Source organism: Rhinoraja longicauda, chromosome 27 (genome assembly GCF_053455715.1).
Source record: "Rhinoraja longicauda isolate Sanriku21f chromosome 27, sRhiLon1.1, whole genome shotgun sequence".
In the NCBI taxonomy this organism is placed as follows: Eukaryota; Metazoa; Chordata; class Chondrichthyes; order Rajiformes; family Arhynchobatidae; genus Rhinoraja; species Rhinoraja longicauda.
This window is the reverse complement of record NC_135979.1, coordinates 32,739,571-32,805,132: the sequence shown is the minus strand read 5'-3', so window position 1 is coordinate 32,805,132 and position 65,562 is coordinate 32,739,571. Positions and strand designations below refer to the sequence as shown.

General features: G+C 53.7%; 1 protein-coding gene across 1 annotated transcript; it reads right to left on the bottom strand.

Annotated features, from left to right (window-relative positions):
• Window positions 1–29,424: 29,424 nt before the first annotated feature.
• On the bottom strand, window positions 29,425–63,377 carry nif3l1 (NIF3 NGG1 interacting factor 3-like 1 (S. cerevisiae)). Its single transcript, XM_078423185.1, has 6 exons — window positions 62,937–63,377; window positions 59,397–59,559; window positions 44,630–44,744; window positions 33,914–34,052; window positions 31,586–31,669; window positions 29,425–30,904 (listed from the first exon to the last, which is right to left on the bottom strand). The coding sequence occupies exons 1-6, from the start codon at window positions 63,289–63,291 to the stop codon at window positions 30,720–30,722; spliced, it is 1,041 nt and encodes a 346-aa protein (XP_078279311.1). The 5' UTR covers window positions 63,292–63,377; the 3' UTR covers window positions 29,425–30,719.
• Window positions 63,378–65,562: the final 2,185 nt, after the last annotated feature.

Below are 65,562 nucleotides of genomic sequence, written 5' to 3'. Positions count from 1 at the left end.
GGGGAGAGGGAGGGGGTGAGGGAGAGAGGGAGAGGATGGGGAGGGTGTGGGGGAGGAGTAGGAAGGGGAAGGGTGGGGAGAAGGTGCGGTGGTGAGGGGGAAGGGTGAGAGGTGGGCGTGGGGTGAGGGTGGGGAAGGGTGAGGGGAGTGGGTGGGTGGGTGAGGGGGTGAGAGGTGGGCGTGGGGTGAGGGTGGGGAAGGGTGAGGGGAGTGGGTGGGTGGGTGAGGAGGGGAGGGGAGGGTGTTGGGGAAGGTGGTTGAGGGGTGGGGGAGAGTGACGGGAGGGAGGAGGAGGCGCTCACTGCTACTGGTCACCGGTTGCTATGGGATGCTCGCCCGCGCCGCCGGAAGTGTCGGTAACTAGGGGTGGGAAGACATGCGTCATCGCGTGGCATGACGTTAGGCCACGCCTCCCAGGCCAGGTTCTCACATCGCGCGTCACCAGGTGCGGCTCCTTCCCCACGCCTCAGGCCCCGCCCCCGCCATATGCCCGCCTCTATGACCAGGTCACTCCCCCCCCAACCGGCTGCAGCGTCCCCTGACGTGTGCCCCGCCCCCATCCCCATGTCCCACATTGATCTATCAGAGGGGTTGATCTCTTGCATTTCCACAATCCTTGTATATGCACATACTTGGCCAATAAAACTTATTCATTCATTCATTCATTCATTATCTCGGTTACTCCCTCTGCCCTGTTGTTCAATGTGAAGAACCAGCATCCGATACGTCACCCATTCCTTTTCGCTGCCTGCATTTGGTGTCTATCTATCTGACTATAGATGTGTGTGTGTTTGCATGTTTTGATAAATAGATGTCCACCGCCTCGCCAACAATCTGTCGTACTTTTCTTTGTTGTTTTTAGTATGTTTTTTAGTGCTCTTTAGCTTCGTTTTATGCGGGGGGTGGAGGGGAAAACTTGTTTGCATCTTTTAGCTCGACGGAGATGCGACTTTTTCCGTATTGTATCTCCGTCCACACTACGGCCTAACATTGAGGAGCTGGCGGCCTCTTGCTGGGGATCAACCTCGGGGGGTCCAACCACCTGAGTGAGGACTTTAACATCGTGGAGCTTGACTTTTGGTTAGGGACCGACTTTGGGAACTCTAGGCCGCAGGAGCTTCGATCGCCCCGACGTGGGGGCTTCGATCGCCCCGACGTGGGGGCTTCGATCGCCCCGACGTGGGGGCTTCGATCGCCGGCTGCGGGAGCTTCGATCGCCCCAAGCGCAGATGGTTCGACTGCCCCGACCGCGGGAGAATAAAGAGTGAAGATGCTTAGACTTTCTTGCCTTCCTTCACAGTGAGGAATGTGGGGAATCCGCTGTGGTGGGTTTATGTTATCTTTTATAAGGTTGTGCATCTTGTTGCTTTTTTTTTGTATGACTGGTAAATCGAGTTTCACTGCACCTTAATTGGTACACATGACAATAAAATAGTCTTTGAACCTTTGAGATGTGAACCAGCATCTGCAGTTTCTTCCCGTTGATAGATTGATAGATGTGTGTAGAAATATATGTGTTTATATATCCTGCACCAATGCAAAACTCATGGGCTTCATTAACTTCACCACCAATTTCCATCCTGCACTCAGATTCATTTGGACCTTCCTCCCCTTTCTTGGACCAAGTGGGCCCATTGGGTCCAAATCTCCCCTGCGGGCCTCTACTGGCCATGCAAGGAGAGACAGGGAAGGAGAGAGGGTGCCACTCACATCGGCCCAGTGCCGCCGGCGCTTCAGCCAGAGCTCTCTCCTGCATTGGTCTAACACCCTCCCCTCTCCCACTCCACCCCCCCCCCGCTCACTGACACTCACCCACTCCATCACCCCTCAACCTCTCTTATCGCCCCTTTCTCCCTCATCCACTCCGTCCCCACTCATCTCCCCCTCCTACCCTCCCCCCCACCCACCCACACCATCGTCCCCTCAAGCCCTCTTAAAACTCCCCAAAACATCTCCTGCATTGGTCTAGCACCTTCCCCTTCCCTCCCACTCTCCCCTCCCCTATTGCCCTCCCCCACTCCGCTCCCCCCTCCCCCATCCCCACTCCCCCCACACCCGCCCTTCCCCTCCCCCCACCTTTCACCCCCCCTCCCCATCCCCACTTCCCCACCCCTTCCCCCAACCCTCACTCCCTTCCCACTCCCCCACTCCCCCCTCCCCCTCTTCCTCACCTTTTGGGTTCTGCGCAAGTATTGGAAATGCATTGAAAGCGCGCAATCGGCTGGCAGTGAACTCTCGCCAGTTCAGCCATCGTAACACAACTCCCTCCATTCGGGCGACGCGAAGACGATGAACGGGACCCAACTGCGCAGGCACGGGTATATAAAACTGCGCATCCATCATTGGCCATCACCCGGGTGTCCCATTGTGACGCCATACGTGGGTGACGGCCAAAGGGAGATGGAAAAGTGATTTTGAAAGATTAAAAAGTGATTTTGAAAGATTAAAAAGTGATTTTGAAAGATTAAAAATTGATTAAAAAAAAACCCCCATTTATTTAAATCCCAGGACAATGGTGAGTAAGGTGGGCCTAAAAGTGTTGTGCTGTCATGTACTGTTTTGGCTGTTGTCCAGGGCACCAATAGAGGAACTGAAAGAAATTTGCATTAGGCAATAAATAGTAATGGATAGACTGATGGGACTGAAGGTTGATAAATCCCCTGGGCCTGATGGTCTGCATCCCAGGGTACTCAGGGGGGTGCATCGAGAAATAGTGGACGCATTGGTAATCATTTCCCAATGTTCAATAGATTCAGGATCAGTTCCTGTGGATTGGAGGATAGCTAATGTTATCCCACTTTTCAAGAGAGAAGTGAGAGAAAATGGGGAATTACAGAGCAGTCAGCCTGGCATCGGTGGTGGGGAAGATGCTGGAGGCAATTATTAAAGAGGTAATAACGGTGCATTTGGATAGCAGTAAAAGGATAAGTCCAAGTCAGCATGGACTTATGAAAGGGAAATCATTCTTGACTAATCTTCTGGAATGTTTTGAGGATGTGACAAGTAAAATGGATGTAGTGTATTTAGACTTTCAGAAAGCCTTTGATAAGGTCTCACACAGGAGATTGGTGACTAAAATTAGAGCACTTGGTATTGGGGGTAGAGTGTTGACATGGATAGAGAATTGGTTGACAGACAAGAAGCAAAGAGTAGGCGTAAACGGGTCCTTTTCAGAATGGCAGGCAGTGGCGAGTGGAGTGCCGCAAGGCTCGGTGTTGGGGCCGCAACTAATTACCATATATATATTAATGATTTGGATAAAGGAATTAGAAGTAACACTAGCAGGTTTGCAGATGACACAAAGCTAGGTGGCAGTGTGAACTGCGAAGAGGATGTTAGGAGGTTGCAGGGTGACCTGGACAGGTTGAGTGAGTGGGATATGAGGAAAGATCGAAAAGACTGGGCTTGTATTCGCTGGAGTTTAGAAAGATCAGAGGTGATCTTATAGAGACATATAAAATTATTAAAGGAGTGAACAAGCTAGATGCAGTAAAAATGTTCCCAATGTTGGGGGAGTCCAAAACCAGGGGCCACATTTTGAGAATAAATGGGAGGCCATTTAAAACTGAGGCGAGAAGAACCATTTTCACCCAGAGAGTTGTGAATTTATGGAATTCTCTGCCACAGAATGCAGTGGAGGACAATTCACTGGATGAATTTAAAAGAGTTCTAGGGGCTAGTGGAATCAAGGGATATGGGGAGGCAGGCACAGGTTACTGATTGTGGATGATCAGCCATGAATGGCACTGCTGGTTCGAAGGGCCAAATGGCCTCCTCCTGCACCTAATTTCTATGTTTTTTTGTTTCTAAGAGTAGCAAGTTGCTGATAATACAAAAGTGAGTGGTTTTGCAGATAGTGAAGATGGTTGTGAAAGATTGCAGCAGGATCTGGATCGATTGGCCAGGTGGGCAGAGGAATGGTTGATGGAATTTAATGCAGAAAAGTGTGAGGTGTTGTATTTTGGGACGTCGAACAAGGGCAGGACCTACACAGTAAATGGTAGGGCTCCGGGTAGTGTTGTAGAGCAGAGGGATCTAGTAGTATGGGTGCATGGTTCCTTGAAGGTCGAGTCGCAGATGAAAAAGGTGGTCAAGATCGCTTTTGGCACTTTGGCCATCATCAGTCAGAGTATTGAGTATAGAAGTTGGGAGGTCATGTTGCAGTTGTATAAGACGTTGGTGCGACCACATTTAGAATATTGTGTTCAATTCAGGGCACCATGTGACAGGAAAGATATTGTCAAGCTTCAACAGGTTCAGAAAAGATTGTTGCCAGGACCAGAGTGTGTGAGCTTTTGGGAGAGGTTGAGTAGGCTGGGTCTCTTTTCCATGGAGCGCAGGAGGATGAGGGGAGATAGAAACATGGAAACGTAGAAAATAGGTGCAGGAGTCCATTCGGCCCATCGAGCCAGCACTGCCATTCATTGTGATCATAGCTGATCATCCACAATCAGTGCCCAACTTCTCCCCATATCCATTGATTCCACTGGCCCCCAGAGCTCTATCCAACTCTCTCTTAACTTTCATCCAGTGATAGGGCCTCCTAATACCCCCAATGGAATCACCATACTTTGAGGAGGATCTATTTGAAACTCTCCACACGGAAATCAACCATTTCCAGGCCCAGGGAAATGTGCTACTATGTGGGGACTTGAATGCAAGGACCGGATGTGAACCCGATTTCATAGACCCACAGGGCAACAACCATGTGTTCAGTCAAACCCCCTTGTACGTCACTCCAACCATCACCAACCGGAACAACCTTGACTGTGAAATAAATAAAAGTGGCAGAGAGGTAGTGCATCTCTGTCGAGCCTTGAGCCTATATTTAGTTAATGGTAGGTTCAGAGGGGACTCAATGGGAGGTTCACATATTCCTCAGCTCTTGGGTCTAGCGTGGTGGACTATGCAATCACTGATATGGACCCCTGCACTATCAGTGCATTCACTGTTAGGCAGCAGTCCCCTCTCTGACAATAGCCAAATCAACGTGTACCTAAAATTCTCTGCTCAAATTAAAGATGTAAAAAAGAAGCCCAGTAAGCTCTATAAACTAAATCAGACATACAGATGGACTCATCAGATCAGACATACAGATGCTTTCATCATGGCCCTGAACTCACCCGATCTCATAAATAAAATATCGAAATTTAAGACAAACCCATATGAGACTACCAGAGATGGTGTAAACATGGCCATAAATGACATTAATATGATCTTTCACAAGGCAGCTAGCAAAGCTGACCTTGTAAAACAGAAGAGAAAAATCATCAAAAAACATAACCATGAAAAATGGTTTGACTACGAGTGCAAAAATGCCAGAAAAAATCTGAGGAAAATATCAAATCAAAAACACCGCCAACCAAACAATTCAGACTTATGTATTAGATATAATGAAACCCTTACAAGATATAAACACACTATCAGGAACAAAAAACAAAACTACACCTATAAAAGACTTGAAGAAATTGAGAACTCCATAAATCAAAACAAATTCTGTGATATGTGGAATAACCTGGGCACAACAAAACCACAGGCATTACCAACTCAAGATGGTGATACCTGGAGGGCAGATTGTGAAGATCTGTATAAAGATATTCCAAGAAATAAAATAAACTCAAACTACTCTTATATCAGAGATAAACTCCAAACATTAGAAACAACAATTATAGACTATCAAAACCCTCTCGACTTCCCAATCACTCCAGAAGAATTGGCCATAAAAATAAAATCTCTCCACTCAAAGAAAGCTTGTGGTCCAGACAGCATTAAAAATGAAATGCTTAAGTATAGCACTCCGGAGATGCAGAACATAATGCTTAGGCTGTTCAACATCATATTAAGTTCAGGTTATTTTCCCAATATTTGGTGTCAAGGGCTTATTTCGCCCATTTATAAGAGTGGGAACAAATCAGATCCAAACAATTATCGTGGCATCTGTGTCAGTAGTTGCCTAGGGAAGTTATTCTGCAGTATTATAAATAACAGAATGCAGGATTTCCTTAGCAAATATAATATTCTCAGTAAAAACCAAATTGGCTTCCTTCCAAAACACCGCACCACTGACCATATACTTATACCCTTCACACTCTCATTGGAAAACATATACATCAAGCAAAAAAAGGAAAAAGATTTGCCTGTTTTATTGACTTTAAGAAAGCATTTGACCCTATTTGGCACGAAGGACTTTATTACAAACTTCTCCATTGTGGTATAGAAGGAAAGGTATATGGCCTTATTAAATCAATGTATTTGAATAATAAATGTGGTGTCAAAATTGGGGACAAATGCACTGATCTCTTCACCCAGAGAAGAGGTGTCCGGCAAGGCTGCAATCTGAGCCCAACACTGTTTAATGTGTACATAAACGATTTGGCAGTAAAGTTGGACCAGAGCACAGCGCCAAGCCTCTGTCTTCTGGACGGAGAGGTCAAATCCCTGTTTTATGCGGATGACTTGGTTTTGTTGTCTCCCACAGAACAGGGACTGCAGCAACAGTTAGACCTACTCGATGATTATTGCCAACATTGGGCCCTGGCAGTAAATCTAAAGAAAACCAACATCATGATTTTTCAAAAAAGACCCAGATGTCAAGAAGACAAATACTAATTCACTCTCAATGGAATCATTATCGAACACACTATGAGCTACACTTATCTTGGTCTGACTATTGCAGCATCAACTATTTAGCATGGCAGTGAATGCACTAAAAGAGAAAGCTTGAAGAGCTCTGTTTGTAATAAAAAAAAGATTCCACAACATCCAAATTCCAATTAAAATCTGGCTTAAAATATTTGACAGTGTAATTCAGCCCATTGTGCTTTATGGTAGTGAAGTATGGGGTTAGGGTTAGAGTGTGAAAGAGAGAGAGAGAGAGGCAGAGAGAGAGAGAGAGGGGGAGGCAGAGAGAGAGGGAGGCTGAGAGGGGGAGGCAGAGAGAGAGAGAGAGAGACAGAGAGAGAGAGACGGCGAGAGAGACGGACAGAGAGGCAGTGAGAGAGGGGCAGAGAGAGACAGAGATAGACAGAGACAGAGAGAGAGAGGCACAGACAGAGAGAGTCAGAGACAGAAAGAGGGAGAGAGGGAGGGAGATAGAGAGAGGGAGGCAGAGACAGGGACGGGGAGGGAGTGGGAGAGGGTGAGGGGCAGAGAGAGGGAGACAGGGGCAGAGAGAGAGAAAGGCAGAGGGTGAGAGATAGAGAGAAAGACAGAGGTGGCGAGAGACGGGGAGATAAAGATCAAAAGAGAGATGGGGAGATAGAGAGAGAGAAAGGCAAAGAGACAGGAACAGAGATAGAGAGGCAAAGACAAAGGCAGAGAGAGAGGCAGAGAGAGAGAGAGGGGGGCAGCAGAGAGAGAGAGCGAGGCAGAGGGAGGCATATAACTCCTGTTGCAACTTACACCCTACTATTTGGAGATCTGTAGACACCTCCAATTAGTGTCTTCTTGCCTTTACAATTCCTCAACTCTATCCACAGTGCCTCTACCTCGTCAGTCCCTATGTCACCCCTCTATCCAACTCTATCCCTACCTCGTCAGTCCCTATGTCACCCCTCGCAAGGGACTGAATTTTGTCCCTCACCAGCAGAGCCTCTGCCCACCCGCCTGGAACTGGAATTACAGGAAGGAGAGTTTATAAATGGTAGACAGGATTTCACAGGTGAAGTTATGGGCCTCAAGGGTTGGAGAAAATTTAGAAGTGCCTGAGGCAAATGGAAAAAAAAAATCGAAAATAGGCACAAAATGATGGAGTAACTCAGCGGGGCAGGCAACATTTGTGGAGAAAATAAATCGGTGGTGTTTCGTGTCGGCACCTTGGTCTTATCCATTTCCCCTTTTTTAGAGATAGACAATAGACAATAAGTGCAGGAGTAGGCCATTCGAGCCAGCACCACCATTCAATGTGATCATGCCTGTTCATTCTCAATCAGTACCCCGTTCCTGCCTTCTCCCCATACCCCCTGACTCCTCTATCCTTAAGAGCTCTATCTAGCTCTCTCTTGAATGCCTTCAGAGAATTGGTCTCCACTGCCTTCTGAGGCAGAGAATTCCACAGGTTTACAACTCTCTGACTGAAAAAGTTTTTCCTCATCTCCGTTCTAAATGGCCTACCCCTTATTCTTAAACTGTGGCCCCAGGTTCTGGACTCCCCAAACATTGGGAACATGTTTCCTGCCTCTAACGTGTCCAACCCCTTAATAATTTTATATGTTTTGATAAGATCGCCTCTCATCCTTCTAAATTCCAGTGTATACAAGGCTAGTCGCTCCAGTCTTTCAACATATGACAGTCCCGCCATTCCGGGAATTAACCTAGTAAATCTACACTGCACGCCCTCAATAGCAAGAATATCCTTGCTCAAATTTGGAGACCAAAACTGCACACAGTACTCCAGGTGCGGTCTCACCAGGGCCCGGTACAACTGTAGAAGGACTTCTTTGCTCCTATACTCAACTCCCCTTGTTATGAAGGCCAACATTCCATTGGCCTTCTTCACTGCCTGCTGTACCTGCATGCTTCCTTTCAGTGACTGATGCACTAGGACACCCAGATCTCGTTGTACGTCCCCTTTTCCTAACTTGACACCATTCAGATAATACTCTACCTTCCTATTCTTACCACCAAAGTGGATAACCTCACACTTATCTACATTAAACTGCATTTGCCATGCATCTGCCTACTCACACAACCTGTCCAAGTCTCCCTGCAACCTCATAGCATCTTCCTCACAGTTCACACTATCACCCAGCTTTGTATCATTTGCAAATTTGCTAATGGTACTTTTAATCCCTTCATCCGTCATTAATGTATATTAATGTGGGGCGGGTTGAGGAGTATGGGGGTGTGGGGCGGGTTGAGGAGTATGGGGGTGTGGGGCAGGTTGGGGAGTGTGGGGCAGGTTGGGGAGTGTGGGGGAGGTTGGGGAGTGTGGGGGTGTGGGGGAGCGTGGGGCAGGTTGGGGAGTGTGGGGCAGGTTGGGCAGTGTGGGGCAGGTTGGGGAGTGTGGGGGAGGTTGGGGAGTGTGGGGCAGGTTGGGCAGTGTGGGGAAGGTTGGGGAGTGTGGGGGTGTGGGGCAGGTTGGGGAGTGTGGGGAAGGTTGGGGAGTGTGGGGCAGGTTGGGGAGTGTGGGGCAGGTTGGGGAGTGTGGGGAAGGTTGGGGAGTGTGGGGCAGGTTGGGGAGTGTGGGGCAGGTTGGGGAGTGGGGCAGGTTGGGGAGTGTGGGGCAGGTTGGTGGGTGTGGGGCAGGTTGGGGAGTGTGGGGAAGGTTGGGGAGTGTGGGGCAGGTTGGGGAGTGTGGGGCAGGTTGGGGGGTGTGGGGCAGGTTGGGGAGTGTGGGGCAGGTTGGGGGGTGTGGGGGAGTGTGGGGCAGGTTGGGGAGTGTGGGGGAGTGGGGCAGGTTGGGGAGTGTGGGGGTGTGGGGCAGGTTGGGGAGTGTGGGGCAGGTTGGGGAGTGTGGGGCAGGTTGGGGAGTAGGGGGGTGTGGGGCAGGTTGGGGAGTGTGGGGTAGGTTGGGGAGTGTGGGGCAGGTTGGGGAGTGTGGGGCAGGTTGGGGAGTGTGGGGGAGGTTGGGGAGTGTGGGGAAGGTTGTGGAGTGTGGGGTAGGTTGTGGCATGTTGGGGAGCGTGGGGGAGGTTGAGGGGTGTGGGAGGAGAGGTTGGGGAGTTTGGGGAGTGTGGGGTAGATTGTGGCAGGTTGGGGAGTGTGGGGCAGGTTGGGGAGTGTGGGGAAGGTTGGGGGGTGTGGGGAGTGTGGGGTAGGTTGTGGCAGGTTGGGGAGTGTGGGGTAGGTTGGGGAGTGTGGGGGAGGTTGGGGAGTGTGGGGCAGGTTGGGGAGTAGGGGGGTGTGGGGCAGGTTGGGGAGTGTGGGGTAGGTTGGGGAGGTTGGGGAGTGTGGGGCAGGTTGGGGAGTAGGGGGTGTGGGGCAGGTTGGGGAGTGTGGGGTAGGTTGGGGAGTGTGGGGCAGGTTGGGGAGTGTGGGGAAGGTTGTGGAGTGTGGGGCAGGTTGGGGAGTGTGGGGCAGGTTGGGGAGTGTGGGGGAGGTTGGGGAGTGTGGGGAAGGTTGTGGAGTGTGGGGTAGGTTGTGGCAGGTTGGGGAGTGTGGGGGTGCGTGGGGCAGGTTGGGGAGTGTGGGGGAGGTTGGGGTGTGGGGGAGTGTGGGGTAGGTTGGGGAGTAGGGGGGTGTGGGGCAGGTTGGGGAGTGTGGGGTAGGTTGGGGAGTGTGGGGGAGGTTGGGGAGTGTGGGGCAGGTTGGGGAGTAGGGGGGTGTGGGGCAGGTTGGGGAGTGTGGGGGAGGTTGGGGAGTGTGGGGCAGGTTGGGGAGTAGGGGGGTATGGGGCAGGTTGGGGAGTGTGGGGTACGTTGGGGAGTGTGGGGCAGGTTGGGGAGTGTGGGGAAGGTTGTGGAGTGTGGGGCAGGTTGGGGAGTGTGGGGTAGGTTGGGGAGTGTGAGGTAGGTTGGGGAGTGTGGGGCAGGTTGGGGGGTAGGTTGGGGAGTGTGGGGTAGGCTGGGGAGTGTGGGGCAGGTTGGGGAGTAGGGGGGTGTGGGGCAGGTTGGGGAGTGTGGGGAAGGTTGTGGAGTGTGGGGTAGGTTGTGGCAGGTTGGGAAGTGTGTGGCAGGTTGGGGAGTTTGGGGCAGGTTGGGGTGTGGGGGAGGTTGGGGAGTGTGGGGGAGGTTGGGGAGTGTGGGCAGGTTGGGGAGTGTGGGGCAGGTTGGGGAGTGTGGGGGAGGTTGGGGAGTGTGGGGAGGTTGGGGAGTATGGGGGAGGTTGGGGAGTGTGGGGGTGTGGGGCAGGTTGGGGAGTGTGGGGGAGGTTGGGGAGTGTGGGGAGGTTGGGGATTATGGGGGAGGTTGGGGAGTGGGGCAGGTTGGGGAGTGTGGGGCAGGTTGGGGAGTGTGGGGCAGGTTGGGGGAGGTTGGGGAGTGTGGGGAAGGTTGTGGAGTGTGGGGTAGGTTGTGGCAGGTTGGGGAGTGGGGCAGGTTGGGGAGTGTGGGGCAGGTTGGGGAGTGTGGGGCAGGTTGGGGAGTGTGGGGAAGGTTGTGGAGTGTGGGGCAGGTTGGGGAGTAGGGGGGTGTGGGGCAGGTTGGGGAGTGTGGGGGAGGTTGTGGAGTGTGGGGTAGGTTGTGGCAGGTTGGGGAGTGTGGGGCAGGTTGGGGAGTGTGGGGGAGGTTGGGGTGTGGGGGGTAGGTTGTGGCAGGTTGGGGAGTGTGGGGCAGGTTGGGGAGGGTGGGGGTGTGGGGCAGGTTGGGGGGTGTGGGGGAGTGGGGTGCAGGTTGGGGAGTGTGGGGGAGTTTGGGCAGGTTGGGGAGTGTGGGGGAGGTTGGGGAGTGTGGGGCAGGTTGGGGAGTGTGGGGGAGGTTGGGGAGTGTGGGGCAGGTTGGGGAGTAGGGGGGTGTGGGGCAGGTTGGGGAGTGTGGGGCAGGTTGGGGAGTAGGGGGTGTGGGGCAGGTTGGGGAGTGTGGGGCAGGTTGGGGAGTGTGGGGCAGGTTGGGGAGTAGGGGGGTGTGGGGCAGGTTGGGGAGTGTGGGGTAGGTTGTGGAGTGTGGGGTAGGTTGTGGCAGGTTGGGAAGTGTGGGGCAGGTTGGGGAGTGTGGGGCAGGTTGGGGAGTGTGGGGGAGGTTGGGGAGTGTGGGGAGTGTGGGGGAGTGTGGCAGGTTGGGGAGGTTGGGGAGTGTGGGGGAGGTTGGGGGTGTGGGGCAGGGTTGGGGAGTGTGGGGGAGGTTGGGGAGTGTGGGGCAGGTTGGGGAGTGTGGGGCAGGTTGGGGAGTGTGGGGCAGGTTGGGGAGTGTGGGGGCAGGTTGGGGAGTGTGGGGCAGGTTGGGGAGTGTGGGGGTGTGGGGAAGGTTGGGGAGTGTGGGGGAGGTTGGGGAGTGTGGGGAAGGTTGGGGAGTGTGGGGGAGGTTGGGGAGTGTGGGGCAGGTTGGGAATTGTGGGGTAGGTTGGGGAGTGTGGGGCAGGTTGGGGAATGTGGGGCATGTTGGGGAGTAGGGGTGTGTGGGGCAGGTTGGGGAGTGTGGGGAAGGTTGTGGAGTGTGGGGTAGGTTGTGGCAGGTTGGGAAGTGTGGGGCAGGTTGGGGAGTGTGGGGCAGGTTGGGTAGTGTGGGGCAGGTTGGGGAGTGTGGGGGAGGTTGGGGAGTAGGGGGGTGTGGGGCAGGTTGGTGAGTGTGGGGGAGGTTGTGGAGTGTGGGGTAGGTTGTGGCAGGTTCGGGAGTGTGGGGCAGGTTGGGGAGTGTGGGGGAGGTTGGGGTGTGGGGGGTAGGTTGTGGCAGGTTGGGGAGTGTGGGGGAGGTTGGGGAGGGTGGGGGTGTGGGGCAGGTTGGGGGGTGTGGGGGAGTGGGGTGCAGGTTGGGGAGTGTGGGGGAGTTTGGGCAGGTTGGGGAGTGTGGGGGAGGTTGGGGAGTGTGGGGCAGGTTGGGGAGTGTGGGGGAGGTTGGGGAGTGTGGGGCAGGTTGGGGAGTAGGGGGGTGTGGGGCAGGTTGGGGAGTGTGGGGCAGGTTGGGGAGTAGGGGGGTGTGGGGCAGGTTGGGGAGTGTGGGGCAGGTTGGGGAGTAGGTGGGTGTGGGGCAGGTTGGGGAGTGTGGGGAAGGTTGTGGAGTGTGGGGTAGGTTGTGGCAGGTTGGGAAGTGTGGGGCAGGTTGGGGAGTGTGGGGCAGGTTGGGGAGTGTGGGGCAGGTTGGGGAGTGTGGGGCAGGTTGGGGAGTGTGGGGAAGGTTGGGGAGTGTGGGGGAGGTTGGGGAGTGTGGGGCAGGTTGGGGAGTGTGGGGCAGGTTGGGGAGTGTGGGGCAGGTTGGGGAGTGTGGGGCAGGTTGGGGAGTGTGGGGGCAGGTTGGGGAGTGTGGGGCAGGTTGGGGAGTGTGGGGGTGTGGGGAAGGTTGGGGAGTGTGGGGCAGGTTGGGGAGTGTGGGGCAGGTTGGGGAGTGTGGGGGTGTGGGGCAGGGTTGGGGAGTGTGGGGCAGGTTGGGGAGTGTGGGGCAGGTTGGGGAGTGTGGGGCAGGTTGGGGAGTGTGGGGGTGTGAGGCAGGTTGGGGAGTGTGGGGCAGGTTGGGGAGTGTGGGGCAGGTTGGGGAGTGTGGGGCAGGTTGGGGAGTGTGGGGCAGGTTGGGGAGTGTGGGGGCAGGTTGGGGAGTGTGGGGCAGGTTGGGGAGTGTGGGGGTGTGGGGAAGGTTGGGGAGTGTGGGGGAGGTTGGGGAGTGTGGGGAAGGTTGGGGAGTGTGGGGGAGGTTGGGGAGTGTGGGGCAGGTTGGGGAGTGTGGGGTAGGTTGGGGAGTGTGGGGCAGGTTGGGGAATGTGGGGCAGGTTGGGGAGTAGGGGGGGTGTGGGGCAGGTTGGGGAGTGTGGGGAAGGTTGTGGAGTGTGGGGTAGGTTGTGGCAGGTTGGGAAGTGTGGGACAGGTTGGGGAGTGTGGGGCAGGTTGGGTAGTGTGGGGCAGGTTGGGGAGTGTGGGGGAGGTTGGGGAGTGTGGGGCAGGTTGGGGAGTGTGGGGGAGGTTGGGGAGTGTGGGGAGGTTGGGGAGTGTGGGGGAGGTTGGGGAGTGTGGCAGGTTGGGGAGGTTGGGGAGTGTGGGGGAGGTTGGGGAGTGTGGGGCAGGTTGGGGAGTGTGGGGCAGGTTGGGGAGTGTGGGGCAGGTTGGGGAGTGTGGGGGCAGGTTGGGGAGTGTGGGGCAGGTTGGGGAGTGTGGGGGTGTGGGGAAGGTTGGGGAGTGTGGGGGAGGTTGGGGAAGGTTGGGGAGTGTGGGGCAGGTTGGGGAGTGTGGGGAAGGTTGGGGAGTGTGGGGGAGGTTGGGGAGTGTGGGGCAGGTTGGGGAGTGTGGGGGAGTGTGAGGGAGGTTGGGGAGTGTGGGGCAGGTTGGGGGAGTGTGGGGCAGGTTGGGGAGTGTGGGGCAGGTTGGGGAGTAGGGGGGTGTGGGGCAGGTTGGGGAGTGTGGGGAAGGTTGTGGAGTGTGGGGTAGGTTGTGGCAGGTTGGGAAGTGTGGGGCAGGTTGGGGAGTGTGGGGCAGGTTGGGGAGTGTGGGGGAGGTTGGGGAGTGTGGGGAGTGTGGGGGAGTGTGGCAGGTTGGGGAGGTTGGGGAGTGTGGGGGAGGTTGGGGGTGTGGGGCAGGGTTGGGGAGTGTGGGGGAGGTTGGGGGTGTGGGGCAGGGTTGGGGAGTGTGGGGGAGGTTGGGGGTGTGGGGCAGGTTGGGGAGTGTGGGGCAGGTTGGGGAGTGTGGGGAAGGTTGGGGAGTGTGGGGCAGGTTGGGGAGTGTGGGGCAGGTTGGGGAGTGTGGGGCAGGTTGGGGAGTGTGGGGCAGGTTGGGGAGTGTGGGGCAGGTTGGGGAGTGTGGGGGCAGGTTGGGGAGTGTGGGGCAGGTTGGGGAGTGTGGGGGTGTGGGGAAGGTTGGGGAGTGTGGGGGAGGTTGGGGAGTGTGGGGAAGGTTGGGGAGTGTGGGGGAGGTTGGGGAGTGTGGGGCAGGTTGGGGAGTGTGGGGTAGGTTGGGGAGTGTGGGGCAGGTTGGGGAATGTGGGGCAGGTTGGGGAGTAGGGGGGTGTGGGGCAGGTTGGGGAGTGTGGGGGAGGTTGTGGAGTGTGGGGTAGGTTGTGGCAGGTTGGGGAGTGAGGGGCAGGTTGGGGAGTGTGGGGGAGGTTGGGGTGTGGGGGGTAGGTTGTGGCAGGTTGGGGAGTGTGGGGCAGGTTGGGGAGGGTGGGGGTGTGGGGCAGGTTGGGGAGTGTGGGGGAGGTTGGGGGTGTGGGGCAGGGTTGGGGAGGTTGGGGAGTTTGGGGCAGGTTGGGGAGTGTGGGGAAGGTTGGGGAGTGTGGGGAAGGTTGGGGAGTGTGGGGCAGGTTGGGGAGTGTGGGGCAGGTTGGGGAGTGTGGGGCAGGTTGGGGAGTGTGGGGCAGGTTGGGGCAGGTTGGGGAGTGTGGGGAAGGTTGGGGAGTGTGGGGAAGGTTGGGGAGTGTGGGGCAGGTTGGGGGGTGTGGGGCAGTTTAGGGAGTGTGGGGGAGGTTGGGGAGTGTGGGGCAGGTTGGGGGGTAGGTTGGGGAGTGTGGGGTAGGCTGGGGAGTGTGGGGCAGGTTGGGGAGTAGGGGGGTGTGGGGCAGGTTGGGGAGTGTGGGGAAGGTTGTGGAGTGTGGGGTAGGTTGTGGCAGGTTGGGAAGTGTGTGGCAGGTTGTGGAGTTTGGGGCAGGTTGGGGTGTGGGGGAGGTTGGGGAGTGTGGGGGTGGTTGGGGAGTGTGGGCAGGTTGGGGAGTGTGGGGCAGGTTGGGGAGTGTGGGGGAGGTTGGGGAGTGTGGGGAGGTTGGGGAGTATGGGGGAGGTTGGGGAGTGTGGGGGTGTGGGGCAGGTTGGGGAGTGTGGGGGAGGTTGTGGAGTGTGGGGAGGTTGGGGAGTATGGGGGAGGTTGGGGAGTGGGGCAGGTTGGGGAGTGTGGGGCAGGTTGGGGAGTGTGGGGCAGGTTGGGGGAGGTTGGGGAGTGTGGGGGTGTGGGGCAGGTTGGGGAGTGTGGGGCAGGTTGGGGAGTGTGGGGAAGGTTGTGGAGTGTGGGGTAGGTTGTGGCAGGTTGGGGAGTGGGGCAGGTTGGGGAGTGTGGGGGTGTGGGGCAGGTTGGGGAGTGTGGGGCAGGTTGGGGAGTGTGGGGAAGGTTGTGGAGTGTGGGGCAGGTTGGGGAGTAGGGGGATGTGGGGCAGGTTGGGGAGTGTGGGGGAGGTTGTGGCAGGTTGGGGAGTGTGGGGCAGGTTGGGGAGTGTGGGGGAGGTTGGGGTGTGGGGGGTAGGTTGTGGCAGGTTGGGGAGTGTGGGGCAGGTTGGGGAGGGTGGGGGTGTGGGGCAGGTTGGGGGATGTGGGGGAGTGGGGTGCAGGTTGGGGAGTGTGGGGGAGTTTGGGCAGGTTGGGGAGTGTGGGGGAGGTTGGGGAGTGTGGGGCAGGTTGGGGAGTGTGGGGGAGGTTGGGGAGTGTGGGGCAGGTTGGGGAGTAGGGGGGTGTGGGGCAGGTTGGGGAGTGTGGGGCAGGTTGGGGAGTAGGGGGGTGTGGGGCAGGTTGGGGAGTGTGGGGCAGGTTGGGGAGTGTGGGGCAGGTTGGGGAGTAGGGGGGTGTGGGGCAGGTTGGGGAGTGTGGGGAAGGTTGTGGAGTGTGGGGTAGGTTGTGGCAGGTTGGGAAGTGTGGGGCAGGTTGGGGAGTGTGGGGCAGGTTGGGGAGTGTGGGGGAGGTTGGGGAGTGGGGGGAGTGTGGCAGGTTGGGGAGGTTGGGGAGTGTGGGGGAGGTTGGGGAGTGTGGGGAAGGTTGGGGAGTGTGGGGCAGGTTGGGGAGTGTGGGGCAGGTTGGGGAGTGTGGGGCAGGTTGGGGAGTGTGGGGCAGGTTGGGGAGTGTGGGGGCAGGTTGGGGAGTGTGGGGCAGGTTGGGGAGTGTGGGGGTGTGGGGAAGGTTGGGGAGTGTGGGGGAGGTTGGGGAGTGTGGGGCAGGTTGGGGAGTAGGGGGGTGTGGGGCAGGTTGGGGAGTGTGGGGAAGGTTGTGGAGTGTGGGGTAGGTTGTGGCAGGTTGGGAAGTGTGGGGCAGGTTGGGGAGTGTGGGGCAGGTTGGGTAGTGTGGGGCAGGTTGGGGAGTGTGGGGGAGGTTGGGGAGTAGGGGGGTGTGGGGCAGGTTGGGGAGTGTGGGGGAGGTTGTGGAGTGTGGGGTAGGTTGTGGCAGGTTGGGGAGTGTGGGGCAGGTTGGGGAGTGTGGGGGAGGTTGGGGTGTGGGGGGTAGGTTGTGGCAGGTTGGGGAGTGTGGGGCAGGTTGGGGAGGGTGGGGGTGTGGGGCAGGTTGGGGAGTGTGGGGGAGGTTGGGGGTGTGGGGCAGGGTTGGGGAGTGTGGGGGAGGTTGGGGAGTGTGGGGCAGGTTGGGGAGTGTGGGGGAGGTTGGGGGTGTGGGGCAGGGTTGGGGAGTGTGGGGCAGGTTGGGGAGTGTGGGGGCAGGTTGGGGAGTGTGGGGCAGGTTGGGGAGTGTGGGGGGGGTGTGGGGAAGGTTGGGGAGTGTGGGGAAGGTTGGGGAGTGTGGGGGAGGTTGGGGAGTGTGGGGCAGGTTGGGGAGTGTGGGGTAGGTTGGGGAGTGTGGGGCAGGTTGGGGAATGTGGGGCAGGTTGGGGAGTAGGGGGGTGTGGGGCAGGTTGGGAAGTGTGGGGCAGGTTGGGGAGTGTGGGGCAGGTTGGGTAGTGTGGGGCATGTTGGGGAGTGTGGGGCAGGTTGGGTAGTGTGGGGCAGGTTGGGGAGTGTGGGGGAGGTTGGGGAGTGTGGGGCAGGTTGGGGAGTGTGGGGGAGGTTGGGGAGTGTGGGGAGGTTGGGGAGTGTGGGGGAGGTTGGGGAGTGTGGCAGGTTGGGGAGGTTGGGGGTGTGGGGCAGGTTGGGGAGTGTGGCAGGTTGGGGAGGTTGGGGGTGTGGGGCAGGTTGGGGAGTGTGGGGCAGGTTGGGGAGTGTGGGGGAGGTTGGGGAGTGTGGGGCAGGTTGGGGAGTGTGGGGAAGGTTGGGGAGTGTGGGGCAGGTTGGGGAGTGTGGGGGCAGGTTGGGGAGTGTGGGGCAGGTTGGGGAGTGTGGGGGAGGTTGGGGAGTGTGGGGGAGGTTGGGGAGTGTGGGGGAGGTTGGGGAAGGTTGGGGAGTGTGGGGCAGGTTGGGGAGTGTGGGGAAGGTTGGGGAGTGTGAGGGAGGTTGGGGAGTGTGGGGCAGGTTGGGGAGTGTGGGGGAGGTTGGGGAGTGTGGGGCAGGTTGGGGAGTGTGGGGCAGGTTGGGGAGTGTGGGGCAGGTTGGGGGTAGGTTGGGGAGTGTGGGGTAGGCTGGGGAGTGTGGGGCAGGTTGGGGAGTGTGGGGAAGGTTGGGGGGTGTGGGGAAGATTGGGCAGTGTGGGGGAAGTTGGGGAGTAGGGGGGTGTGTGGAAGGTTGGGTAGTGTGGGGGAGGTTGGGGAGTGTGGGGAAGGTTGGGGAGTGTGGGGGAGGTTGGGGAGTGTGGGGCAGGTTGGGGAGTGTGGGGCAGGTTGGGGAGTGTGGGGAAGATTGGGCAGTGTGGGGGAAGTTGGGGAGTAGGGGGGTGTGGGGAAGGTTGGGGAGTGTGGGGAAGGTTGGGGAGTGTGGGGCAGTTTGGGGGAGGTTGGGGAGTGTGGGGCAGGTTGGGGGGTAGGTTGGGGAGTGTGGGGTAGGCTGGGGAGTGTGGGGCAGGTTGGGGAGTAGGGGGGTGTGGGGCAGGTTGGGGAGTGTGGGGAAGGTTGTGGAGTGTGGGGTAGGTTGTGGCAGGTTGGGAAGTGTGGGGCAGGTTGGGGTGTGGGGGAGGTTGGGGAGTGTGGGGGAGGTTGGGGAGTGTGGGCAGGTTGGGGAGTGTGGGGCAGGTTGGGGAGTGTGGGGGAGGTTGGGGAGGTTGGGGAGTATGGGGGAGGTTGGGGAGTGTGGGGGTGTGGGGCAGGTTGGGGAGTGTGGGGGAGGTTGGGGAGTGTGGGGAGGTTGGGGAGTATGGGGGAGGTTGGGGAGTGGGGCAGGTTGGGGAGTGTGGGGCAGGTTGGGGGAGGTTGGGGAGTGTGGGGAAGGTTGTGGAGTGTGGGGTAGGTTGTGGCAGGTTGGGGAGTGGGGCAGGTTGGGGAGTGTGGGGGTGTGGGGCAGGTTGGGGAGTGTGGGGCAGGTTGGGGAGTGTGGGGCAGGTTGGGGAGTAGGGGGATGTGGGGCAGGTTGGGGAGTGTGGGGGAGGTTGTGGAGTGTGGGGTAGGTTGTGGCAGGTTGGGGAGTGTGGGGGAGGTTGGGGTGTGGGGGGTAGGTTGTGGCAGGTTGGGGAGTGTGGGGCAGGTTGGGGAGGGTGGGGGTGTGGGGCAGGTTGGGGGGTGTGGGGGAGTGGGGTGCAGGTTGGGGAGTGTGGGGGAGTTTGGGCAGGTTGGGGAGTGTGGGGGAGGTTGGGGAGTGTGGGGCAGGTTGGGGAGTGTGGGGGAGGTTGGGGAGTGTGGGGCAGGTTGGGGAGTGTGGGGCAGGTTGGGGAGTAGGGGGGTGTGGGGCAGGTTGGGGAGTGTGGGGCAGGTTGGGGAGTAGGGGGGTGTGGGGCAGGTTGGGGAGTGTGGGGAAGGTTGGGGAGTGTGGGGCAGGTTGTGGCAGGTTGGGAAGTGTGGGGCAGGTTGGGGAGTGTGGGGCAGGTTGGGGAGTGTGGCAGGTTGGGGAGGTTGGGGAGTGTGGGGGAGGTTGGGGAGTGTGGGGCAGGTTGGGGAGTGTGGGGCAGGTTGGGGAGTGTGGGGGCAGGTTGGGGAGTGTGGGGAAGGTTGGGGAGTGTGGGGGAGGTTGGGGAGTGTGGGGGAGGTTGGGGAAGGTTGGGGAGTGTGGGGCAGGTTGGGGAGTGTGGGGCAGGTTGGGGAGTGTGGGGCAGGTTGGGGAGTGTGGGGGAGTGTGAGGGAGGTTGGGGAGTGTGGGGGAGGTTGGGGAGGTTGGGGGAGTGTGGGGCAGGTTGGGGAGTGTGGGGGAGGTTGGGGAGTGTGGCAGGTTGGGGAGGTTGGGGAGTGTGGGGGAGGTTGGGGGTGTGGGGCAGGTTGGGGAGTGTGGGGCAGGTTGGGGAGTGTGGGGGCAGGTTGGGGAGTGTGGGGAAGGTTGGGGAGTGTGGGGGAGGTTGGGGAGTGTGGGGGAGGTTGGGGAAGGTTGGGGAGTGTGGGGCAGGTTGGGGAGTGTGGGGGAGTGTGAGGGAGGTTGGGGAGTGTGGGGCAGGTTGGGGAGTGTGGGGCAGGTTGGGGAGTGTGGGGAGTGTGAGGGAGGTTGGGGAGTGTGGGGAAGGTTGGGGAGTGTGGGGCAGGTTGGGGGAGTGTGGGGAAGGTTGGGGAGTGTGGGGGTGTGGGGAAGGTTGGGGAGTGTGGGGAAGGTTGGGGAGTGTGGGGGAGGTTGGGGAGTGTGGGGCAGGTTGGGGAGTGTGGGGCAGGTTGGGGAGTGTGGGAAAGGTTGTGGAGTGTGGGGTAGGTTGTGGCAGGTTGGGAAGTGTGGGGCAGGTTGGGGAGTGTGGGGAAGGTTGTGGAGTGTGGGGGAGGTTGGGGAGTGTGGGGGAGTGTGGGGCAGGTTGGGGAGGTTGGGGAGTGTGGGGGAGGTTGGGGAGGTTGGGGAGTGTGGGGCAGGTTGGGGAGGTTGGGGAGTGTGGGGGAGTGTGGGGCAGGTTGGGGAGGTTGGGGAGTGTGGGGGAGGTTGGGGGTGTGGGGCAGGTTGGGGAGTGTGGGGCAGGTTGGGGAGTGTGGGGGAGTGTGGGGCAGGTTGGGGAGTGTGGGGCAGGTTGGGGAGTGTGGGGGAGTGTGGGGCAGGTTGGGGAGTGTGGGGCAGGTTGGGGAGTGTGGGGCAGGTTGGGGAGTGTGGGGGAGGTTGGGGAGTGTGGGGGAGGTTGGGGAGTGTGGGGGAGGTTGGGGAGTGTGGGGCAGGTTGGGGAGTGTGGGGAAGGTTGGGGAGTGTGGGGGAAGTTGGGGAGTAGGGGGGTGTGGGGAAGGTTGGGGAGTGTGGGGAAGGTTGGGGAGTAGGGGGGAGGTTGGGGAGTGTGGGGAAGGTTGGGGAGTGTGGGGAAGGTTGGGGAGTGTGGGGGAGGTTGGGGGTGTGGGGCAGGTTGGGGGGTGTGGGGGAGTGGGGTGCAGGTTGGGGAGTGTGGGGGAGTTTGGGCAGGTTGGGGAGTGTGGGGGAGGTTGGGGAGTGTGGGGCAGGTGGGGGAGGTTGGGGAGTGTGGGGCAGGTTGGGGAGTAGGGGGGTGTGGGGCAGGTTGGGGAGTGTGGGGCAGGTTGGGGAGTAGGGGGGTGTGGGGCAGGTTGGGGAGTGTGGGGGAGGTTGTGGAGTGTGGGGTAGGTTGTGGCAGGTTGGGGAGTGAGGGGCAGGTTGGGGAGTGTGGGGGAGGTTGGGGTGTGGGGGGTAGGTTGTGGCAGGTTGGGGAGTGTGGGGCAGGTTGGGGAGGGTGGGGGTGTGGGGCAGGTTGGGGAGTGTGGGGGAGGTTGGGGGTGTGGGGCAGGGTTGGGGAGGTTGGGGAGTTTGGGGCAGGTTGGGGAGTGTGGGGCAGGTTGGGGAGTGTGGGGAAGGTTGGGGAGTGTGGGGCAGGTTGGGGAGTGTGGGGCAGGTTGGGGAGTGTGGGGCAGGTTGGGGAGTGTGGGGCAGGTTGGGGAGTGTGGGGCAGGTTGGGGAGTGTGGGGGCAGGTTGGGGAGTGTGGGGCAGGTTGGGGAGTGTGGGGGTGTGGGGAAGGTTGGGGAGTGTGGGGGAGGTTGGGGAGTGTGGGGGAGGTTGGGGAGTGTGGGGCAGGTTGGGGAGTGTGGGGTAGGTTGGGGAGTGTGGGGCAGGTTGGGGAATGTGGGGCAGGTTGGGGAGTACGGGGGTGTGGGGCAGGTTGGGGAGTGTGGGGAAGGTTGTGGAGTGTGGGGTAGGTTGTGGCAGGTTGGGAAGTGTGGGGCAGGTTGGGGAGTGTGGGGCAGGTTGGGTAGTGTGGGGCAGGTTGGGGAGTGTGGGGGAGGTTGGGGAGTGTGGGGCTGGTTGGGGAGTGTGGGGGAGGTTGGGGAGTGTGGGGGAGGTTGGGGAGTGTGGCAGGTTGGGGAGGTTGGGGAGTGTGGGGGAGGTTGGGGGTGTGGGGCAGGTTGGGGAGTGTGGGGCAGGTTGGGGAGTGTGGGGCAGGTTGGGGAGTGTGGGGGAGGTTGGGGAGTGTGGGGCAGGTTGGGGGAGCGTGGGGCAGGTTGGGGAGTGTGGGGCAGGTTGGGGAGTGTGGGGCAGGTTGGGGAGTGTGGGGGAGGTTGGGGAGTGTGGGGGAGGTTGGGGTGTGTGGGGGAGTGTGGGGAAGGTTGGGGAGTGTGGGGCAGGTTGGGGAGTGTGGGGCAGGTTGGGGAGTGTGGGGCAGGTTGGGGAGTGTGGGGCAGGTTGGGGCAGGTTGGGGAGTGTGGGGAAGGTTGGGGAGTGTGGGGGAGGTTGGGGAGTGTGGGGCAGGTTGGGGAGTGTGGGGCAGGTTGGGGAGTGTGGGGCAGGTTGGGGAGTGTGGGGCAGGTTGGGGAGTGTGGGGCAGGTTGGGGAGTGTGGGGAAGGTTGGGGAGTGTGGGGCAGGTTGGGGAGTGTGGGGCAGGTTGGGGAGTGTGGGGAAGGTTGGGGAGTGTGGGGCAGGTTGGGGGGTGTGGGGCAGTTTGGGGAGTGTGGGGGAGGTTGGGGAGTGTGGGGCAGGTTGGGGGGTAGGTTGGGGAGTGTGGGGTAGGCTGGGGAGTGTGGGGCAGGTTGGGGAGTAGGGGGGTGTGGGGCAGGTTGGGGAGTGTGGGGAAGGTTGTGGAGTGTGGGGTAGGTTGTGGCAGGTTGGGAAGTGTGTGGCAGGTTGTGGAGTTTGGGGCAGGTTGGGGTGTGGGGGAGGTTGGGGAGTGTGGGGGTGGTTGGGGAGTGTGGGCAGGTTGGGGAGTGTGGGGCAGGTTGGGGAGTGTGGGGGAGGTTGGGGAGTGTGGGGAGGTTGGGGAGGATGGGGGAGGTTGGGGAGTGTGGGGGTGTGGGGCAGGTTGGGGAGTGTGGGGGAGGTTGTGGAGTGTGGGGAGGTTGGGGAGTATGGGGGAGGTTGGGGAGTGGGGCAGGTTGGGGAGTGTGGGGCAGGTTGGGGAGTGTGGGGCAGGTTGGGGGAGGTTGGGGAGTGTGGGGAAGGTTGTGGAGTGTGGGGTAGGTTGTGGCAGGTTGGGGAGTGGGGCAGGTTGGGGAGTGTGGGGGTGTGGGGCAGGTTGGGGAGTGTGGGGCAGGTTGGGGAGTGTGGGGAAGGTTGTGGAGTGTGGGGCAGGTTGGGGAGTAGGGGGATGTGGGGCAGGTTGGGGAGTGTGGGGGAGGTTGTGGCAGGTTGGGGAGTGTGGGGCAGGTTGGGGTGTGGGGGGTAGGTTGTGGCAGGTTGGGGAGTGTGGGGCAGGTTGGGGAGGGTGGGGGTGTGGGGCAGGTTGGGGGATGTGGGGGAGTGGGGTGCAGGTTGGGGAGTGTGGGGGAGTTTGGGCAGGTTGGGGAGTGTGGGGGAGGTTGGGGAGTGTGGGGCAGGTTGGGGAGTGTGGGGGAGGTTGGGGAGTGTGGGGCAGGTTGGGGAGTAGGGGGGTGTGGGGCAGGTTGGGGAGTGTGGGGCAGGTTGGGGAGTAGGGGGGTGTGGGGCAGGTTGGGGAGTGTGGGGCAGGTTGGGGAGTGTGGGGCAGGTTGGGGAGTAGGGGGGTGTGGGGCAGGTTGGGGAGTGTGGGGAAGGTTGTGGAGTGTGGGGCAGGTTGTGGCAGGTTGGGAAGTGTGGGGCAGGTTGGGGAGTGTGGGGCAGGTTGGGGAGTGTGGGGGAGGTTGGGGAGTGGGGGGAGTGTGGCAGGTTGGGGAGGTTGGGGAGTGTGGGGGAGGTTGGGGAGTGTGGGGAAGGTTGGGGAGTGTGGGGCAGGTTGGGGAGTGTGGGGCAGGTTGGGGAGTGTGGGGGCAGGTTGGGGAGTGTGGGGCAGGTTGGGGAGTGTGGGGGTGTGGGGAAGGTTGGGGAGTGTGGGGGAGGTTGGGGAGTGTGGGGCAGGTTGGGGAGTAGGGGGGTGTGGGGCAGGTTGGGGAGTGTGGGGAAGGTTGTGGAGTGTGGGGTAGGTTGTGGCAGGTTGGGAAGTGTGGGGCAGGTTGGGGAGTGTGGGGCAGGTTGGGTAGTGTGGGGCAGGTTGGGGAGTGTGGGGGAGGTTGTGGAGTGTGGGGTAGGTTGTGGCAGGTTGGGGAGTGTGGGGCAGGTTGGGGAGTGTGGGGGAGGTTGGGGTGTGGGGCAGGGTTGGGGAGTGTGGGGGAGGTTGGGGAGTGTGGGGCAGGTTGGGGAGTGTTGGGCAGGTTGGGGAGTGTGGGGAAGGTTGGGGAGTGTGGGGCAGGTTGGGGAGTGTGGGGCAGGTTGGGGAGTGTGGGGCAGGTTGGGGAGTGTGGGGCAGGTTGGGGAGTGTGGGGGCAGGTTGGGGAGTGTGGGGCAGGTTGGGGAGTGTGGGGGGGGTGTGGGGAAGGTTGGGGAGTGTGGGGAAGGTTGGGGAGTGTGGGGGAGGTTGGGGAGTGTGGGGCAGGTTGGGGAGTGTGGGGTAGGTTGGGGAGTGTGGGGCAGGTTGGGGAATGTGGGGCAGGTTGGGGAGTAGGGGGGTGTGGGGCAGGTTGGGAAGTGTGGGGCAGGTTGGGGAGTGTGGGGCAGGTTGGGTAGTGTGGGGCAGGTTGGGGAGTGTGGGGCAGGTTGGGTAGTGTGGGGCAGGTTGGGGAGTGTGGGGGAGGTTGGGGAGTGTGGGGCAGGTTGGGGAGTGTGGGGGAGGTTGGGGAGTGTGGGGAGGTTGGGGAGTGTGGGGGAGGTTGGGGAGTGTGGCAGGTTGGGGAGGTTGGGGGTGTGGGGCAGGTTGGGGAGTGTGGGGCAGGTTGGGGAGTGTGGGGAAGGTTGGGGAGTGTGGGGCAGGTTGGGGAGTGTGGGGGCAGGTTGGGGAGTGTGGGGCAGGTTGGGGAGTGTGGGGGAGGTTGGGGAGTGTGGGGGAGGTTGGGGAGTGTGGGGGAGGTTGGGGAAGGTTGGGGAGTGTGGGGCAGGTTGGGGAGTGTGGGGAAGGTTGGGGAGTGTGGGGGAGTGTGAGGGAGGTTGGGGAGTGTGGGGCAGGTTGGGGAGTGTGGGGGAGGTTGGGGAGTGTGGGGCAGGTTGGGGAGTGTGGGGCAGGTTGGGGAGTGTGGGGTAGGCTGGGGAGTGTGGGGCAGGTTGGGGAGTGTGGGGAAGGTTGGGGGGTGTGGGGAAGATTGGGCAGTGTGGGGGAAGTTGGGGAGTAGGGGGGTGTGTGGAAGGTTGGGTAGTGTGGGGGAGGTTGGGGAGTGTGGGGAAGGTTGGGGAGTGTGGGGGAGGTTGGGGAGTGTGGGGCAGGTTGGGGAGTGTGGGGAAGATTGGGCAGTGTGGGGGAAGTTGGGGAGTAGGGGGGTGTGGGGAAGGTTGGGGAGTGTGGGGAAGGTTGGGGAGTGTGGGGCAGTTTGGGGGAGGTTGGGGAGTGTGGGGCAGGTTGGGGGGTAGGTTGGGGAGTGTGGGGTAGGCTGGGGAGTGTGGGGCAGGTTGGGGAGTAGGGGGGTGTGGGGCAGGTTGGGGAGTGTGGGGAAGGTTGTGGAGTGTGGGGTAGGTTGTGGCAGGTTGGGAAGTGTGGGGCAGGTTGGGGTGTGGGGGAGGTTGGGGAGTGTGGGGGAGGTTGGGGAGTGTGGGCAGGTTGGGGAGTGTGGGGCAGGTTGGGGAGTGTGGGGGAGGTTGGGGAGGTTGGGGAGTATGGGGGAGGTTGGGGAGTGTGGGGGTGTGGGGCAGGTTGGGGAGTGTGGGGGAGGTTGGGGAGTGTGGGGAGGTTGGGGAGTATGGGGGAGGTTGGGGAGTGGGGCAGGTTGGGGAGTGTGGGGCAGGTTGGGGGAGGTTGGGGAGTGTGGGGAAGGTTGTGGAGTGTGGGGTAGGTTGTGGCAGGTTGGGGAGTGGGGCAGGTTGGGGAGTGTGGGGGTGTGGGGCAGGTTGGGGAGTGTGGGGCAGGTTGGGGAGTGTGGGGCAGGTTGGGGAGTAGGGGGATGTGGGGCAGGTTGGGGAGTGTGGGGGAGGTTGTGGAGTGTGGGGTAGGTTGTGGCAGGTTGGGGAGTGTGGGGGAGGTTGGGGTGTGGGGGGTAGGTTGTGGCAGGTTGGGGAGTGTGGGGCAGGTTGGGGAGGGTGGGGGTGTGGGGCAGGTTGGGGGGTGTGGGGGAGTGGGGTGCAGGTTGGGGAGTGTGGGGGAGGTTGGGGAGTGTGGGGCAGGTTGGGGAGTGTGGGGGAGGTTGGGGAGTGTGGGGCAGGTTGGGGAGTGTGGGGCAGGTTGGGGAGTAGGGGGGTGTGGGGCAGGTTGGGGAGTGTGGGGCAGGTTGGGGAGTAGGGGGGTGTGGGGCAGGTTGGGGAGTGTGGGGAAGGTTGGGGAGTGTGGGGCAGGTTGTGGCAGGTTGGGAAGTGTGGGGCAGGTTGGGGAGTGTGGGGCAGGTTGGGGAGTGTGGCAGGTTGGGGAGGTTGGGGAGTGTGGGGGAGGTTGGGGAGTGTGGGGCAGGTTGGGGAGTGTGGGGCAGGTTGGGGAGTGTGGGGGCAGGTTGGGGAGTGTGGGGAAGGTTGGGGAGTGTGGGGGAGGTTGGGGAGTGTGGGGGAGGTTGGGGAAGGTTGGGGAGTGTGGGGCAGGTTGGGGAGTGTGGGGCAGGTTGGGGAGTGTGGGGGAGTGTGAGGGAGGTTGGGGAGTGTGGGGGAGGTTGGGGAGGTTGGGGGAGTGTGGGGCAGGTTGGGGAGTGTGGGGGAGGTTGGGGAGTGTGGCAGGTTGGGGAGGTTGGGGAGTGTGGGGGAGGTTGGGGGTGTGGGGCAGGTTGGGGAGTGTGGGGCAGGTTGGGGAGTGTGGGGGCAGGTTGGGGAGTGTGGGGAAGGTTGGGGAGTGTGGGGGAGGTTGGGGAGTGTGGGGGAGGTTGGGGAAGGTTGGGGAGTGTGGGGCAGGTTGGGGAGTGTGGGGCAGGTTGGGGAGTGTGGGGGAGTGTGAGGGAGGTTGGGGAGTGTGGGGCAGGTTGGGGAGTGTGGGGCAGGTTGGGGAGTGTGGGGGAGTGTGAGGGAGGTTGGGGAGTGTGGGGCAGGTTGGGGAGTGTGGGGCAGGTTGGGGGAGTGTGGGGCAGGTTGGGGAGTGTGGGGGTGTGGGGAAGGTTGGGGAGTGTGGGGAAGGTTGGGGAGTGTGGGGGAGGTTGGGGAGTGTGGGGCAGGTTGGGGAGTGTGGGAAAGGTTGTGGAGTGTGGGGTAGGTTGTGGCAGGTTGGGAAGTGTGGGGCAGGTTGGGGAGTGTGGGGAAGGTTGTGGAGTGTGGGGGAGGTTGGGGAGTGTGGGGGAGTGTGGGGCAGGTTGGGGAGGTTGGGGAGTGTGGGGGAGGTTGGGGGTGTGGGGCAGGTTGGGGAGTGTGGGGGAGTGTGGGGCAGGTTGGGGAGTGTGGGGCAGGTTGGGGAGTGTGGGGCAGGTTGGGGAGTGTGGGGCAGGTTGGGGAGTGTGGGGAAGGTTGGGGAGTGTGGGGCAGGTTGGGGAGTGTGGGGAAGGTTGGGGAGTAGGGGGGAGGTTGGGGAGTGTGGGGAAGGTTGGGGAGTGTGGGGGAGGTTGGGGAGTGTGGGGAAGGTTGGGGAGTAGGGGGGAGGTTGGGGAGTGTGGGGAAGGTTGGGGAGTGTGGGGCAGGTTGGGGAGTGTGGGGAAGGTTGGGGAGTAGGGGGGAGGTTGGGGAGTGTGGGGCAGGTTGGGGAGTGTGGGGGAGGTTGGGGAGTAGGGGGGAGGTTGGGGAGTGTGGGGAAGGTTGGGGAGTGTGGGGAAGGTTGGGGAGTGTGGGGGAGGTTGGGGGTGTGGGGCAGGTTGGGGAGTGTGGGGCAGGTTGGGGAGTGTGGGGCAGGTTGGGGAGTGTGGGGCAGGTTGGGGAGTGTGGGGGAGTTTGTGGAAGGTTGGGGAGTGTGGGGGTATGTGGGGAAGGTTGGGGCAGGTTGGGGAGTAGGGGGCAGGTTGGGGAGTAGGGGGCAGGTTGGGGAGTAGGGGGCAGGTTGGGGAGTGTGGGGAAGGTTGGGGAGTGTGGGGGAGGTTGGGGAGTGTGGGGAAGGTTGGGGAGTGTGGGGGGAGTAGGGGGCTGGGATACAGCAAGGTTGGGGGACCATGGGACTACGAGGCAGCCAGCTTGGGAAGAAAGTTGGTTATAATGGTAGTTGGTTATAAATGGTTATCTCTCTCCGGCATACAATAATACATAATGCGGGAACATTAACGTTTCAGATCTAAGGGTAGTTCAGCGACTCTGCTGTGGGGAATATTAGTTCCTGCCGGTGAACTTCCAACCTCCCCCACACTCTGTTATTTCTACAGTTTGTTATGCAGTGAACTATTTCAAACCGGTCGACAGATCGCTGTTAATTCAAACCCACAGACCAAACAGCAAGGTGGGTCTGAGAGTAAGTAACAAACATCCCGGGGGGGCTAAGCTGTCCACAGCGGTCCCGAGAGAGCTCACACAGTCTGTGTTTCTGATGCGAGCGTTTCTCCCTCCTTGCCCTGCATATCTGGTACACATAGAAACGGAAACACCAATCATCAGCGACTCCTATTAAAAAAAGACCAATATAAATGACATGCAATTTTGTTTTCTGTTTAATCTGCATCTTTGTGAAATTTTGACACCTGTTGATTTTATTTCCTCAGATTTCCAGGCTAGAATAAAGTGGTAACTAAATAACCAAACAGTTGACAAACTGTTTAAAGCCAAGCGTGTACCTGTCAGTGGTGTACCTGGCCAGGGAGAATAGTTAGTCATCTAAACTTCCCGTTAGTCATCTAAACTAACGGTGCATGAATGATCTCCCTCTAAAGCCCTGCCCCTGTGAATACATGTCCAAATCTCCCTCTAAATCTCTCCCCTGCGAATACATGTCCAAATCTCCCTCTAAATCTCTCCCCTGCAAATACATGACCAAATGGCTTTGTGTTGTTATTGTTACCTATCTATTTGCATGATTTCGTGCATGCTGTAAGATTTCTCCTGCGCTCCAGGGAATAAAGTGTTGACGTGCTCAACCTGTTCCTGGAGCACTGAACCTTGTTCCCGGCAACATGACCCTAAATCTTTTCTGCACTCTTTGCAACTTAGTGATATTTCCCATACATGGTGACAAACAATAAACACATTACTCCAAGTGTGTCCTCACAAACATTTTGTCAAATAGAAGGCAACTTTCCAACTTCTAAATTTAATTGCCTGACCGATGAAGTCAATGCACCAAAAACAGAAAAAGATTTGAGACATGATCTCTCATGTACAAGACCGCGCTGACTCTTCCTCATCAGTCTCTACTTATTAAAATGTACATCCATCTTCTCCCTGAGAATCCTCTCAGCACGGGTGTCAGGCTCACTTCTAGAGTTGCCATTGCTTTCTCTCCAGCCCTTCTAAGAGGCAGAATATTAGCACCTTCCTCGTGTAAACCCCCCCAGATGAAGGCAACATTTGTGTTAATCATCATCTGTACCTCTCACCTGTCCCTTCTCTCCCCCAGCACTGCTACTCCCCATGACCAGTGATGGTCTTTCACTCTCCCCTCTCTCACACTCACTTTCTCACATTCTCTCCATCTTTCTCTCAATCCCTTGCTCTCTCTCCAGCACTGCTATATTCCCTCTCCCCCTCTAATCCTTCCCATTCCCTCTCCCCTTCTCATTCTCCCCCAGATCTGCTGCACTCTCCTCTCTCGCTCCACTCCCCCTTCTCTCTCTCTCCCTCCCTCAATGTCTCGATTCTCCCTCTCCCCCACACTGCACCATGCCGTTTCTTAATGGCAGTTCCTTTGAGCACGAGACGGCCGTACAGTGAGATCCCCTTCCGTTGGCCAACTCTCCCTCACTCCCCCCCCCCCCCCCCACCAGAATTGCTACACTCCCTTCTCCCTCCCTCCCTCCCTCCCTCTCACTTACTCTCTCTCTCTCTCTCTCTCTCTATTTCCCCCCGGAACCACCGCGCTCCCTTCTCCCTCGCTCCCCTGCCTCCACTCCCTTCCCCTCCCTCTCTCTCTCTCACAGGCAGCATTCTGGTAATCCTCCATCTGCACCCTCTGCACCCTCTCTAAAACCTCCACATCCTGTAAAGGGGGGCGACCAGAACTCACAATACTCCAAATCCCCGCCTGACCAAAGTCCAATGAAGCTGCATCGTGACTTTCTGACTCTCAGACTCAATGCCCTGACCGATAAAGGCAAGCAAGCCGTACGCCTTCTTTACCGCCCTCTCTACTTGAGTTACCACTCCTCAACCCTTCAATTAAAGACATTTCTACAGCTGATTAAATAACATTTCTAAATTAATCAGTGTGTACTTTATTCCATTGTTTATGCATCTGAATATATGGGTTTTGATGATTGTGTAGACTTTAACACATCACACAATCCTCCTGGTGATGCTATGAGGTTGCAGGGTGACTTGGACAGGTTGTGTGAGTGGGCGGATGCATGCCAGATGCAGTTTAATGTGGATAAGTGTGATGTTATCCACTTTGGTGGTAAGAATAGGAAGGCAGAGTATTATCTGAATGGTGTCAAGTTAGGAAATCTGGGTGTCCTAGTGCATCAATCACTGAAAGGAAGCATGCAGGTACGGCAGGCAGTGAAGAAAGCCAATGGAATGTTGGCCTTCATAACAAGAGGAGTTGAGTATAGGAGCAAAGAGGTCCTTCTGCAGTTGTACAGGGCCCTAGTGAGACCGCACCTGGAGTACTGTGTGCAGTTCTGGTCTCCAAATGTGAGGAAGGACATTCTTGCTATTGAGGGCGTGCAGCGTAGGTTTACTAGGTTAATTCCCGGAATGGCGGGACTGTCCTATGTTGAAAGACTGGAGCGACTAGGTTTGTATACACTGGAATTTAGAAGGATGAGAGGGGATTTTATTGAAACATATAAGGCTATGAATGGATTGGACACGCTAGAGGCAGGAAGCATGTTCTCGATGTTGGTGGAGTCCAGAACTAGGGGCCACAGTTTAAGAATAAGGGGTAGGCCATTTAGAACGGCGATGAGGAAAAACTTTTTCAGTCAGAGAGTTGTGAATCTGTGGAATTCTCTGCCTCAGAAGGCAGTGGAGGCCAATTGTCTGGATGCTTTCAAAAGTGAGCTAGATAGAGCTCTTAAGGATAGAGTATGGGGGTATGGGGAGAAAGCAGGAACGGGGTATTGATTGTGGATGATCAGCCATTGAATGGCGGTGCTGGCTAAGGGCCGAATGGCCTCCTCCTGCACCTATTGTCCATTGACAGGCACAGTCTCCCAGGAATGCCGTCCTCTCCCGGTCACACAATCTGTACGGGGTCTCTATCCTGGTTGGAGATGTGAACAGTGACTCTCTCCCCCAGCAGGGGGGTGAGCAGTGAGGCGAGATGAGGGAGGTACCCTCGCTCAGAGTTGGTGTGTTCACAGAGGATGATTGAGGTCCCTCGAGCAGAAGCATCAAGGAGTTGGTGATGAGACATTTCACCTGGGAGAGAGAGGGAGAGAGAGAGAGGGGGGTGGGAGGATAGAGGGGGGAGAGAGAAGGGGGAGAGAGAGGGGGGGAGAGAGAGGGGGGGAGAGAGAGGTGGGGAGAGAGAGAGGGGGGAGAGAGAGGGGGGAGGAGAGAGAGGGGGGGAGAGAGAGGGGGGAGAGAGAGGGGGGAGAGAGAGGGGGAGAGAGAGGGGGAGAGAGAGAGGGGGGAGAGAGAGAGGGGGAGAGAGAGAGGGGGAGAGAGAGAGGGGGAGAGAGAGAGGGGGGAGAGAGAGGGGGAGAGAGAGGGGGGGAGAGAGAGGGGGAGGGGGAGACAGTGGGGCGGGAGAGATGGGGGCGGGAGACAGGGGGGGGCGGAAGGGAGGGGGCGGAGAGAGAGGGGGAGAGAGAGGGTGGGGGAGAGAGAGGGTGGGGGAGAGAGAGGGTGGGGGGGAGAGAGGGTGGGGGGGAGAGAGGGGGGGAGAGAGAGGGGGAGAGTGGGGGGGAGAGTGGGGTGGCAAAGTGGGTTTGAAAGAGATTTGGAAAGGGGGAGGAAGAGAGTGGGATAAGTGGAGTGGGGAGAGAGGGGGGAGGGAAGGGGAGGTCAAGGGGTAAGTTAGTTGTCAATTAATACCTCGCCCCCCTCTCATCCCTTTCCCTGCATCGCCCCCTCTCTCCCCCCTCCCTTGTTCCCTACCTGTCAGGTACATGTCCGCCTTCACCCCCTCCAAAACACTCCCCCCCGATCCAGCGCAGACAGCAGCGGTGGTCACCTGCGAGTCTGGGAAGAGGGAGAGAAATTGGAAGTGAGAGTAAGTGTGAGAGTGTGAAACAAAGAGAGAGAGAGACAGGGAGAGACAGAGAGATTTATTCACAAAATGCTGGAGAAACTCAGCAGGTCAGGCAGCATCTCGGGAGAGAAGGAATGGGTGACGAGAGAGAGACAGAGAGAGACAGGGAGAGACAGAGAGAGACAGAGAGAGACAGAGAGAGAGAGAGAGACAGAGAGAGAGAGAGACAGAGAGACAGAGAGACGGTGAGAGAGACATTAATATGCTCTTTCACAAGGCAGCAAGCAAAGCTGACCTTGTAAAACAGAAGAGAAAAATCATCAAAAAACGTAACCATGAAAAATGGTTTGACTACGAGTGCAAAAATGCCAGAACAAATCTGAGGAAAATATCAAATCAAAAACACCGCCAACCAAACAATTCAGACTTACGTATTAGATATAATGAAACCCTTAAAAGATATAAACTATTAGGAACAAAACACAAAACTACACCCATAAAAGACTTGAAGAAATTGAAAACTCCATAAATCAAAACAAATTCTGTGATATGTGGAATAACCTGGGCACAACAAAACCACAGGCATTACAAACTCAAGATGGTGATACCTGGAGGGCAGATTGTAAAGATCTGTATAAAGATATTCCAATAAATAAAATAAACTCAAACTACTCTTATATCAGAGATAAACTCCAAACATTAGAAACAACAATTATAGACTATCAAAACCCTCTCGACTTCCCAATCACTCCAGAAGAATTGGCCATAAAAATAAAATCTCTCCACTTAAAGAAAGCTTGTGGTCCAGACAGCATTAAAAATGAAATGCTTAAGTATAGAGAGAGAGAGACAGACAGAGAGAGAGAGACAGATAGACAATAGATGCAGGAGGAGGCCATTCCATTCGGCCCTTCGAGCCAGCACCGCCATTCAATGTGATCATGGCTGATCATTCTCAATCAGTACCCCGTTCCTGCCTTCTCCCCATACCCCCTGACTCCGCTATCCTCAAGAGCTCTATCTAGCTCTCTCTTGAATGCATTCAGAGAATTGGCCTCCACTGCCTTCTGAGGCAGAGAATTCCACAGATTCACAACTCTCTGACTGAAAAGGTTTTTCCTCATCTCAGTTCTAAATGGCCTACCCCTTATTCTAAAACTGTGGCCCCTTGTTCTGGACTCCCCCAACATTGGGAACATGTTTCCTGCCTCTAACGTGTCCAACCCCTTAATAATCTTATACGTTTCGATAAGATCTCCTCTCATCCTTCTAAATTCCAGTGTATACAAGCCTAGTCGCTCCAGTCTTTCAACATATGACAGTCCCGCCATTCCTGGAATTAACCTAGTAAACCTACGCTGCACGCCCTCAATAGCAAGAATATCCTTCCTCAAATTTGGAGACCAAAACTGCACACAGTACCCCAGGTGCGGTCTCACTAGGGCCCTGTACAACTGCAGAAGGACCTCTTTGCTCCTATACTCAACTCCTCTTGTTATGAAGGCCAACATTCCATTGGCTTTCTTCACTGCCTGCTGTACCTGCATGCTTCCTTTCAGTGACTGATGCACTAGGACACCCAGAATTCGTTGTACGTCCCCTGTTCCTAACTTGACACCATTCAGATAATACTCTGCCTTCCTATTCTTACAACCAAAGTGGATCACCTCACACTTATCCACATTAAACTGCATCTGCCATGCATCCGCCCACTCACACAACCTATCCAAGTCACCCTGCAACCTCATAGCATCTTCCTCACAGTTCACACTACCACCCAGCTTTGTATCATCTGCAAATTTGCTAATGGTACTTTTAATCCCTTTAGACAGAGAGAGACAGAGACAGAGAGAGACAGAGAGGGAGACAGAGAGAGAGACAGAGAGAGAGAGAGAGAGACAGAGAGAGAGAGAGAGAGACAGAGAGAAAGACAGAGAGAGAGAAAGACAGAGAGAGAGAGAGAGAGAGAGAGAGAGAGAGAGAGAGAGAGAGAGAGAGAGAGAGAGAGAGAGAGAGAGAGACAGAGAGAGACACAGCGAGAGGGAGAGACAGGGGGGGCGGGGAGAGGGGGGCGGGGAGAGGGGGGCGGGGAGCGAGGAGAGGGGGGCGGGGAGAGGGGGGCCAAGATAGGGGGGCCGGGAGAGGGGGGCCGGGAGAGGGGGGCGGGGAGAGGGGTGCGGGGAGAAGGGTGCGGGGAGCAGGGAGAGGGGGGTGGGGGCTCGAGAGAGACTGACCCAGACTGCGTCCATTCCCCAGGACCAGACGAACGAGGGTTAGACCCAAACGTTCCTTCACTCGGTCCACCAACGTGAGCAGAGATGTCGCCTCTGAAAGGCGGCAGAATCTTCCCATCCCCGCCCCCGGCACTGGCACCTGAGGGAGAGACAGAGAGAGAGATAATATAACACATATATATAATACAGTCCCTCCTGAGTGACTGAAAAAAGGAAAAAATAGCATAAGATTGCAGAATTAGTATTGTTAATATTGTTGATATTACTATTATTATTGCTGATATTGCTATTTTTAATATTGTCATTATTACTAGGTGGCAGTACGAGCCTGCCTTACCTCGGCATACCAAATTTTACCCAACATTCCCCATTTTTAGAAAAAATTAGTGTTTTCACACTTGTCCCACAAAATGGGTTTTTGTTTTTCTCCAAAGAGAAAAAAAGAAAGATATATAAGTATAAATAAATGAGTAGATTCCATATAACAATATAACAATATAACAACTACAGCATGGAAACAGGCCTGTCCGGCCCTACCAATCCACGCCGACCATTCTCCCTGACCTAGTCTCATCTACCTGCACTCAGACCATAACCCTCCAATCCCCTCCTATCCATATACCTATCCAATTTACTCTTAAATAATAAAATCGAGCCAGCCTCCACCACTTCCACCGGAAGCCCATTCCATACAGCCACAACCCTCTGAGTAAAGAAGTTCCCCCTCATGTTACCCCTAAACCTTTGTCCCTCAATTCTGAAGCTATGTCCCCTTGTTGGAATCTTCCCCACTCTCAAAGGGAAAAGCCTACCCACGTCAACTCTGTCCGTCCCTCTCAAAATTTTAAAAACCTCTATCAAGTCCCCCCTCAACCTTCTACGCTCCAAAGAATAAAGACCCAACCTATTCAACCTCTCTCTGTAGCCTAAGTGCTGAAACCCAGGCAACATTCTAGTAAATCTCCTCTGTACCCTCTCCATTTTGTCGACATCCTTCCTATAATTTGGCGACCAGAACTGCACACCATACTCCAGATTTGGCCTCACCAATGCCCTGTACAATTTCAACATTACATCCCAACTTCTATACTCGATGCTCTGATTTATAAAGGCAAGCATACCAAACGCCTTCTTCACCACCCTATCCACATGAGATTCCACCTTCAGGGAACAATGCACAGTTATTCCCAGATCCCTCTGTTCCACTGCATTCCTCAATTCCCTACCATTTACCCTGTACGTCCTATTTTGATTTGTCCTACCAAAATGCAGCACCTCACACTTATCAGCATTAAACTCCATCTGCCATCTTTCAGCCCACCCTTCCAAAAGGCCCAAGTCTCTCTGTAGACTTTGAAAATCTACCTCACTATCAACTACTCCACCTATCTTAGTATCATCTGCATATTTACTAATCCAATTTGCCACACCATCATCCAGATCATTAATGTAAATGATAAACAACAGTGGACCCAACACAGATCCTTGGGGCACTCCACTAGACACTGGCCTCCAACCTGACATACAATTGTCAACCATTACCCTCTGGTATCTCCCATTCAGCCATTGTTGAATCCATCTTGCAACCTCACTATTAATACCCAACGATTTAACCTTCTTAATCAACCTTCCATGTGGAACCTTGTCAAATGCCTTACTGAAGTCCATATAGACAACATCCACAGCCTTGCCCTTATCAATTTCCCTGGTAACCTCTTCAAAAAATTCAAGAAGATTAGTCAAACATGACCTTCCAGGCACAAATCCATGTTGACTGTTTCTAATCAGGCCTTGATTATCCAAATAATTATATATATTGTCCCTAAGTATCTTTTCCATTAATTTTCCCACCACAGACGTCAAACTAATAGGTCTATAATTGCTAGGTTTACTTTTAGAACCTTTTTTAAACAAAGGCACAACATGCGCAATGCGCCAATCTTCCGGCACCATCCCTGTTTCTAATGACGTTTGAAATATTTCCGTCATAGCCCCTGCTATTTCTGCACTAACTTCCCTCAATGTCCTAGGGAATATCCTATCAGGACCTGGAGACTTATCCACTTTTATATTCTTCAAAAGTGTCCGTATCTCCTCTTCTTTAATCCTCCTAATTTCCATCACTACTCTACTTGTTTCGCTTACCTCACATAATTCAATATCCTTCTCCTCGGTAAATACCGAAGAAAAGAAATTGTTTAATATCTCCCCCATTTCTTCCGGCTCAGCACATAGCTGTCCACTCTGACTCTCTAATGGACCAATTTTATCCCTCACTATCCTTTTGCTATTGACATATCTGTAGAACCCCTTGGGGTTTACTTTTACATTACTTGCCAAAGCAGCCTCATATCTTTTTTTCGCTTTTCTAATTTCCTTTTTAAGATTCCTTTTACATTCTTTATATTCCTCAAAAACCTCATTTACTCCCTGCCGCTTATATTTATTGTATATCTCCCTCTTTTTCCGAACCAAGTGTCCAATTTCCCTGGAAAACCACGGCTCTTTCAAATTATTATTCTTTCCTTTCCACCGAACAGGGACATAAAGACTCTGTACTCTCAAAATTTCACCTTTAAATATCCTCCATTTCTCTATTATATCCTTTTCATAAAACAACAATTTCCATTTCACTCCTTTTAAATCCTTTCTCATCTCCTCAAAATTAGCCTTTCTCCAATCCAAAATCTCAACCCTTGGTCCAGATTTGACCTTCTCCATAATGATATTGAAACTAATGGCATTATGATCACTAGACCCAAAGTGCTCCTCAACACATACCTCCGTCACCTGACCCATCTCATTTCCTAACAGGAGGTCCAACACTGCCCCTTCTCTGGTAGGTACCTCTACGTATTGCTGCAAAAAACTATCCTGCACACATTTTACAAACTCCAAACCATCCAGCCCTTTAACAGAATGTGATTCCCAGTCTATATACGGAAAATTGAAATCACCCACAATCACCACTCTGTGCTTACTACTAATATCTGCTATCTCCTTACATATTTGCTCTTCCAATTCTCGTTCCCTATTTGGCGGTCTATAATACACCCCTATAAGTGTTGCTAAACCTTTCTCATTTCTGAGTTCCACCCAAACAGCCTCCTTAATCGAGCCTTCTAGTCTGTCCTGCCAAAGCACTGCTGTGATATCCTCCCTGACAAGCAATGCAACACCCCCACCTCTTGCCCCTCCAATTCTATCACATCTGAAACAATGAAATCCTGGAATATTTAATTGCCAATCGCAACCCTCCTGCAACCATGTTTCACTGATCGCCACAACATCATACTTCCAGATGTCAATCCAGGCTCTAAGCTCATCCACCTTTCTTACAATGCTCCTAGCATTAAAATATACACATTTAAGGGACCCATCATTTCTTATTCTCAGTTTATTTCTTTTCCCTTCTTTCTCTCCTACATATTGGGTCTGAGTGTTTCCCTTTTCTGCCTCCTGCCTCACACACTGCCTATTAGCTATCTGTGTTTGAGTCCCTCCCCCCAACCGTACTAGTTTAAAGTCTCCGCAGTTATTTTAGCAAATCTCCCCGCCAGGATATTGGTTCCCCTCGGGTTCAGATGCAACCCGTCCTTTTTGTACAGGTCATACTTCCCCCAGAAGAGGTCCCAATGATCCAGAAACTTGAAACCCTGCTCCCTGCACCAGTTCCTCAGCCACGTATTTATCCTCCACCTCACTCCATTCCTATTCTCACTATCGCGTGGCACAGGCAGTAAGCCTGAGATTATTACTTTGGAAGTCCTTTTTTTTAACTCTCTTCCTAGCCCCCTGAATTCTCCTTTCAGGACCTCTTCCCTTATCCTACCTATATTGTTGGTACCTATATGTACCACGACCTCTGGCTCCTCTCCCTCCCCTTTCAGGATATCCTGGACACGCTCAGACACATCCCGGACACCGGCACCAGGGAGGCAAACCACCATCCGGGTCTCCCGACTGCGTCCACAGAAACGCCTATCTGACCCCCTCACTATAGAGTCCCCTATTACTACTGCTCTCCTCTTCCTTTCCCTACCCTTCTGAGCAACAGGGCCGGACTCCTTGCCAGAGGCCCGGGCACCGTCGCTGCCCCCAGGTAGGCTGTCCCCCCCAACAGTACTTAAACAGGAGTACTTATTTCCAAGGGGTACAGCCACCGGGGTACTCCCTAGTCGCTGCCTCTGTTCCTTGCCCCCCCTAACAGTGACCCACTTGTCTACCTCCCGTGGTCTAGGAGTGACCACCTCCCTGTAACTCCTATCTATAACCTCCTCACTCTCCCTGATCAGACGGAGGTCATCAATCTGCCGCTCCAGGTTCCTAATACGGTCCCTTAGGAGCCCCATCTATAAACTGATGGAATATCCAGGGTCTCTACTCCTCAACCTTCAGGATGAAGACTGGGAACCCTGAATTCCTAAAGCTCATAGAAGATACTGATATAATGATATTAACAGAAACATGGCACCGAAAGGATCCATTTACTCACTGCCTCTCAGGGTATCATGAAGTCATGGTGTCCTCAGTAATAATTACTCACTGCCCCTCAGGATATCATGAAGTCATGGTGTCCTCAGTAATAATTACTCACTGCCCCTCAGGGTATCATGAAGTCATGGTGTCCTCAGTAATAATTACTAATATACATAAGGGCAGAACTTGGTGTGGTACAAGGGAGAACTAGACAGTCACATTACATCAATAAAACAGGGGAAATCACATATATGGCCGAAAATAGATAAAGAAATTGGAACAACTGAGGTAGATACATATCTATGTGCTGTGTACATCCCCCCAATGGAATCACCATACTTTGAGGAGGATCTATTTGAAACTCTCCACACGGAAATCAACCATTTCCAGGCCCAGGGAAATGTGCTACTATGTGGGGACTTGAATGCAAGGACCGGATGTGAACCCGATTTCATTGACCCACAGGGCAACAACCATGTGTTCGGTCAAACCCCCTTGTACGTCACACCAACCATCGCCAACCGGAACAACCTTGACTGTGAAATAAATAAAAGTGGCAGTGGTAGTGCATCTCTGTCGAGCCTTGTCGAGCCTTGGGCCTATATATAGTTAATGGTAGGTTCAGAGGGGACTCGATGGGGAGGTTCACATATTCCTCAGCTCTTGGGTCTAGCATGGTGGACTATGCAATCACTGATATGGACCCCTGCACTATTAGTGCATTCACTGTTAGGCAGCAGTCCCCTCTCTCAGACCATAGCCAAATCAACGTGTACCTAAAATTCTCTGCTCAAATTAAAGACGTAAAAAAGAAACTCAGTAAGCTCCATAAACTAAATCAGACATACAGATGGACTCCAGACAGTGGAGATAAATTCATCATGGCCCTGAACTCACCCCATCTCATCAATAAAATATCGAAATTTAAGACAAACCCATATGAGACTACCAGAGATGGTGTCTGAAGAAGGGTCTCGACCCGAAACGTCACCCATTCCTTCTCTCCCGAGATGCTGCCTGACCTGCTGAGTTACTCCAGCATTTTGTGAATATAGCCATAAATAACATCAATATGATCTTTCACAAGGCAGCTATCAAAGCTGACCTTGTAAAACAGAAGAGAAAAATCATAACCATGAAAAATGGTTTGACTACGAGTGCAAAAATGCCAGAACAAATCTGAGGAAAATATCAAATCAAAAACACCACCAACCAAACAATTCAGACTTACGTATTAGATATAATGAAACCCTTAAAAGATATAAACTATTAGGAACAAAAAACAAAACTACACCCATAAAAGACTTGAAGAAGTTGAAAACTCCATAAATCAAAACAAATTCTGGGAAATGTGGAATAACCTGGGCACAACAAAACCACAGACATTACCAACTCAAGATGGTGATACCTGGAGGGCAGATTGTGAAGATCTGTATAAAGATATTCCAAGAAATAAAATAAACTCAAACTACTCTTATATAAGAGATAAACTCCAAACATTAGAAACAACAATTAAAGACTATCAAAACCCTCTCGACATCCCAATCACTCCAGAAGAATTGGCCATAAAAATAAAATCCCTCCACTTAAAGAAAGCTTGTGGTCCAGACAGCATTAAAAATGAAATGCTTAAGTATAGCACTCCGGAGATGCAGAAAATAATGCTTAGGCTGTTCAACATCATATTACGTTCAGGTTATTTTCCCGATATTTGGTGTCAAGGTCTTATTTTGCCCATTTATAAGAGTGGAAACAAATCAGATCCAAACAATTATCGTGGCATCTGTGTCAGTAGTTGCCTAGGGAAGTTATTCTGCAGTATTATAAATAACAGAATGCAGGATTTCCTTAGCAAATATAATATTCTCAGTAAAAACCAAATTGGCTTCCTTCCAAAACACCGCACCACTGACCATATACTTATACCCTTCACACTCTCATTGGAAAACATATACATCAAGCAAAAAAAGGAAAAATATTTGCCTGTTTTATTGACTTTAAGAAAGCATTTGACTCTATTTGGCACGAAGGGCTTTATTACAAACTTCTCCAGTGTGGTATAAGAGGAAAGGTATATGACCTTATTAAATCAATGCATTTGAATAATAAATGTGGTGTCAAAATTGGGGACAAATGCACTGATCTCTTCACCCAGAGAAGAGGCGTCCGGCAAGGCTGCAATCTGAGCCCAACACTGTTTAATGTGTACATAAACGATTTGGCAGTAAAGTTGGACCAGAGCACAGCGCCAGGCCTCTGTCTTCTGGACGGAGAGGTCAAATCCCTGCTTTATGCAGATAACTACCCCTACTCAGTTAAACCTTGACCAGTCTCAGATCAACACTGCTTTCCAATCACCAGTTAGAGTGAACCAAATTATTAAACAATGCAAAGAAATCTATTTGGAACATTGGGATAAAGTCACTAAAAGCCAAAGCAGACTAGAGTGCTACCGTGCCTTAAAAAGAGATTATAAATTGGCAGATTATCTCTCAACTGTTAGAGACATAAAGCAGAGACAGACCCTCACCAAGTACAGGTTAAGTGACCATCATTTGGCAGTTGAAAAAGACAGAAGAGATCTTGGCAACCAAGAGAAAATAGAATATGCGGTCACTGTTTGACATATGAGGTTGAAACAGAGATGCACTTCCTCTTAAAGTGTAAAAAATTCGATAAAATAAGAAAAAAATATTTTGAAAAACTCAGTCTGGCAACTCCAGATTTTAAAGAACTAGACGATATATCAAAACTAAGAATAATCCTTGGCGAAGGAAATACGGCCCATCTTGGCGCACAATATGTAACAGCATGCCACACCCTGAGAGACAGTGAATAATAATAATAATAATAATACATTACATTTATATAGCGCTTTTCATATACTCAAAGACGCTTTACAGAGATTTAGAGAACATAGGGAAATGAATAAATAGAGAAATAAGTAAATAAGTAAACGAACAGAGAAAGGAGACAGAAGGTGAGGTGACCTTCAGTGGTTGAAGGCAGTACTGAACAGGTGAGACTTCAGCGATGTTTTGAATGTGGTGAGTGTGGAGGAGTCTCTAACGGTTTGGGGTAGTGAGTTCCATAGGGTGGGAGCAGCGATGGAGAAAGCCCTGTCCCCCCAGGATCTGAGTTTGGTCCGGATGTGGGGGGATAGGAGATTGGCAGCAGCAGAGCGGGTGGGAGTGTGCCTGTGGAGGAGGTCAGTCAGGTAGGATGGGGCCAGGTTATGGAGGGCTTTGTAGGTTATGAGGAGGATTTTGTACTGGATTCTCTGGGGGATGGGGAGCCAGTGGAGTTTGTAAAGGACGGGGGTGATATGGTCACGGATCGGGGTGTGGGTGAGTAGACGGGCAGCGGAGTTTTGAATGTATTGAAGTGTACACATACACTCATACATAAATTGACACTAAAGAAATTAATATCGACCTGCTAAACTTGCTACCTTGCTGTACTGTTTACAACTGCAAGAACGAGTAGCAATCAATAAAAGGCTATAAATGTATTGCGTGAACATAGATATATACATGTATGTACAGGGGCATATCGACCCATGCATTGTATACTTGTTTTTATATTCCTGCATTTTAAATATATATGTTATGTTCCGTACTTTGGCAATATAATGATATATTTTATCATGTCAATAAAGTATTTTAAATTGATTTTTTTTGTTGAAATTGACAGAGAAAGAGAGAGAGAGAGAGAGAGAGAGAGAGAGAGGGACAGAGAGAGAGAGAGAGACAGAGAGAGGGACAGAGAGAGAGACCGACAGCGAGAGACAGACAGGGAGAGAGAGAGACAGACAGACAGGGAGAGAGAGAGACAGACAGGGAGAGAGAGACAGACAGAGAGAGAGAGACAGACGGAGAGAGACAGACGGAGAGAGGGCGAGACAGTGAGAGGGCGAGGGAGAGAGGGCGAGGCAGAGAGAGAGGCGGGCAGAGAGAGAGAGGCGGACAGAGAGAGAGAGGCGGACAGAGAGAGAGAGGCGGACAGATGAGACAGAGTGTCAGAGAGGGAGACATAGAGAGAGGCAGAGAGAGAAAGAGATACAGAGACAGACAGAAATGGAGACGGGGAAAGAATCATGGTGTCATTGGGAATCAGTGATAGTGTGGAAACAGGCCCTTTGGCCCAACTTTCCCACACCGACCAGCGTGACCCATCTACACTAGTCATACCAGCCTGCGTTTGGTTCATATCCCTCCAAACCTGTCCTATCCATGTACTTGTCCAAATGTTTCTTCAAACGTGATGGTCCTTGTGTCAACTCCCTGCACTGTGAGATCCCTCTGCTACACAACACTCCTCGGAACCCGACCATTCACTTCACCGGGCGGCACGGCCAGCGATGGCAGCCTTGCCGTCTGTCTGTCTTTGCGTCTCCCTTGTTATTTTTTGTTTTAAAAGTATGTGTTAATGTTCTCTGGTTTGTTTTATGTGGGGGGTGGGGGGAAACTTTTTTTCAAACTCTTATCTTGCGGGAGATGCGATTGTTTTCTGGATCGCATCTCCGGTCGCTTTGTGGTCTAACTTTGCTCGGGACTGACTTTGAGACCCACCACGTGCCTGTGGACTTACCACCGGAGCCTGCGATCCCTTGGCTAGCATCGACGCTCCAACCACGGCCTGTGGATTTCACCATCGAGCTCGCTCGCAGTCTCGAGTGGAGACCGATGTCATATCATATCATATATCATATATATACAGCCGGAAACAGGCCTTTTCGGCCCTCCAAGTCCGTGCCGCCCAGCGATCCCCGTACATTAACACTATCCCACACCCACTAGGGACAATTTTTACATTAACCCAGCCAATTAACCTACATACCTGTACGTCTTTGGAGTGTGGGAGGAAACCGAAGATCTCGGAGAAAACCCACGCAGGTCACGGGGAGAACGTACAAACTCCTTACAGTGCAGCACCCGTAGTCAGGATCGAACCTGAGTCTCCGGCGCTGCATTCGCTGTAAAGCAGCAACTCTACCGCTGCGCTACCGTGCTCCAAGCCACACGGGGTTCGACAAGCCCTTACCCGGGGTCTGTCCGATCGCCCCGTCGCGGAGGACCCGAACGCCGGCTACGGGAGCCAAGATCGTCCCAAGGAAGGCTCGAGGCCCCCGACCGCGGGAGGACAAAGAATGGAAGAGATTGAACTGTTTTTTCACCTTCCATCACAGTGAGGAATGTGGAGGAGTCACTGTGGTGGATGTTTATGTTAAAATGTGTTTTGTGTGTCCTGTTGCTTTTTATTGGTATGACTGCATGGCAAATCAAATTCCTCGTATGTTGCAAAACATACTTGGCTAAGAAAGTGAGATTATGATAATGATGTCCTACCTCACTTCCCTCCTTCCCCCTCCCTCCCTCCCAAACATTCCCTCCCTCCCAAACATTCCCTCCCCCCCAAAGATTCCCTCCCCCCCAAACATTCCCTCCTCCCAAACATTCCCTTCCCCCAAACATTCCCTCCCACATTTCCTACCACTCCCTCTCCTCACACTCTCTCCCCTTCCCCCTCCATCCCCTTCTCTCTCAGCTTCCCTCTCTAACCTCCCCTCCCTCAATCACTGTCTCCCTCTTTCCATCAGCTTCCCTCTCTGTGCCCCTCTCCCGCTCCCTCACCCACACTCCGTCTCTACCCTCCTCTCCACTAAGATTCAAGATTCAAGATTCAAGATAGCTTTATTTGTCATCCAATATTGGACGAAATTCAGTCACCCACAGTCCAACAATAAAAGCATTAAATAAGCATTAAAATTACACAACCCCAAAAAAAACCCAAAACACAGTCCAACAATAAAAGCATTAAATAGGCATTCAAATTACACAACCCCAAAACCCCCAAAACACAGTCCAACAATAAAAGCATTAAATAGGCATTCAAATTACCCAACCCCAAAAACACACAAAAAAAAGAAACATCCATCAAAGAAACATCCATCACAGTGAGTCTCCTCCAGTCCTCTCCTCACTGTGATGGAAGGCCACAATGTCTTTCCCTTCTCCTGCTGTCCTCGCCCGCAGTCAGGTTGTTGTGGTTGTAGGCCGCGCCGGACGGTCCACAGCGGGCCAGGGCCAAGCCCAAGGCGCGTCGCGTCGCAGCCGCTCCCGCAGCCTCCGAAGACGGCCGGCTCCCTCCCTCTCCCACCATCCCCCTCAATCTCTCCCTCCGTTAATCTCCCTCCCTCCCCCTCTCCCACCGTCACTCTCTCCCCCTCCCTCTCACCTTCTCCAAACGAGTAATCTCGACGCCGTCCCTCAATTCCTCGAACTCTCCGAATATTCGAACAATCTCTACCAGCGCTGACTGGTCACAGGTGAGAGAGAGACGGGACCCAGGGCTGTGGGAGAGAGGGGGTTAGATAAGGAAAAGAGGGGAGGGAGGGATAGAGGGTGGAGAAAGAGGGGGAGAGTGTGGAGGGGGGGAGAGAGAGAGAGAGGGGACGGGGAGAGGGGAGTGGGGAGGGAGGGGGTAGGGAGTGGAGGGGGTAGGGGAGTGGAGAGGCAGGGGTAGGGAGACAACACCTGGCCTTTCCACGTTGCTCCTATAATTGGCAGAGTCGGCAGGATTCCCCACTGGATGGCAGCCAGTAGCTGCTGGTTGTGTGAGTGTGAGAGATGTCACCCAGTAGGTTCGGGGATACCCCATGGCCAACTGCAAGCATAAGTTGTGGTAAAGAGAGAGCTGGGAGCGTGAACAGTGTGGTGTTGGGGGCAGGGGATTGCGTGTCTGGATAACTGGCGGACGGGGTCTGGGTGGTTACCGCTTGCAATTGATTTGGGGAATTGATTGAGAATCAACTTGAATACTTTATTGTGTAGGATGGAACTGCAGATGCTGGTTTAAACTGAAGATAGACACAAAGTGCTGGAGTAACTCAGCAGGTCAGGCAGCATCTCCAGAGAGAAGGAATGGGTGACGTTTCAGGCCGAGACCCTTCTTCAGACTGAAAGTCACGGGAAAGGGAAACGAGAGATATAAACGGTGATGCAGAGAGATGCAGAACAAATGAATCAAAGATACGCAAAATAAGTGATGATAAAGGACAGGCCATTGTTAGCTGTTTGCTAAGTTACAATATTGTATTGTCACATATGACAAGTCAATAGACAATAGGCAATAGACAATAGGTGCAGGAGGAGGCCATTCGGCCCTTCGAGCCAGCACCGCCTTTCAATGTGATCATGGATGATCATTCTCAATCAGTACCCTGTTCCTGCCTTCTCCCCATACCCCCAAGCTCCTTAAGAGCTCTATCTACCTCCTTCTTGAAAGCATCCAGAGAATTTGCCTCCACTGCCTTCTGAAGCAGATAATTCCACAGATTTACAACTCTCTGACTGAAAAGGTTTTTCCTCATCTCCGTTCTAAATGGCCTACCCCTTATTCTTAAACTGTGGCCCTTGGTTCTGGACTCCCCCAACATTGGGAACAGGTTTCCTGCCTCTAATGTGTCCAATCCCTTAATAATCTTATATGTTTCAATACGATCCCCTCTCATCCTTCTAAATTCCAGTGTATACAAGCCTAGTGGCTCAAGTCTTTCAATATATGACAGTCCCGCCATTCCGTGAATTAACCTGGTAAACCTTTGTTGCATGCCCTCAATAGCAACAAGTGTAGGAAAATAACTGCAGATGCTGGTACAAATCAAAGGTATTTATTCACAAAATGCTGGAGTAACTCAGCGGGTCAGGCAGCATCTCAGAAGAGAAGGAATGGGTGACGTTTCGGGTTGAGACCCTTCTTCAGTCTGAAGAAGCAAGAACTCAATAGCAAGAATATCCTTCCTGAAATTTAGAGAGTAAAACTTCACACAATACTCCATGTGCGGTCTCACTAGGGCCCTGTACAACTGCAGAAGGACCTCTTTGCTCCTATACTCAACTCCTCTTGTTATGAAGGCCAACATTCCATTGGCTTTCTTCACTGCCTGCTGTACCTGCATGCTTCCTTTCAGTGACTGATGCACTAGGACACCCAGATCTCGTTGTACGTCCCCTCTTCCTAACTTGACACCATTCAGATAATAATCTGCCTTCCTATTCTTACCACCAAAGTGGATAACCTCACACTTATCCACATTAAACTGCATCTGCCATGCATCCGCCCACTCACACAACCTGTCCAAGTCACCCTGCAACCTCATAGCATGTTCCTCACAGTTCACACTACCACCCAGCTTTATGTCATCTGCAAATTTGCAATGAGTCAAATTCTATGCTTGCACACCCAAGGGTGTGTGCAAATAGTAAAGGGTGCTGACAAAGTTACAAAGTGTATAGCTCCAGGGCCTTTGGAGCGGAGGTGCAGAACCTGGCGGACTGGTGCTCTGATAACAACCTGTCCCTAAATACCACCAAGACCTAGGAGCTGATCATCAACTTCCGTAGATCACACAATGGGGAATACGCCCCGATCTTTATCAACGGGGACAGTGTGGAGAGAGTGTCCAGCTTCGTTTCTGGGAGGGCCTAACATGGTCCAATAACACTGCTGTGCTGGTCAAGAAGGCACCACCTAAGAACACTGAAGAAGTCGGTCTACCCCAACAGCTGCTGCCGACCTTCTACCGCTGCACCATTGAGAGCATCCTAACACATGGCATCCCTGTGTGGTATCTCAGCTGCACGGAGGCAGAGAGGAAAGCTCTTCAGCGGGTAGCCCAGAGCTCAGAGGACCATCGGAACACAGCTACCAGCCTTGGAGGGCATCTACAACACACGATGCCTCAGAAAAGCCACCAGCATTCACAAAGACTCCTCACACCCCTGCAACAGTCTGTTTGAACTTCTACCATCGGACAGACGATACAAGGCCTTCTACGCCCGCACCTCCAGACTCAGGAACAGTTTCATCCCCAGGGCCATAGCTGCCATGAGCCGGTCCTGCTGAGCCGGATGGTCACATCGCACAGCGAACCGGCACAGATCTACTTGCACTTTATTTATTCACAAAATGCTGGAGTAACTCAGCAGGTCAGGCAGCATCTCGGGAGAGAAGGAATAGGTGACGTTTCGGGTCGAGACCCTTCTTCAGACTGATGTCAGGGGGGCGGGACAAAGGAAGGATATAGGTGGAGACAGGAAGATAGAGGGAGATCTGGGAAGGAGGAGGCGAAGGGAGGGACAGAGGAGCTATCTAAAGTTGGAGAAATCGACGTTCATACCACCGGGCTGCAAACTGCCCAGGCGAAATATGAGGTGCTGTTCCTCCAATTTCCGGTGGGCCTCACTATGGCACTGGAGGAGGCCCATGACAGAAAGGTCAGACTGGGAATGGGAGGGGGAGTTAAAGTGCTCGGCCACCGGGAGATCAGTTTTGTTAATGCGGACCGAGCGCAGGTGTTCAGCGAAGCGATCGGCGAGCCTGCGCTTGGTTTCGCCGATGTAAATAAGTTGGCATCTAGAGCAGCGGATGCAATAGATGGGTTTGGAGGAGGTGCAGGTGAACCTTTGTCTCACCTGGAAAGACTGTTTGGGTCCTTGGATGGAGTTGAGGGGGGAGGTAAAGGGACAGGTGTTGCATCACCTGCAGTTGCAGGGGAAAGTGCCCGGGGATGGGGTGGTTTGGGTAGGAAGGGACGAGTGGACCAGGGAGTTACGGAGGGAACGGTCTCTGCGGAACGCAGAGAGGGGAGGGGATGGGAAGATATGGCCAGTGGTGGGGTCCCGTTGTAGGTGACGGAAATGTTGGTGGATGATATGTTGGATCCGCTGGCTGGTGGGGTGGAAGGTGAGAACAAGGGGGATTCTGTCCTTGTTGCGAGTGGGGGGAGGGGGAGCAAGAGCGGAGCTGCGGGATGTGGAAGAGACCCTAGTGAGAGCCTCATCTATAATGGAAGAGGGGAAGCCCCGTTTTCTGAAGAACGAGGACATCTCAGAAGCTCTAGTGTGAAACACCTCATCCCGGGCGCAGATGCGGCGTAGACGGAGGAATTGGGAGTAGGGGATAGACTTTTTGCAGGGGACCGGGTGGGAAGAAGTGTAGTCCAGATAGCTGTGCGAGTCAGTGGGTTTATAGTAAATGTCCGTCACTAGTCTGTCTCCTGTGATGGAGATGGTGAGGTCCAGAAACGGGAGGGAGATGTCAGAGATAGTCCAGGTATACTTAAGGGCAGGATGGAAATTGGAGGTGAAGTGTATGAAGTCAGTGAGTTCTGCATGGGTGCAAGAGGTAGCACCAATGCAGTCGTCCAACTTTAGATAGCTCCTCTGTCCCTCCCTTCCCCTCCTCCTTCCCAGATCTCTCTCTATCTTCCTGTCTCCACCTATATCCTTCCTTTGTCCCGCCCCCCTGACATCAGTCTGAAGAAGGGTCTCGACCCGAAACGTCACCCATTCCTTCTCTCCCGAGATGCTGCCTGACCTGCTGAGTTACTCCAGCATTTTGTGAATAAATCGATTTGTACCAGCATCTGCAGTTATTTTCGTATTCTACTTGCACTTTATTCTGTTTTAAAACTGTTATAATTTGTTTCATTGGGTTGTTTAAATTAATACTGAATAGCTAATTGATTTATTGCATCGTATGGGAGGCGCATTCCCAACCTCGTTGTACCCCTGTACAATGACAATAAAGATGTATTGTATTGTGTTGTATTGTTCTCCCCCCCCCCCAAGTCACAGGCTTGGGGAGCTGGAATTGCAGGCACTGTAAGGTATGGCCATGGTGGAAGATAGGAAGCCGGAAGGATCCCTCATACAGAACCATAAGTTGGTACAGAAGGGTTACACTGCGGATGGAACAATCCCTGAGCAAGTTGCTTGGTCGAAGGGACAAGGGCAAATTAGAAAAGGCTGTAGTGGTAGTAACAGTGTTGCTGCACAGAGTAGCGGCATGGTGGCGCAGCGGTAGAGTTGCTGCCTTACAGCACTTGCAGCACCAGAGATCCGGGCGGGTTCCATCCTGACTACAGGTGCTGTCTGTACGCAGTTTGTACCTTCTCCCTGTGGATTTTCTCCAAGATCTTCATTTTCCCCCCACACTCCAAAGACGGACAGATGTGTTGTATACACGGTTTGCACACTTAAGTTTAAACTGTCATTAGTGTGTGAGGGCTTGTATTAACATGTGGGGATCGCTGGTCGGTGCGGACTCGGTGGGCTGAAGGGCCTGTTTCCGCACTGTAAACTAAATAAACTAAGTTGCGATCACCAAAACAGCTCAGAACCCCCGTTTTCAGGGAGAATGGTAGGTCGATGCATGCCCCCAGAACGTGATGTGGATTGGAGTAAAGATTTCTCAACTCCATCCTACTACGAGGCAGCAGCAGGCTACTCGGAACAAGCCCCCATCCAGGTCGTCAGAAAGACCGTAGGGAATAATGTCAGAGTCCAGGCTGCAAGAACATTTCACAGCAACAGAGAAACAGATGGAACTAAAGGAATTACCCGCTGTCAAACGTAACGGTGCTTTTGTGGCTTTTGTGGCCCTGCTGGAGGCTGGGGAAGGTTAATGTCGGGTCTCAGCAGCAATGCTGATGAGATTACCAGCCAGCCCAGCTCATGGGACAGGATTCACTCAGTTTGATTTAATGACAGGATTCAATGCAACTTGTGGAGGATGTGAGCCCATGAGGACCAGGGGACTGCCGTGGTCAGGACGGGGTTACCCAGTCTGGACGGGAGCTGGCTATCCATCTGCATGGTCGAAGAGGAGAAGTCATTGTGAGAGAGAGAATGCGAGAATGGCCAAGGGAAGGGCAACATGCGGGAAGCAGGTCAGGTCATGGTTACGGTCGTAGCAGCAACACCGGGCCTGCAACCCAGATGGATGGGACCAGTTATGGTAATCGCAGCTGGAGAAATGTGTGCCCTGGTTGAAACTAAGGAAGGACTGAAGTGGAAACACTGGCGGCACCTGAGAAGATACCTTGGGCAGGAATGATTCAAACCCCGCAAACACATGTCCAGAGGAACAGTAAATGTGGAAGGCGACAAGCTGCACCCTGGACAAGCTGCATCATTGGATGAGCCCCCTCCACAGCAAATCAAATACAGATGGTAAATCGAGCACCAGCTGCGGGATGTACAGACGATGGGCATTTCACACAAGAACATGCGGTGCTGTGGAATGATCACAGGGCTTCGGGGACATCCGGGGGGTGTGGGCGTGTGCGAGAGGAGGGTCCCATGTTAATGTCATGCCCAGACATGGGACCGCGAGTCATATAGTCACGCAACAGGGCTGCTCTGTTGCGGAATCGACCACTGTGGGGCCTCCTGCCACCACAAGAGCACCACAGTATAACGACGGCCTGAGGGATACGGGGGGGGGGGGGAGATAGGGTCAGGTCTGGAAGATGCAGCCGTTACGGTTACTCTAGCACCAGCCTACAGACACGTGCAGGTCGTTTTTAACCTGACTGGTCTACCACTCCCGAGTTATTGTGGGGACAGTACCAATCGCCTTTGTCAACTTTTACTCTGGAGGCACGTCACTCCTAGTGGATCAAGGCCAGATAGACAGAGAGAGAAAAGAGGCTTGATAGAGTTACGAGCAGGATATGCAAGGGGGTGTCCTCAGTTCCCTTCGGCAGAAGTGGACGAGGATCATGAGATGGTGATCTGGGACAAGCTGGTAGAATAGGGAAGCAAGGAGCAGGAATAGAGTTGGAAACTATCCAGTTACTGCAGCTACTGAAGGATATAACTGACGGCGTTATTGCTAGAGTGAACAACGACACGCGGCGTGGTGGTGGGAATGCCTTTGTACAACATATGGCTCTCGTCTGTCGTCAGGACAAACATTCTACACTTCGATGGCCACAGAGTCCTGGATTGGATATCAGACAAGCAGCTGGAAGAATGGGTGGGTGCCACATTGCCGATCTCACTCTGACCAAGGATGTCCTGGGAGAGGGTGAAGATGAGCGGAGACCCCTGCACATGGCAGCAGTCCACCACATCCCCCAACATGGTGTACACGCAGTCCACCACATCCCCCAACATGGTGTACACGCAGTCCACCACATTCCCCCAACATGGTGTACACGCAGTCCACCACATCCCCCAACATGGTGTACACGCAGTCCACCACATCCCCCAACATAGTATACACGCACAGTCCGCCACATCCCCCAACATGGTATACACGCACAGTCCGCCACATCCCCCAACATGGTGTACACGCACAGTCCGCCACATCCCCCAACATGGTATACACGCACAGTCCGCCACATCCCCCAACATGGTGTACACGCAGTCCACCACATCCCCCAACATGGTGTACACGCAGTCCACCACATCCCCCAACATGGTATACACGCACAGTCCGCCACATCCCCCAACATGGTGTACACGCAGTCCACCACATCCCCCAACATGGTGTACACGCAGTCCACCACATCCCCCAACATGGTGTACATTCACAGTCCGCCACATCCCCCAACATGGTGTACATTCACAGTCCGACACATCCCCCAACATGGTGTATTCACACAATCCTCCACATAGGCGTTTTTGTGGACGCAGTCGGGAGACCCGGATGGTGGTTTGCCTCCCTGGTGCCGGTGTCCGGGATGTGTCTGAGCGTGTCCAGGATATCCTGAAAGGGGAGGGAGAGGAGCCAGAGGTCGTGGTACATATAGGTACCAACAATATAGGTAGGATAAGGGAAGAGGTCCTGAAAGGAGAATACAGGGGGCTAGGAAGTGAGTTAAAAAAAAGGACTTCCAAAGTAATAATCTCAGGCTTACTGCCTGTGCCACGCGATAGTGAGAATAGGAATGGAGTGAGGTGGAGGATAAATACGTGGCTGAGGAACTGGTGCAGGGAGCAGGGTTTCAAGTTTCTGGATCATTGGGACCTCTTCTGGGGGAAGTATGACCTGTACAAAAAGGACGGGTTGCATCTGAACCCGAGGGGAACCAATATCCTGGCGGGGAGATTTGCTAAAATAACTGCGGAGACTTTAAACTAGTACGGTTGGGGGGAGGGACTCAAACACAGATAGCTAATAGGCAGTGTGTGAGGCAGGAGGCAGAAAAGGGAAACACTCAGACCCAATATGTAGGAGAGAAAGAAGGGAAAAGAAATAAACTGAGAATAAGAAATGATGGGTCCCTTAAATGTGTATATTTTAATGCTAGGAGCATTGTAAGAAAGGTGGATGAGCTTAGAGCCTGGATTGACATCTGGAAGTATGATGTTGTGGCGATCAGTGAAACATGGTTGCAGGAGGGTTGCGATTGGCAATGAAATATTCCAGGATTTCATTGTTTCAGATGTGATAGAATCGGAGGGGCAAGAGGTGGGGGTGTTGCATTGCTTGTCAGGGAGGATATCACAGCAGTGCTTTGGCAGGACAGACTAGAAGGCTCGATTAAGGAGGCTGTTTGGGTGGAACTCAGAAATGAGAAAGGTTTAGCAACACTTATAGGGGTGTATTATAGACCGCCAAATAGGGAACGAGAATTGGAAGAGCAAATATGTAAGGAGATAGCAGATATTAGTAGTAAGCACAGAGTGGTGATTGTGGGTGATTTCAATTTTCCGTATATAGACTGGGAATCACATTCTGTTAAAGGGCTGGATGGTTTGGAGTTTGTAAAATGTGTGCAGGATAGTTTTTTGCAGCAATACGTAGAGGTGCCTACCAGAGAAGGGGCAGTGTTGGACCTCCTGTTAGGAAATGAGATGGGTCAGGTGACGGAGGTATGTGTTGAGGAGCACTTTGGGTCTAGTGATCATAATGCCATTAGTTTCAATATCATTATGGAGAAGGTCAAATCTGGACCAAGGGTTGAGATTTTGGATTGGAGAAAGGCTAATTTTGAGGAGATGAGAAAGGATTTAAAAGGAGTGAAATGGAAATTGTTGTTTTATGAAAAGGATATAATAGAGAAATGGAGGATATTTAAAGGTGAAATTTTGAGAGTACAGAGTCTTTATGTCCCTGTTCGGTGGAAAGGAAAGAATAATAATTTGAAAGAGCCGTGGTTTTCCAGGGAAATTGGACACTTGGTTCGGAAAAAGAGGGAGATATACAATAAATATAAGCGGCAGGGAGTAAATGAGGTTCTTGAGGAATATAAAGAATGTAAAAGGAATCTTAAAAAGGAAATTAGAAAAGCGAAAAAAAGATATGAGGCTGCTTTGGCAAGTAATGTAAAAGTAAACCCCAAAGGGTTCTACAGATATGTCAATAGCAAAAGGATAGTGAGGGATAAAATTGGTCCATTAGAGAGTCAGAGTGGACAGCTATGTGCTGAGCCGGAAGAAATGGGGGAGATATTAAACAATTTCTTTTCTTCGGTATTTACCGAGGAGAAGGATATTGAATTATGTGAGGTAAGCGAAACAGGTAGAGTAGTGATGGAAATTAGGAGGATTAAAGAAGAGGAGATACGGACACTTTTGAAGAATATAAAAGTGGATAAGTCTCCAGGTCCTGATAGGATATTCCCTAGGACATTGAGGGAAGTTAGTGCAGAAATAGCAGGGGCTATGACGGAAATATTTCAAACGTCATTAGAAACAGGGATGGTGCCGGAAGATTGGCGCATTGCGCATGTTGTGCCTTTGTTTAAAAAAGGTTCTAAAAGTAAACCTAGCAATTATAGACCTATTAGTTTGACGTCTGTGGTGGGAAAATTAATGGAAAAGATACTTAGGGACAATATATATAATTATTTGGATAATCAAGGCCTGATTAGAAACAGTCAACATGGATTTGTGCCTGGAAGGTCATGTTTGACTAATCTTCTTGAATTTTTTGAAGAGGTTACCAGGGAAATTGATAAGGGCAAGGCTGTGGATGTTGTCTATATGGACTTCAGTAAGGCATTTGACAAGGTTCCACATGGAAGGTTGATTAAGAAGGTTAAATCGTTGGGTATTAATAGTGAGGTTGCAAGATGGATTCAACAATGGCTGAATGGGAGATACCAGAGGGTAACGGTTGACAATTGTATGTCAGGTTGGAGGCCAGTGTCTAGTGGAGTGCCCCAAGGATCTGTGTTGGGTCCACTGTTGTTTGTCATTTACATTAATGATCTGGATGATGGTGTGGCAAATTGGATTAGTAAATATGCAGATGATACTAAGATAGGTGGAGTAGTTGATAGTGAGGTAGATTTTCAAAGTCTACAGAGAGACTTGGGCCTTTTGGAAGGGTGGGCTGAAAGATGGCAGATGGAGTTTAATGCTGATAAGTGTGAGGTGCTGCATTTTGGTAGGACAAATCAAAATAGGACGTACAGGGTAAATGGTAGGGAATTGAGGAATGCAGTGGAACAGAGGGATCTGGGAATAACTGTGCATTGTTCCCTGAAGGTGGAATCTCATGTGGATAGGGTGGTGAAGAAGGCGTTTGGTATGCTTGCCTTTATAAATCAGAGCATCGAGTATAGAAGTTGGGATGTAATGTTGAAATTGTACAGGGCATTGGTGAGGCCGAATCTGGAGTATGGTGTGCAGTTCTGGTCGCCAAATTATAGGAAGGATGTCGACAAAATGGAGAGGGTACAAAGGAGATTTACTAGAATGTTGCCTGGGTTTCAGCACTTAGGCTACAGAGAGAGGTTGAACAGGTTGGGTCTTTATTCTTTGGAGCGTAGAAGGTTGAGGGGGGACTTGATAGAGGTTTTTAAAATTTTGAGAGGGACGGACAGAGTTGACGTGGGTAGGCTTTTCCCTTTGAGAGTGGGGAAGATTCCAACAAGGGGACATAGCTTCAGAATTGAGGGACAAAGGTTTAGGGGTAACATGAGGGGGAACTTCTTTACTCAGAGGGTTGTGGCTGTATGGAATGGGCTTCCGGAGGAAGTGGTGGAGGCTGGCTCGATTTTATTATTTAAGAGTAAATTGGATAGGTATATGGATAGGAGGGGATTGGAGGGTTATGGTCTGAGTGCAGGTAGATGAGACTAGGTCAGGGAGAATGGTCGGCGTGGACTGGTAGGGCCGGACAGGCCTGTTTCCATGCTGTAGTTGTTATATGTTATATGTTATATGTTATTCCCCAACATGGTGTACATTCACAGTCCGCCACATTTTGGGTAGACTGATGGGACTCAAGGCTGATAAATCCCCAGGGCCTGATGGTCTGCATCCCAGGGTGCTTAAGGAGGTGGCTCTAGAAATTGTGGACGCATTAGTGATTATTTTCCAATGTTCTATAGATTCCGGGTCAGTTCCTGTGGATTGGAGGGTAGCTAATGTTATCCCACTTTTCAAGAAAGGAGGGAGAGAGAAAACGGGTAATTATAGACCAGTTAGTCTGACATCAGTGGTGGGGAAGATGCTGGAGTCAATTATAAAAGACGAAATTGCGGAGCATTTGGATCGCAGTAACAGGATCGTTCCGAGTCAGCATGGATTTACGAAGGGGAAATCGTGCTTGACTAATCTACTGGAATTTTTTGAGGATGTAACTAGGAAACTTGACAGGGGAGAGCCGGTGGATGTGGTGTACCTCAACTTTCAGAAAGCCTTCGACAAGGTCCCACATAGGAGATTGGTGGGCAAAATTAGAGCACATGGTATTGGAGGTAGGGTACTGACATGGATAGAAAGTTGGTTGACAGACAGAAAGCAAAGAGTGGGGATAAATGGGTCCCTTTCAGAATGGCAGGCAGTGACTAGTGGGGTACCGCAAGGCTCGGTGTTGGGACCGCAGCTATTTGCAATATACATCAATGACTTGGATGAAGGGATTAAAAGTACCATTAGCAAATTTGCCGATGATACAAAGCTAGGTGGCAGTGTGAACTGTGAGGAAGATGCTATAATAATCTATGAGGTTGCAGGGTGACTTGGACAGGCTGTGTGAGTGGGCGGATGCATGGCAGATGCAGTTTAATGTAGATAAGTGTGAGGTTATCCACTTTGGTGGTAAGCATAGGAAGGCAGATTATTATCTGAATGGTGTCAAGTTAGGAAAAGGGGACGTACAACGTGATCTGGGTGTCTTAGTGCATCAGTCACTGAAAGGAAGCATGCAGGTACAGCAGGCAGTGAAGAAAGCCAATGGAATGTTGGCCTTCATAACAAGAGGAGTTGAGTATAGGAGCAAAGAGGTCCTTCTGCAGTTGTACAGGGCCCTAGTGAGACCGCACCTGGAGTACTGTGTGCAGTTTTGGTCTCCAAATTTGAGGAAGGATATTCTTGCTATTGAGGGCTTGCAGCATAGGTTTACTAGGTTAATTCCCGGAATGGCGGGACTGTCATATGTTGAAAGACTGGAGCGACTAGGTTTGTATACACTGGAATTTAGAAGGATGAGAGGGGATCTTATCGAAACGTATAAAATTATTAAGGGGTTGGACACGTTAGAGGCAGGAAATATGTTCCCAATGTTGGGGGAGTCCAGAACCAGGGGCCACAGTTTAAGAATAAGGGTAGGCCATTTAGAACTGAGATGAGGAAAAACTTTTTTAGTCAGAGAGTTGTGAATCTGTGGAATTCTCTGCCTCAGAGGGCAGTGGAGGCCAATTCTCTGAGTACATTCAAGAGAGAGCTAGATAGAGCTCTTAAGGATAGCGGAGTCAGGGGGTATGGGGAGAAGGCAGGAACGGGGTACTGATTGAGAATGATCAGCCATGATCACATTGAATGGCGGTGCTGGCTCGAAGGGCCGAATGGCCTTCTCCTGCACCTATTTTCTATTGTCTATTGTCTATCCCCCAACATGGTGTACATTCACAGTCCGCCACATCCCCAACATGGTGTACACGCACAGTCCGCCACATCCCCCAACGTGGTGTACACGCAGTCCGCCACATCCCCCAACATGGTGTACACGCAGTCCGCCACATCCCCCAACATGGTGTACATTCACAGTCCGCCACACTCCCCAACATGGTGTACATTCACAGTCCGCCACATCCCCAACATGTGGTCCGCCACATCCCCCAACATGGTGTACACGCAGTCCACCACATCCCCCAACATGGTGTACACGCACAGTCCACCACATCCCCCAACATGGTGTACATTCAGTCCGCCACATCCCCCAACATGGTGTATTCACACAATCCTCCACATTCCCCAACATGGTGTACACACACAGTCCACCACATTCCCCAACATGGTGTATTCGCACAATCCTCCACATCCCCCAACATGGTGTACACGCAGTCCACCACATCCCCCAACATGGTGTACACGCAGTCCACCACATCCCCCAACATGGTATACACGCACAGTCCGCCACATCCCCCAACATGGTGTACACGCACAGTCCACCACATCCCCCAACATGGTGTACACGCAGTCCACCACATCCCCCAACATGGTGTACACGCAGTCCACCACATCCCCCAACATGGTGTACACGCACAGTCCACCACATCCCCCAACATGGTGTACACACACAGTCCGCCACATCCCCCAACATGGTGTATTCACACAATCCTCCACATCCCCCAACATGGTGTACACGCACAGTCCACCACATCCCCCAACATGGTGTACACGCAGTCCACCACATCCCCCAACATGGTGTACACGCACAGTCCACCACATCCCCCAACATGGTGTACACGCACAGTCCACCACATCCCCCAACATGGTGTACACACACAGTCCGCCACATCCCCCAACATGGTGTATTCACACAATCCTCCACATTCCCCAACATGGTGTATTCACACAATCCTCCACATTCCCCAACATGGTGTACACACACAGTCCTCCACATCCCCCAACATGGTGTACACACACAATCCTCCACATCCCCCAACATGGTGTACACGCACAGTCCACCACATCCCCCAACATGGTGTACACACACAGTCCTCCACATCCCCCAACATGGTGTACACACACAGTCCTCCACATTCCCCAACATGGTGCACAATCAATCTTATGAGTGCAGAATGTGGGAAAGTACCACGAGGGGACATGGATATCTTTGAGCAACGTGCCGATCTGTGCAAAGTGTCACCACAGGGGCTCTTTGGGACTATGCAGAGGAGATTGCACAGAGCCGTGGCTGAATGTGGCTTTGATAACTGCTCCCTGTCCATTTTGCCTGTTAATAATAAAAACTTGCTGAAGTATACTTTGATGTTCAATGTCTGCTACGTGGCAACATCAGCAAGAACGTATTACAAGGGGCAGTGGCAATGCAAGCTGACTGGCTAGAATGCAGCAATCAGAGGCATCACTCCCGAGTTAATGCTTGCTGGAGCTGGAACTGACCGCTTATGGGACTGACAGAGACATGGGATTGGGTAGGTATGTAGCTACGAACTGCCACCCATTTCACATTGACTGCTGATTGGGAAAAGATCATCTGGGAGGGTAAGGAAGTCATTAATCAATGGGATGCACTGTGGAAAAGGATAACGGTTCATGGGAATGGGGCCATGTGGCTCTGGAGTATCCCTCCAGAGCCAGAGTGATACAGTGTGGAAACAGGCCCTTCGGCCCAACCTGCCCAACAGTTCCCAGCTACACTAGCCGCACCTGCCCGCGAATGGTCCATAATCCTTCAAACCTGTCCTATCCATGTACCTGTCAGACTGTTTTGTAAACATTGGGATAGTCCCAGCCTCAACTACCTCCTCTGGCAGCTTGTTCCATACACCCACCACCATTTGTGTAAAAAAGTTACCCTTCAGATTCCTAATAAATCTCTTCTTAAACTTAAATGTCCTCTAGTCCTTGATTCACCTACTCTGAGTAACAGACTCTGTGCATCTACCCGATCTATTCCTCTCTGATTTTATACATTGTATACAATTGTGGGACAGTGGTTGTTCTTGGGGTTTGAGTATACAAATACATCCCTGGATCCAAATGATCTCTCATATGTTTATGCAGCTGATTACAGGCTGATACAGCCTGTTATTATTTTAGTGTGTATACTGTGATGACAGATACAGCATTGGCATTCATTGTTTAGGCCAAACAAGGGTACTGAAAGGGATCTAATCTTTAGCTGGGGGGGAGAAGGGGGAGGAAAGGGGTGGATACGGGAGGAGGGAGTCAGGGAGGAGAGGGTGAGGGGGAGTGGGAGCAGGGGAAATGAGGGGGTGGAGAACCTGGGGATCTCTGTAGGAACACGGACCCTCTGTATGTCCTGCAGACGAGACAAAACCGGCTTCAAGTCGAATCCCTGGGGGACAGATGCCCCAACACGGTGAGTCCCCAGGGTGTGGACAGGTTCCCGAAAAGACTGCGTGAGGGGCCGTGTTGAAACATGCCCTGGGGAGAGAGAGAGAGGGAGCATCACTGTGTGTGTGTGTGTGTGTGTGTGTGTGTGTGTGTGTGTGTGTGTGTGTTTGTGTGTGTCTGACCTCCTGGAGTGTAGGACATAGAAAATAAGTGCAGGAGGAGGCCATTCGGCCCTTCGAGCCAGCACCGCCATTCATTGTGATCATGGCTGATCCACAGTCAGTATCCCTTGCCTCCCTTCTCCCCATATCCCTTGATTCCACTAGCCCCTAGAGCTCTATCTAACTCTCTTAAATTCATCCAGTGATTTGGCCTCCACTGCCCTCTGTGGCAGAGAATTCCACAAATTCACAACTCTCTGGGTGAAAAAGTTTATTTTCACCTCAATGACCTCAGTGGCCTCCCCTTTATTCTAAGACTGTGGCACCTGGTTCTGGACTCGCCCAACATCGGGAATATTTTTCCTGCATCTAGCTTGTCCAGTCCTTTTATAATTGTATATGTTCCTATAAGATCCCCTCTCATCCATCTAAACTCCAGTGAATACAAGCCTAGTCTTTTCAATCTTTCCTCATATGACAGTCCCGCCATCCCAGGGATCAATCTCGTGAACCTACGCTGCACTGCCTCAATTACAAGGACTTTCTTCCTCAAACTAGGAGACCAAAACTGTACACTATACTCCAGATGTGGTTTTACCAGGGCCCTATACAACTGCAGAAGAACCTCTTTACTCCGATACTGAAATCCTCTTGTTATGAAGGCCAACATGCCATTAGCTTTCTTCACTGCCTGCTGTAACTGCATGCCAACTTTCAGTGACTGGTGTACAAGCACACCCAGGTCTCGCTGCACTTCCCCCTTACTTAACCTGACACCATTGAGATAATAATGTGCCTCCTTGTTTTTGCCGCCAAAGTGGATAACTTCACATTTATCTACATTATACTGCATCTGCCCACTCACTCAACCTGTCTAGGTCACCCTGCAACCTCCGAACATCCTCTTCCCAGTTCACACTGCCATCTAGCTTTGTGTCAACCGCAAACTTACAGGTGTTACTTCTAATTCCTTCCTCCAAATCATTAATATATATGGTAAATAGTTGTGGCCCCAACACCAAACCTTGCGGCACTCCACTCGCCACTGCCTGCCATTCTGAAAAGGAGCCGTTTACTCCTACTCTTTGTTTCCTGTCAGCCAACCAATTCTATATCCATGTCAACATGTGCTCCAATTTTGCTCACCAATCTCCCGTGTGGGACCTTATCAAAGGCTTTCTGAAAGTCTAGATGCACTACATCCACTGGCTCCCCTTCATCCATTTTACTTGTCATATCCCCCAAAAATTCCAGAAGATTAGTCAAGCAGGATTTCCCTTTCATAAATCCATGCTGACTTGGACTTATCCTTTTACCGCTATCCAAATGCACCGTTATTACCTCTTTAATAATTGTCTCCAGCATCTTCCCCACCACTGATGCCAGGCTAACTGGTCTGTAATTCCCCGTTTTCTCTCACGCTCCTTTCTTGGAAAGTGGGATAACATTAGCTATCCTCCAATCCACAGGAACTGATCCTGAATCTATTGAACATTGGAAAATGATCACCAATGCGTCCACTATTTCTAGAGCCACCTCCCTGACGGGACAGTGTATGTAGTGAGCTGCAGTGTATGTCTCTGACCCCCGGGAGGAGTGTGTGATGGGACGGTGTCGAGGGAGCTGCAGGGTGTGTGTGTATGTGTGTGCATGTATGCGTGTGCATGTATGACTCTGACCCCCGGGAGGAGTGTGTGGCAGGGTGGTGTAGAGGGAGCTGCAGTGTGTGAGCGTGTGTGTATGCGTGTGTGCGTGCGTGTATGTGTGTGCGTGTATGTGTGTGTGCGCGTGTGTATGCGTGTGTATGTGTGTGCGTATGTATGTGTATGTGTGTGCGTCTGTGTGCGTGTGTGTGTGTATGCGTGTGTGTGTGTGAGTATGCGTGTGTGTGAGTGTGTGTATGTGTGTGTGTGTGTATGTGTGTGTGAGTATGTGTGTATGTGTGTGGGGTGTGTGGGTGTATGTGTGTGTGCGTATGCGTGTGTGTGTGAGTATGTGTGGCAGGGTGGTGTAGAGGGAGCTGCAGTGTGTGAGCGTGTGTGTATGCGTGTGTGCATGCGTGTATGTGTGTGCGTGTATGTGTGTGTGCGCGTGTGTATGTGTGTGCGTATGTATGTGTATGTGTGTGCGTCTGTGTGCGTGTGTGTGAGTATGCGTGTGTGTGTGTGAGTATGCGTGCGTGTATGTGTGTGCGTGTATGTGTGTGTGTATGTGTGTGTGCGTCTGTGTGCGTATGCGTGTGTGTGTGTGTGAGTATGCGTGTGTGTGTGTATTGCGTGTGTGTGTGCGAGTATGCGTGTGTGTGTGGTGTGTGTATGTATGTGTGTGTGTGTGGTGTGTGTGTGGTGTGCGTGTGTGTATGTATGTGTGCGTCTGTGTGCGTGTGTGTGCGTATGCGTGTGTGTGAGTATGTGTGTGTGTATGCGTGTGTGTGTGTGTGTGTGTATGTGTGTGTGTGTGTGTGCGCGTGTGTACGTGTATGTGTGCGTGTGCGTATGCGTGTGTGTGTGTGTGTGTGTATGTGTGTGTGTATGCGTGTGTGTGTGTGTGTGTATGTATGTGTGTATGTGTGTGTGTATGTGTGTATGCGTGTGTGTGTATGCGTGTGTGTGTGTATGTGTATGTGTATATGTGTGTGTGTATGTGGTGTGTGTGTGTATGTGTGTATGTGTGTGTGTGTATGTGTGTGTGTGTATGTGTATATGTGTGTGAGTATGTGTGTGTGTATGTGTGCGTGTGTATGTGTGTTGTGTGTGTATGTGTGTGTGTGTATGTGTGTGTGTGTGTGTGTGTGTGTGTGTATGTATGTGTGTGTGTGTATGTGTGTGTGTGTGTGTGTGTATGTGTGTGTGTGTGTGTATGTGTATGTGTGTGTGTGTGTATGTGTGTGTGTGTGTGTGTGTGTGTATGTGTGTGTGTGTGTGTGTGTGTGTATGTGTGTGTGTGTGTATGTGTGTGTGTGTCGCTGACCCCCGGGAGGAGTGCGTGGCGGGGCGGTGCGTGGTGTGTCGGGGCGGGGCGGTGCGTGGTGTGTCGGGGCGGGGCGGTGCGTGGTGTGTCGGGGCGGGGCGGGGCGGTGCGTGGTGTGTCGGGGCGGGGCGGGGCGGTGCGTGTGTGTCGGGGCGGGGCGGTGCGTGGTGGTGTCGGGGCGGGGCGGTGCGTGGTGTGTCGGGGCGGGGGCGGTGCGTGGTGTGTCGGGGCGGGGCGGTGCGTGGTGTGTCGGGGCGGGGCGGGGCGGTGCGTGGTGTGTCGGGGCGGGGCGGTGCGTGGTGTGTCGGGGCGGGGGCGGTGCGGAGGGAGCCTCACCCAAACAGCCAGCCAGCCAGGTCGTTGACCCCCCCGGGGATGGCGTCGAGGGCGGTGTGAGGGGAGTACACAGCGACCCTGTTCTCCAGCGCGCTGGCCAGGAGGCAGTCCCGCCACGACTCCCCTCCCAGCCTGCGGAGGGGATGGAAGAGTGGAGGGTGGTAGGCGAGGAGCAGCTGGCGGGGAGGGAGATGGCCTCCAGGAGCACGGAGGGAGTGAGGTCAATGGTGAGGAGGATGGAGCGGATGGGGAGGGGAGAGGAGGGCCGCAGAAGCAGCCCCACATTGTCCCAGCTCTCGGCCAGCGACGGAGGGGCAAGGGAGTCCAGCAGGGTCACCACCTCACTCAGCTCCATGTTGAGGGACGGCAGGGGCTCAGGGGGAGAGGGTGGAGGAGAGGACAGCTGGCAGCTAGGGGGAGACACCGGACAGAGCGGAGCATTGAGGGGACTGCTGGGGGGGGGGGGGGGAGGGGAGAGTGGAGGAGAGGACAGTCTGGCAAGCTAGGGGGAGACACCGGACAGAGCGGAGCATTGAGGGACTGCTGGGGGGGGGGGGGGGGGGGGAGAGTGGAGGAGAGACAGCTGGCAGCTAGGGGGAGACACCGGACAGAGCGGAGCATTGAGGGACTGCTGGGGGGGGGGGGGGGAGGGGAGAGTGGAGGAGAGACAGCTGGCAGCTAGGGGGAGACACCGGACAGAGCGGAGCATTGAGGGACTGCTGGGGGGGGGGGGGAGAGAGAGAAAGACAGGCGAGAGAGTTAGGGGGGCAGGGAGGGAGAGAGAGAGAGACTCCTTTTTAGTCACTGACTGGAAACATCATCCCTCTCCCTCTTCCCCCCCCCCCTCTCCCCCCCCCTCCCCCCCCCCCTCCCCCCCCTCCCCCCCCTCCCCTCCCTCTTCCCCCCCCTCCCCCCCTCTCTCCCCCCCTCCCCCTCTCCCTCTCCCCCCCCTCCCTCTCCCCCCCACCCCTCTCCCCCCCCCTCTCCCCCCCACCCCTCTCTCACCCCCCCCCCACCCCCCCTCTCCCCACCCTCCCCCCTTCCCCCCCTCTCTCTCCCCCCCCACCCCTCTCTCCCCCCCCTCTCTCTCACCTGCTTTCCCCACGATTGTGTCTCTGCGCAGTCGCAGTGACGGATCCCGGCGCGGTCCCGTGGAAGCGCGCACCCACTTAAAGGGACACTCTCTCTTCCCCCCTCCCTCTCCCTCTTTCTCCCCTCTGTCTCTCCCTGCTTCTCTATCTCTTCCTGCCTCTATCTCTCTCCCTCCCTGCCTCTCTCTCCCTGCCTCTTTCCCCCCCATCTCTCCCCCAACCTCTCACTCCCTCCCTCCCCCTCTCTCTCTCTCCACTCCCCCTCTCTCACTCTCTCCTCCTCTCCCCCTCTCTCTCTCTCACCCTCCCTCTCTCTCTCCCCCTCTCTCTCTCCCTCCCCCTCTCCCTCCCTGCCTCTTTCTCCCCTCTCTCTCCCCTGCCTCTCTTTCTCTCTCCCTGCCCCTCTCTCCATGCCTCTCTCTCTCTCCATGCCTCTCTCCCTCTCCATGCCCCTCTCTCTCTCTGCCTCTCTCTATCTCTGCCTCTCTCTATCTCTGCCTCTCTCTATCTCTGCCTCTCTCTCTCTCTGCCTCTCTCTCTCTCTGCCCCTCTCTCTCACTCCTCCCCCTCCCCCTCCCACTCTCTCTGTCCCTCCTCCTCTCTCCCCCCCCCTCTCTCTCAATAGACAATAGGTGCAGGAGTAGGCCATTCAGCCCTTCGAGCCAGCACCGCCATTCAATGTGATCATGGCTGATCATTCTCAATCAGTACCCCGTTCATGCCTTCTCCCATACCCCCTCACTCTGCTATCCATAAGAGCTCTATCCAGCTCTCTCTTGAAAGCATCCAACGAACTGGCCTCCACTGCCTTCTGAGGCAGAGAATCCACACCTTCTTCCTCATCTCAGTTCTCTGACTGAAAAAGTTCTTCCTCATCTCAGTTCTAAATGGCCTACCCCTTATTCTTAAACTGTGGCCCCTTGTTCTGGACTCCCCCAACATTGGAACATGTTTCCTGCCTCTATGTGTCCAATCCCTAATTATCTTATATGTTTCAATAACATCCCCCCCTCATCCTTCTAAATTCCAGTGTACACAAGCCTAGTCGCTCCAGCTTTTCAACATACGACAGTCCCCGCCATTCCGGGAATTAACCTAGTGAACCTACGCTGCACGCCCTCAATAGCAAGAATATCCTTCCCAAATTTGGAGACCAAAACTGCACACAGAACTCCAGGTGCGGTCTCACCAGGCCCGGTACAACTGTAGAAGGACCTCTTTGCTCCTATACTCAACTCCTCTTGTTATGAAGGCCAACATTCCATTGGCTTTCTTCACTGCCTGCTGTACCTGCTTGCTTCCTTTCAGTGACTGATGCACTAGGACACCAGATCTCGTTGAACATCCCCTCTTCCTAACTTGACACAATTCAGATAATAATCTGCCTTTCTATCTTACCTCCAAAGTGATAACCTCACTGCATCTGCCATGTAACCGCCCACTCACACAACCTGTCCAAGTCACCCTGCAGCCTTATTGCATCTTCCTCACAATTCACACTACCCCCCAGCTTAGTATCATCTGCAAATTTGCTA

Excerpts from the sequence above, each read along its gene's own strand:
- nif3l1 (XM_078423185.1), bottom strand. The coding sequence starts at position 63,291 with ATGGAGCTGAGTGAGGTGGTGACCCTGCTGGACTCCCTTGCCCCTCCG. Across the intron at positions 44,745-59,396 it reads GTTCCTACAGAGATCCCCAG|CCCTGGGTCCCGTCTCTCTC; the intron begins GTTCTCCACCCC and ends TCTCTCCCACAG. Across the intron at positions 31,670-33,913 it reads GGGGAATGGACGCAGTCTGG|ACTCGCAGGTGACCACCGCT; the intron begins GTCAGTCTCTCT and ends CCCTCTTCCCAG.